The sequence below is a fragment of the Haliaeetus leucocephalus genome, unplaced genomic scaffold (genome assembly GCF_000737465.1).
Source record: "Haliaeetus leucocephalus isolate CR32 unplaced genomic scaffold, Haliaeetus_leucocephalus-4.0 Scaffold229, whole genome shotgun sequence".
Classification (NCBI taxonomy): Eukaryota; Metazoa; Chordata; class Aves; order Accipitriformes; family Accipitridae; genus Haliaeetus; species Haliaeetus leucocephalus.
In genome coordinates this window covers 9,403,537-9,470,530 of record NW_010972665.1, presented here as the reverse complement: position 1 = coordinate 9,470,530, position 66,994 = coordinate 9,403,537, and the positions used below count along the sequence as shown (strand labels likewise).

At 38.9% G+C, this 66,994-nt stretch overlaps 1 protein-coding gene across 1 annotated transcript; it reads left to right on the top strand.

Moving 5' to 3' along the window:
* Positions 1-24,753: 24,753 nt before the first annotated feature.
* On the top strand, positions 24,754-51,286 carry OPN4 (opsin 4). Its single transcript, XM_010567879.1, is given in 12 exon segments — positions 24,754-24,780; positions 32,335-32,477; positions 34,408-34,541; positions 35,701-35,904; positions 37,762-37,933; positions 39,398-39,562; positions 42,835-42,942; positions 44,096-44,276; positions 48,998-49,150; positions 49,686-49,754; positions 50,197-50,235; positions 51,095-51,286. Coding segments are annotated over 12 exon segments (1,587 nt in total).
* The last annotated feature ends 15,708 nt before the right edge of the window (positions 51,287-66,994 follow it).

The window sequence follows — 66,994 nt, the reverse complement described above, 5'->3', positions numbered from 1 at the left end:
TGATCAGTACTGTCAGAATATTCAATCTTTTCTCCAACAACTAAGAAATTATTTTGCTGCTATTTTTTCCTCTTGGTATAATCAAACTGACAAGCTGGCTAGGAAAAACATATGTGATCATATGATAGTGCTTCATAATAGCTGAACCATTTCCAGCCTCACTAGAGCTTGAAGAAGTAACAGAAACAGTACGTGCTTCTCTTAAAATTAAATTTCCTAGACATCTACTTAGTCATTAATCAGAATCTAACAGATAATATAAACTAATTGTATTAATCAATGGTAGGTAAGTCATGGTGTAACTTGCTTTTCAAGCACTGAGAATTGCTCAGACCAAGTGATAGTAGGGGAATAAAGAGGTATACGACTGAGATTATATCAAACATTACTTCCAAAGTAGAACCAAAGGAGAGAAGTTTGAGAAACATGGACCTCCACAGGTTCCATTAAGGGAAAAGACAGGTCCAACAGGAGAACATTACTTTTCTATAGATACAGAAGGTTCTTGTATGTCTTTCATCACAGCTGATAACAAAGAAAGGAGAGGTGACTGCAGAGGATGAGATACAGAACAAAAGAACAAGTGGGCGAGAAGACTTTCTAAAGACTTGGGCTTCTTGCTAAAATACTTTTTGCTGTACTATATCAGCAAGTCTTTCTTAGTTGGAGCTATCATTCCACTTAAAGATATTTTCTATAATGTAACAAATGTAGATTAGCTATCCTGCTGCAGAAGAGATGGAGACAAAGCACTGTAGTTTTGTCATGTGATAAAATAAGTTATAAGTAAAGGTATTGTGCCTCGTCAATGCTTTCAAATTAAAAATGAATAGCTATTCAAATGAAACTGTATTCAAAGAAATAAAAATTTGCTCTCTTATTTCATGCAGGACAAGCTATCCCCCACCCCTTCCTTGTAAGATATTGCTTACTTGAAAACAGTTCCTTGATTGTGAAACAGATATGAAACTTTAACAGCTGCCTGTGGCTGAGCCCTGTGTCTTATCTCAGAAACTAGTTAATCTTGCTGTGATTGCATTTGCTTGAACAATGTAATCAAATGAAGAAACAAAACCCAGTTTCATTGTTTAGTGTTCAATAGACTGTAAAACAGATTCTGTAGTAGTTCATTAAGTAACACCAAAGCTCCCCTTAACCTAATGCTATTTGTTAGAAGAAAATACCTCCATTCTCCTTATGTAGCTTCTAAAACCAGAATGATACTATTTTAGAACTAATTTACAAATAACCAGGTCAAGATCTCTTTAACAAACCAGCTATATCTATGAAATAGCTTCCATATAGTTATATTCTCTAGCACTGGGCATGGACCTTTTTTAAACTGTTGGTTGTTTTTCAGAGTAAGCGTAGGCTTTTTCAAATGATTGTAATTCAACTAGTGCATTATATGCAGCAACATGCAGTAATATGCCTTTACTTTGTGGGGGAAAACTATGTTTCCTTGTTTTCATCTTATCATTAAGTAATATCGTTGTCTGCAATGGAGGCTTCCTTCATTACCTAACAAAAAGTCCCAAAGTGTGTGCTAAATACTGCAGTGAAAGCTTTTTAAAGGTCTTGTTACAAAGTCTGTGTACTTGCTAGCTTGCTAGGTGTGCAAAGAGCTTTTGAACACAAAATTAGAGTGGGACTGGCAGATATGAAACTGAATTATTCCAAGCAATGACTGCTAATGTTGTCCCTCAAACGGGGTTCATTTACCCAGTGTGCAAGCCAATAACACACAGAGTCGAGGTATTTTCAAATTAATTTCACTGATGTGCACGAATGGGTGCCTGTCTCAAGATAGTACACCCTTGTCTCAAAAATTCTCACATTTGTACACTCAACTAATAAATATTCATTGTTATTTTCCTTAATGATTGGCTCTTTCTTCTTTGCCCCTCATGTAAATTAGAGTGCAGACTCTGTCTTCTTCTTTCATTGTCTTCTTCCTTCACTGTCTTCTTTTGAGTAGGTGGTATCATTTGAGTAGGTGGTCAATGAGTTGGTGGTTGCAATCTACCCCGGTAGGAATTACCTTTCACCTACTTCTTCCCTAATCTTGGCAGTTCCAAGCGGTTCTTCAAGGTTTATTGACCAACCTTTTCTGGCATAAACATAAAGACCCATTGTCCCATAGTTAGTTCCAAAACCCTAAATCATGTCTAGTTATTGTTTCCCTATTTTAAATATTAACTGATGGGCGCTGTACACAGGACTTTAGCAGCTCCCTGGTTATTTCAATCATATTATACATATTAATTGATAATGTTAAGAGTCCCAGAGATTAGTTTGCTGCAGATATGGTCTACCACTTCCCTGTTAAGAAAAATAGCTTGCTTTTATGCTTTTCCAATTTCCTACAAAACTAAGTATTTATTCTTCCACAGAGACTGAAAGATATCAAAATGAAGAAAGGATAAGTAAGAAAAAGGAATGAATGAGAGATACCACTTGGGAAAAAGGAAGAAAGAAATGAAGGGTGGGAGGAAAATGGAAGAAGAGTAAGTTGAGTGGGGGTGAAAAAGAACTGAATAAGGTGAAAAAGGTGAGAAAAGAAATCATCATAAGACAATTTTTATAGTGCAACAAGAACAGCATAAGTTGGGTAGATGAACTGTTGCTTGAACTCTCAAGCTTTCACAGAGAACTACTTAAATAATTCTGAGCGTAATTTTTTGAGGCCATCCTACTGTTAATTTCTTCCAGTTATACTCACAATTTCTTTTCAACAGGACTCCAACCCTTAGGATGACATCTGAACTGGTAGATTGGTATGTACAATACTATATAAAGGGATTCTTCTCTTCATATACTAAGTCCTGAAAGAACACAACCTCCCTCCAATGCCTGCCATTGTGGGATTTAACACATGTGTGTTCAGGGGTGGCTGCAGCTCTTATGACTGAGAACTCACCTGACAGTTTTTGCTTTTACCACAGTATGCTTTAGTCCAGTTCAGTGGACTATAGCCAGACCTCTAGGGTTTGAGTGCTGTAAATTATTCACTTGTTTAGCAAGGATCTATGTTAGTGAAATGGACATATCAATATTTACTTTCCTAACCAACAAAGGGGTTGTTAAAGATAACTGTGCCTTAACCACACACATAAGCACCATTAAAATCAATATGACTTAGCATATGCTTTAGTTTTAGTTACCATAAGCTTCATGTCCTTATCAGGTTTGATAGAGGTTAAGTGATACCAGTTATATTATCACACTGGTTCTTATAGACCTTCTGCAATCTTATCTTATACTTTTTTATCTATAAACACTTCTGAAAACTTGCCCAGTTTTCAGAAACCAGTTTTATTAATAGAGTTTGCTTTAGAAGTGAATTTAACCTCATTTGTTATTTCCAGTTAGAGCTCACACTCAGTTTTTAACCTGCCTTTCAAGGAAATGGCAACTTCTAGGCACAAACATAAAGAAAAGAAAGGGACAAAGGGATAAAACAAAGGAAAGCAAACTAATAGTGGGGCCTGAAGTTACTAGATCTCCTTTAGGGCAAGGAGGAAAATAATATGATCAGCATTTGTGTTAACTTTTGGAGGTCTCCAATGTCTGCTGGTTGCTTTTAAAAATATTTCATGCAGAATTTCTCAATTTTTTTTTTTTTTTCCAGAAAACTATCTTAGAAGTTTTTCCTCCTTCATGGGTGGTGGGGAATGAGAAAGATACCCCCTCCCATTCTATTTCTATGCTACTCGTTAATAGGGGTATCTGCCTTTTGGTGAGCAGAGCCTGGAAGTGATCTTTTTCATCCGCCTTGGACATTCAAAGGCCATTCTTTTTTAAGTATAGCTGCTCTTCCAGAGGAGTCCCTTCTTTGAACAGATGATTGCTGTGACAGCCTTGCTTTACGAATTTGTAACCCTCTCACAAAAATGTTATGTCAGAACCATTAGCGAGTTCAACATATTTGGTGTCAATAGGTATTCCTTATAGAATACATTTGATTTGATGACTTAGTCATATCACAACCCTTGCAGCTTTTTCCCCTCTGTCTAAAGAATAAGAAAAAATCTGTAACAAAACAGTCCTGTAATGGAACAGCCTTTTATTGTCTAGATACAATAGATAAAATAATTTGGCTTTCTAGCTAGCTAAAGGGAAAGTTAGCAAGATGGCATAGTCACTGTCATTAACTTCTGGTGCTAGTTAGAACTTTCCTAAAAAATTTCTAAACAGTTGTCCCTTAGCAAAAGACAGTTGAACTAAATATTTTCCCAGTAATTTTACTGATGTAATCCTGAAAAACCCCTGAATATCTGCATTTTTTCACAACATTTTTGAAATAAACGTATTTTTAGTTCAGACGCTTCATGCAAAAATACTGAAAGGCACCTGTCAAGAGACTTATTTTGACATTTCTTTTCATGCAAAAAATCAGAATTTATGCTTTTCATATCACTTGAAGATATAGTATTAGTTTTTGCACAGGCAAGATTATTCATTCTCTGACTAGCTCTAATGTTAATGTTCATGCAGATTACTTTTAGGAAGTAAGCTTCCTACACACCACTAATGACTTTTCAGATCCATTAGTCTGTTATGTATTACTGATTTCAAGCATTACTGATTAATGCTGTAAGTAGATTTATTTCTGCTCCTAGAGATAAAGGACTGGCACCTCTTGTTACTGCTGTTAGATTAATGGTATGTTACTGCTTGCTTTAGTCAGTTCCTTGCTATGTCTCATTCCCTTCCTCTGCTCTTGTCTGCTCCCTGTGCCACTATACTGTTCTCCCCTTTACTATGTTTTTCTAATACTTGGTTAAATGTTAGGTGCTTTCCATCCACCTTCTGTGTAAGTACTTCGTAAAGTATGAGGTAGTACAAAAATGGAAAACTCATGCATGTGCAGCAGTGTTTTTTCAAAGTTAACAGGGTGGTGTTTCATGTTCATCGCTCCTTCCAGAGCCTGACTGCCACTGGCCACAAGCTAGTACATCCCTGGCTGCTACTGCTCTCCAGGGACCACAGTCTGCTGTTGGCACTGTGGAGGCTCCTCAGTCACTGCAACAGCTCTGCATCCCACCACTTTTAGGTTCCAGATTCTTTGCAGTGCCCAGGTATGTGGGTTTACTCAGTAGTGGATTTCTCACATTTCATTCAGGGCAGTATGGTGCAGTCTGGGTTTGTGATCAAGCCCCATGCAACCAGATCGAGCTCTTCAATCTCTTGAATTCAAAGGCTACAAACTCAAGCTTCTATTATCTTTTTAACTAGTAACTTACACATTATACATGTTCCTCTAGCTATCATCTCCTATTCTGCACTTTTCAATTACTTTGTGTTGAATACATACGCTTCAGTCATCAGCACCTCTGTTCAGTACAGATTATTTATCTTTGGTTATTTTCTGTGTGCTATTCTACAGGTGTCTGATAGCTTATGCCTTTGGTAGACTACACACATTTTGCTCATTAATATAATATTTAACTCATCACCTGCACTTTTGAGTGCCTCACTATTTTTGTTGCACAGCTGTAATAACTAGACTTCATATTATACTGCCAGCACTGATAATCTACACCATATTTCAAGGACAGTTTTTTTAAGTACTTAAATGGTATTTTGGGGAAATCTTACTCAATACCAGGTTATCAAATGTCTGTAAGATTTAGTCACCGAAGTTAATTCTCAAAAATGAGAATGTGCCACCTCCATCAGCTGTGGGACAGAGCAATACAAAGATCATATGCCTATGTACATCAAGGCTTGGGACTTTCATATAAAAGATAGTGCAGGTGGTTGTAAAAGAAGAGTTATAGAATAGAAGTTTTAAATGTACCTGGTTTCACATGTCTGGGTGGTGTTTTTCTGTTAGACCTTGTCACCTAATAGCCATTATTTTTCTGCGAGGAGACTGAGAGCCAAGCACTCTGTATGAAGTGGAGCAGAAAGTTCCTCAGATGGGGACAGGCTGTTAAAAAGGTTTTCTTGGTAATGACTGTGAAGGAAGAAGATTGAAATTAATTTAAATCAACTGAGTAGTATCTATCTTTTTGTAAATAAATCAGTCAGTGTAAAGTTGTATCCTGAATTTAAAAAGTATCAGTCTCCTGCCTCATACAATGCTAATTAATTCTTTCCTTAGCACTAATACCTTTTCTTTTCACTCATCACCTAATAGTACATTACATAACAGAAGGGGGAGAGTGGTTATTATCTGATTTCTGTTAGCATTAACTTTTTCCCCTTGTTGGTTATCTCCCCAGCTTCTGGACCTTACAAGAGATTTCAGAATACACAGGAGAACATTTAGGCACTGTGTACCCATATAAGTGGCAACCCATGAGAGATTGTCATCTAAAACTACTTTGTCTTTCAGAGAGGTATGGTTGCAAAGCAATGTATTTCTAGGTGTATGGTTAGAAATAAAATTGTCACTTACCCAAGAAATTTTGGACCTCGGGACTCCAACAGAATCTTAAAATACTACAAGGACTTTCCTTTAGGAATATTTTTTTCCTTCTTTCTGGCTTTCCTTTGCCTATTCTAAACCAAGAATTTGGGGATAAGCAGTGCAAAGTGTTTTGAACTCCATCCCCCAGACCTATGAGAACAAGCCTTTGATTTCTAGGTAAATACAGTTGCTATTAATTTATATTAATATGAATACATAAGCAATATTAACTTAGAAAATACCTGTTTGCTCCCAGGTAAATAACGATTAAAATGTATGCCCTAAGCTTTACAATTTCTAGATGCCAACTTACTAGCAAACCAAAGGGAATAGTTAAAAGATACAATTTCTTTCTATCACTCTCCTAGCAACCACAAAGAAAAATGCCACTTGAAATATCATTTCTGATTTTCTCCCTGTCTCATTGTAGTCCTCCCTGGTCAAGCAGAAGGGTCTGTATTATGGCCAGAATACAAAGATCCATTCTTATTCAAATCTGGTTTGTCCTCTTGTAGGACAAGACAGAGTGTCACCATAAATGAAAGTCAGACCTGTCGGGCAAATTCAAATTTCAAATGTTGGGCTGTGGTGCTGTCTTGAAGAGGCCATGGTGAACTGTCCTTTTCCACAGCAGGAAAGCTGTACCCCAGTACCTCTGCTGATCTCTGGGAAACTCAAATATGAAATTGTCCTCCCTGTCTCCTACTAAAGACTGTCTGATTATGACCATGAATGGGAGATATAAAGATAAAGTTTAAAATCAGGAGTACCTCTGGCAATTTAAGGGCTTCTATAACCAGTGATCTGTTTGTTGCACATTTGTTTACTAATAACATGCACCATGTCAGAACTGCACTGCCAGTTACGACACAGCTCATTCTGTCCCTCCCTAATATCTAGCCTGCCTTAACCCCTGCAAGTTAATCATCAACCTCATTCTTTAGCTCCAGCAGTAGAAGCTCCTGTTTTTAGACTCCATAACACTGCATTCCTATAGATAAACAACTGAAGTAAGTCATCACAGAAACATGAAAACAGAGGAATGAAAAAAGCAAGGAACTTTTTCAAATGACACAATGCAATGACTCTGTATTTGCATTAATCCTGTTATTCACTGGAACTGTTTGGAAATTACTTCACTAGCTCCAGCACAGCTGATTTTTACTAGTTTTTCTTGCAGACATGAAGATTTTTTAAGGTTACTTTAGGAACAGATGCAGTAATTTTCCTGCATTATCTACCACTACAGTGATAAGTTCCCTACAATTTATTTTTGCTGGCGCTGTCCCATCATGAAGACTTTGAGGTCTTTAGGTATTTAAGGAGGCATTTGGTTTTTAATGTAGCATTCTAATACACTGTTTCCTACAAAGGAATCTCTTTCAATACACAGAGCACAGCCTCCTGCATGGTTTGAATGTACAACATTTAAGTAATAGAGGCTACTGTTGAAGTCGTATGTGAAGTAGTCCAAATAAAAGACTAATTTGAAGTCCTGTTTCTTGGGTCCACTAGTACTAGTGAACAGAAAAAGCAAAGATGTTAAAAAAAAGCCAGACTCCAGCATAATGGAAATTTTTCCTATGTGTGCTGTATTTCTCCCATAGCTATATCCTGAGGGTGGATTCAACTCAGCTAACCTTAGTGAGAGTTTTACACCTTGTTTCTGCTAGGCATCTATGCTCTCTCTCTAGTACGGAGACAGGCAGCCCTAGAGGGTGGCTCGTTCTGGCTAATCTTAGACTATCTCAGAATGGGATGAGTCACTTGACGGAGGTGTTTAAAGAGGGGACACAGCTAGTTCAGAAGAGACTAAGTTTTCAATGGCTGAGGCTGTTTAAGATGAATTCCCACTTTTCTAAGGTCTACATTACCTCTGCATAAAAATTTCCTGTCAATCATAAGAATTTTATCCCTCATGATTATAGTACTTTTTACAATGCCAGGAAGATGTTACAGGAGCCCTAGAAGATGCCCAAACATTTCTGTCATTTATCCTTAATGTGGATACAGATTCTTTTGGCCTGAGAGCTGATTTTTCTGGAATTTCCAGTGGGTATGCTCCATAGTATCAGGTATTAGCATTTGTGCTGGTACCAGCTGGAGATTTCCTCTTCCATGGAGTAAGACAGAAAAAAATGCAGCCATGTGAAGGCTTCCTATGAGCTAGGTAAATGCTTGCCTCTTTACAGCTTGTAGACAAGCTTAAAACTGAATGAGTAGTAGTTGGCAGACAACACTTTCTCACAAAACAGAGGTCAGTTATGTCAACAGGACATAAATTATTTAATTTGCAGAAGACTTCAAATTTGTTGACAAAGTAAAATATGACAGAGGAAAAAAAAATCTTTAAATCTGACCACAACAACTTCAGAGATTGAGAAAGCACTATCTTGTGTAATATATATTACTTTCCCCGTTGCTTGTCTTTTGTTTAATACAAACTGTTTAACATATTGCAAAGAAATAACCATCATCTAGGCTTTGTGAGAAATTGCCCAAATCACAGTTGAAAACCCTCTAATATTATTGCAAATCTCTATTTAGAGCACTACGATTATCTCAAGAGATGCTTTACCTGGAGACCACTTGAGTTTCAACACAGTACTCTGCTTCTGAAGTTCAGTAAAGGGGAAATGAGAAAGTCACATTACAGCTGACAAATAATGTTCTTTACTCCAATTTGTTGAAAAAGGACAGAAGAAATGTCAGCCTTTCTGTACCTGCTTTTTGTACTAACAACTGATGTTTAGGAAAAGCTGTAAACTGTTCAAGACTCTGGTATAACATGGCAAACATCTGTTGTAAACAAAAATCTTTGGTAGAATTCTAGATACTGCAGTCTAGCCTGAAGAAAGGTTTCTGCCTTAACCCTCCAATGCAGAAAAGTTTCCGAACAGTTGGACTCTTGTGTAATTGAAGACCTGAGACTCCTGAAGAAAAGAAAGACAAAGAGGGAACTTGGCTTCTTTGTCCCGTTCAATCAAGACAAAAGCATTGGATGCTGAAGAGAAGAAATACCTCAGAGAAGGATGAAAGTTCTGAGAAGGTAATCACCACTTTCTTTCACAGCCAGGATTGCATGGACCTGGTTCAGAGAAGTCCAAACTGCCAGGCTAACATGCTCCCTGCCTGCAGGAACCCAGGCGCTGCAGGAGAAAAACCTGCCTGAAATTCAGGTTCAGTTTGACAGTGAACACAGTTTAAGTGCTGATCTGCACATAAATTGTCACAAGAATAATTACACTGGTCTTACTTTACATCTCTTGTTATGCAAGCCCACTATGTGGATACTCTTATTCTTTTTGTCTTAAAATAGTAAATCTTAAATTAATATCATGCTGCAATTATTGTCTTGTCTTCAGCTGAAGTGGGACACCCATGCTTCCAAGAACATCTGTACATTACGTCAACGGGCAAAAGGCTTCAGTAAAAGCAGTCATGGTTATTTTGATAAAAGTCATGTAAATGAGCCCCATATGCCCTGAAAGCACACAAGTTTCGCGGCATCGCAGGCGTTTCCTTGGGCAGCCAACAATCTTCTTGTTTCAGAATAACACACCAAAGCCAAAATAATCACATACATACATTTTTGCTAACATCAACCAAATAAATTTCTATAGAACTGCTTAGTAATAAGAACTATAAAAACACATGCATGTATATTTCTTTATATAGAGGAGGAGAGGAATTGCTATTGACTATAGAACATCAATAAAGATGCTACTTATAACTCAGAATATTAATTTTATCAAAGAATATTTACTTTAACTAGTGAAATCTTACGTCTGTCAGATGGACAAAACTGATGAGTTTAAAATTGGATTTTATTAAGAGGTGTGGGGAAAAAAGTGCTTCTGCAGGAAAACAACTTGCAAATGGCTGGACAAAGAAAATAACCTATTTAATTTGATTTTTAGTATATTTTTATTTCAACAAAGGAGGTATTAGTATATGGGAATATTCTGGGAAAAATATGCTTTGGTTACCATTTGCTCATGTCTACAAAGTCAAAAAGTTATAACCAAATTTTATCAAATTCTGAGTTATGTTATTCCAAAAGTACTAAAGGAGTTTGTAGTCTGTGAATGTATATCTACATGGCTAACTCCTCATGTCAGCATTAACTTTTGGATCAGGTTCTCTGTGATAAGAGAGAGATTTTTCAAACTTTCATCTTCCTAAGATACCTTTTTTTTCCCTGAAGCTGCATTCTCAGCTCGTCAGAGTGTGGAACAGCTGTGTTCATAATATCCATGTTAGACTTTTTGACCCCTGCTATGTTCCTACTGCTGTACTGGCTAATAGACCCTGGACAACAAGGAAGAATTCCCTTTCCTTCCTACAGTCAGAGCCACAGAATAACTGAGGTTTGACAGGGCTTCTTTAGATCATCCAGTCCGCCCCCCTGCTCAAGCAAGGGCAGCGACAGCAGGTTGCTCAGGACTGTGTCCAGCTGGGTTTTGAATATCTCTAATGATGGAGATTCCTTAACCTCTTTGGGCAAACTGTCCCAGCGTTTGACCACCTCCACAGTAAAAAAGTGTCATCTTGTGTTCAGATGGAAATTACTGGTTTTAAATTTGTGCCCTTTGCCTCTTGTCCTGTCTATCTCATTCTTCATGTTAAAGCAAAAAGTCTGAAAGAATTTTTTTCATTGTACAATATTTGTTCTGATAATGACTTTATCTCCATAACAGCTGCACTAAACAATCAAATGCCTTCAACCAAGTTAAATCTAGTTCTTCAGAAGCATTAGGTTAGTATAGTTTTATAATAATGTGACTATCAACACAAATATTCAGGTGAAATCTTGTGGGAAAATAGCATGTTTATTAAGCATATGGTAAAGGTGTCTGTTCCTTTGACCTCCAGCAGCAGCTAGAAATATGAGTTACAGACTTTTTTTGGTATTCAGTCCTGCCCAGTCACTAGTATGTCATAGGGAAAATCTTTTACAACACTTATTTTTGAAACATATTTATAGCTAGAAAAAAAAACCAAACTGCTGTTAAAAGAGCATTTTAATGCCACAGTCATTGTTACATTTCATAATGTAAACTGCTAAGAGGAGTACTGGTATTTTAAGTCCTTTTAACAGTACAGAGCCAGCATGATCAAGGGAAACTGCTGAGTTTCATCTTGGATCATACATATCATAAAAGTTGCTAACTACATGACTGAAAACTTATTCCTAGAGAAATGGTAGAAATCTTAAATAATCCAGCTCAGTTGCTGAATTCCAGATACAAATTGTAAGACTCAACTGAAACAAAGTATTTGTGTATTTGTAAAGCCCTGAACTGATGATAGACAGCAAAATGTACTGTCACTGGGATATGGAGTATCTGCCATTCCATAGTAAAGCTGGAACTTTCCTCTTTCAAGTTCTTTGCCCCAGTGTCCTAAAGCCCTGCTTTCCAGTTCCCAATTATTTTGTTGCAACGCAAACCTTTGTTCTTACAGTGGGCCAAATGGTTTGTGCTTTACCCTGTTTGTCACACACATTGTCTACTATTGTACCTAATCTCCTTCCACAGAAACTGGCCTAAGTTTAATGGAGAAACAATTCATTATGACACTGGAATATGAGCTGTAAATGATATCTGTGGGCTGGATTACAGCTGCCCCTCTCCTTTGTTTCTCTGCGTGACACACCCTTTGTTTTTAATGCTGGTACTCCTGTGTTTTATGTTTCTGGTGTAGTTTCATGTATTTTGGGGAGGGATGCTGTCAAGTCAGGAGGACATGCCATTATTTCTGTTGGTATTTGATGTAACTGTTATGCTGTAAAAACAAGCTGTGCAAGCTCTATAGGTAAATACCTTTCATTAGATGAATTGGCACAATTGGAAAAATTAGATAGTTTTCAGACACACACAAATTAATGTGCGGTAACAAGTTGGCAGGGCAGGTAAAAGCAGCAGCTTTCAAAACTAAAAACAGATTGCAAATAATTCCTCAGAGTTTAGTTAGATGAGTACCCTGCACAAAAGACCATCAGCATCTTTCAGTCCTACATATGCACTTTCAGAAAAGTGCATCAAATGATGTCACAATAAGTATATATGTGAAGTTCCAGAACTAGTGCTCCAAAATGCATGCACACAGACAATCATTAGAGGACTAAAATACCCAGCTCCCTGTGGGTGAATATTTCTTATAGAGTGATCTCTAATATGAATTCTCAGTAATGATCATTAGGCAAAACTTGCAAAACACCTTCCAGTTTGGGAACATAGATATTCATAACTCTATTGGCTACCAAAAATTAAGAACTCAGCCTGAGTGGAATCGTTGGAGAATGCAAAATAGTTGCTCTTTTTAAACTCTCCCCTCCATTATTCTTCTGTGCTCAGCAAATCATGAAGAGCCTTTTACTGCAGTAGTGTCTAATGAGCGGAGGTAAGAAATTCAGTAGAAGCACCATCAAAGTACCACAAGAAAAGCCTGAGAAATAGCAGTGATTAGAAACTATTCCCAACATAGTGAATGTTAATGTTACATTACTCTCTTAGATTTCTGGTTTTATTCAGCCTCTCAGTTCTTAAAGTCTAATTCTTATACAAAAACCATGTTCCTAACTCTTCAGCTAGTCATTCTGGGTGCTTCAGTTGCAGGCACTTCTCTGGAATGCGAATCTCAGAGTTCTGATCATCAAACCTTGAAAACCAGAGCTTTTAATAAGGCTATTTAGGATCTATTTCTTAAAAAAAAAAAAGATGTTGCATTAAAATCTGTGAACCAAAAATTCATTTTAAGGTTTGGAGAAATCAGAGGAATGATTTCTCTTCCAATCATTAGGAGAAAGGAGGGAAAGGGAGCTTGTGTCTCAGCTGGTTTGCTCTAGCAACTTTTTTTGAAAGGCACTTGCATATCATGAAGGGAGTTGCTGAGCTGAGATGAAAACTGGTTTTGTAGTATGACTGTGTTTTAAATTATACAAAGCTTTCCAAGAGAGGCTGTGTTAGCTTTCAGACTTCTGTGCTTTTGCTCAGACTAAAGAGTAATTTGGCTTGGATCAAAATAACTTCATGGTTCAGATTGCAGCCTTTCTTTTCCCTGACTTTTATGTTGACAACTTGAAACTACATTCTTACTTACATCCAGAATCCTTTTTCAAAACCACAAAAGCCCCATCAATGTTTGATTTAGATCACTGAAATATGGTTTGAGAGGCACAGGTTTGCTGAGCTGCATACTGTTGGGAAGCTGAAAGAGTATTCTGGGGAAATCTCACCACATTCTTGCACTCTTTCCTGCCATGCTGCTTTTAGCCACTGGATGTTGGGTCAGACAGACCTTTGGACCGACTCAGAATGGTCATTCTCATACTGTTCTGTTCTTAGAGATACTTATTAAATAGCAACATCTTTCTCTAATGCAACAGATGATTTAAAATAATGAATAATAATAATAATAAAAAATCCCTCATGAGATCTCTTGCTCTAAAATTCCAGAATGTCAGAAGATTCCAAATCCAAATTTAAGATCCTACATAAATGACCAGGTGGTAAATAGGTATTTAGGGTGACATCAGTGCAACATAGTTAAGAGTCTGTATTTGAGAAAATGTGCTCATCTATTAAGAATTAAAGAATTTGTGGTGAGAATTTAGTAAGAATTTGAGATTTGGAGTCTGTCAGGGACCTGAGCACACTAATAGGTCTTAATTGCCCTGACCAGCCTCACCTGACACTCCCATCAACTCCCTCTACCCATGGGGCCAGGGACTGCATTTAAGCTTAGGCCTGGCCCTGTCCTCTGTGCCTATCACAGCTATGCTTCTGCCTGGCCATAAGCCTTGCTGTTCTGGCCCTGGGTATATGGTCACTGACTGACTCACTGCCTTTTGCTCCCAGGTTTGTCTCAGGCCTGCTTTGCTGGCATAGACTTGCCTGACAGCCCAGACTCTCAGCTGATGCTGGCTACCATCCCCAGGTCTGCCTGGCTCACCTCGCTCATGTGCTGTGGGACGGTGCCCTGGCTGTTGAGGCTTCTGCCCTTCTGTTTTATTATCATCCTCCTGGCCCTTACAGAGCAGCCTTTGCTGTTCCCTGGCATAGTTTAACACTCATATTCTATTCTTAAATTCTTGCTTTTCTTTATTCTTAGTTCAATTTTTGTTTGTTTGCTTTAGCGTTTGAACACCTGCCTGTTTGACCATCTCAAAATCATCCCTCATGAGAAAAGAAGTGCTACTCTTTCTGTTCTAAAGGTATTGAACTGGAGTTGCTGTGGAACCAAGTCACTTACTAAACCATCGGGAAGTTCCTCGCCTCTGGAGAATGAGGTCCTGCGTAGTGTTCAAATCAGAAGAGTGAATGGGGGAAAAAGCCTCCATTGTTTTCCCACTGTAAAGCAGCTCTGGAGGGCTCATTCAATAACTAGAGTCTGTCAGGTAACAAGGAAGGGAATATGCTTTGGTGTCTGTACAGCGCTTGGAAACTCCTTCTGTGGCAGCATCTTCCTTGGCCAATTTATACTAGCTTTGCAGTTGCGTTGTAACGGGGAGCCCAGATCCTCGAGTGGTAAGAACTGAGTTAGTAGAGCCATGTCGACTTACACTGTCCGAGGAGTAGATCCATGATAAAAGTACAAAACTGCTTAATTCTCTAAGGGTGATTAAATCTGGAAACTTATGGTATGTTCTGTGGAATATCTGTTTTGGTGAGCTGTACAATTGAGTCCTACCCAGTATACTGTTCCTTAAATGTGAAATATTTATGCTTGGAAAATAGGTTTGAGTTTCTTTGGTATCTAACTTCAGAATGCTGCCAGGAGATTGTTTTTCTATTGTTTTTAAGGAGTAACCAACATGATCATTGTTGACTTGCTGTCTGCAAGATACTAGAGCACAAAGAACACTGCAGTTGTCTCATGATGGTAACTAGTTCTGATGAATTTGAAAACAAAAAGACTGAGTAGACTGTTAAGTATGTCCATAGTCAGGAATATAATAGCAACAGTTTATACTGATTGCATGGTCAGGATTTTTTTACCTTTTCTTCACTTAAATTTGTGAAGACAGGAATGACTGTATTTCTCATTATTTCTTCTTCCTGACAATTAGTTACTACAAATGAACACTGAAAAAATGTAGCATTTTTACCTCTTGTGTCAAAGGCAGCAGTAATGCATTTGTTTAGTAAAATATTCTTGGTGTAGTAAGGGCAAAGGCTTAACTTTTTGGCTGGGTAGAGGCTTTTTTGGGGGGGGAGCAAGAAAGTATGAGAATTTTAGTAAATCACATTTTGTTACTAAAGCTGCAAAAAGGGGTAAAACATGCAAAGAAAATGTTTCTGTAATCAGGGAAAATGCCTCTAAATGTCCATTCTTTATCAAGGTGCTCTGCAGTCTTAAGTCCCATTACTGAAACTCTGCTTAGAAAAGAGCACATTAATTTTCTTACTAGGAAAAGAAGTAGCTGAATCATTCACTCAGAAGTGAGATAAGGCCTGTCTAAATCTGATATCCCTCATCATGAGATCCACTTTTTTTATTATATAGGGAGAGGTCAGTTAGTTACTTCCTACTGGTGACATTCTTAAGTTTCAGTTTGCACAAGAAGAAAACCCTATGGTGATATGCAAAATAGCTCAATGGCTTTGGGGAATCAGGCCCAGTAATTAAGTCCATATTCAAGGATGCATATTTTTAATGTGTTTTGGTGTTTCAAGCATTATTAGTAGCCATCTCGAAAGAGCAGAAAGAATGCACTGCCCAGCTTTCCCAATCACATATATGAATTTCAGGATATTCTTTCAGTGAAAAATTTTTAACAGTAAGTAGAGATGACATGTTTGTCTATATTTGTCTGCTGTGCTGCAAAATTACTCCTCAACTATGTTTTCATGATTTGCAGCATCATCTGCAAGTCATGAACAGGAATGCCAGTTCCATAGGGAGCAGGCAGAATTATAGAAGTGAAGTGAGAAGTAATAGTTTGGCTTTCTGAGGATCAGTGCCAGTGGTTTTTATTACTTTAGTTCATATAGGTTTGCTTTTGAGATGTTTGTTTATTCGGAAGGCTTTATCTTTTGCCTTCTAAACTCTGAAAACAATCTTCAAGCAGACATCCACATTTTTATTAAAACAAACCCCTGAGCTTCAGCTGACTTTTTATTTTAACCATACTGAACTACTCGCCAATTCAACACCAAAGAATTAAGCAGAGTATATTTGTTAAGGAAATTCATGACACTACCAGAGAATAGAAGCCCACCATGTTTGCATTACTCTCATGCCTAGAAATGTTAGGCAAGTCAAAGCATTATACCAGCACAGAATAAAGTCTCTGCTCCAAAGAGCTTGTTATCGAAGTATAGGCAGACAAGAAATTGAGGCATACTGGCAGGGAAGTAGCAGGTAACAATAAGACAATACAGGTCAGTGCTGACAATAAGGCCAGCAGGCTCTGTGTGCCTGCAGCCTAGCTATTGTCAATGTCTCGTGTTGCCACTGCCATCAGCATGAGGAACTGCATGAAGACAAGCAAATCATGTATTAGATGCCGTGTTCAGAAACCGTGTTCAGTGAATGATGGAAATGAGCATCAGTGGCTGACAGGATGTGAGAGCTGGCAAGCCAATGCTGTCTGAAAATGATAGGTAAGCTGGAGATAGATAATCCATCAAGGCCCTTGGAAGTGGAGATCAGCAACATATATCTGATTTAATAGAAAACGGCAGGGGACAAAGAAGGGGATGCATGGCAATAACAGTCAAAGCAATGGGCTGGAAGGGGACAGGATCAAGATGAGAAGGGCTTAGACTGAGCTGGACATAGCTGCACTGGCACACTTGCAACCTGTCTGCAGCCTTGTGATAATTGCCCTGTACATTCCATTAATTAAGGTCAGAGAAAAAAGATGTCATAGCAACTGAAACAAGAGTCAGTGAGGATCCAGAGGAGACATTTAGCAGAGTAGGTATTAATAAAGGCCACGCTGCAGAGTTAAACAAAGAAGAATCTCAGGTCATTTAGAGGCCTCATGAACACTTGGGAAATTAGAGTCCAAGGTGATGAGAGGCTGGATGATAGCCCTAGCAGAAGAGTCTATAAAGAAATGGGCATATAGCTTTACACTTACATGCATTGAGAAGCTCTGATTATAGAACTGTGGTGGATTCTCTTCTAGCTGAAGCATTAAGTTTGTTTGATTTCTGGACTTTGTGTGAAGGATTTCAAGTTGCAGCAGGGAGAAACTCCTCAGAATGTCTCTGTTCTCAATTGTCATGACAGAGTCCTGCCCAAATCTTGCACACTGTTGTAGTATGAGCCAAATCCTGCTTCTGCTTAAGCTGCTGCTGGCCGTTTTGTCTTGGGCAGGACACTTGTCACCGAAATCTCTTACAGACTTGGCTAAAATATCCTCTGATATTTTTAATTTGCACTCACTCTTCAGGCTGTTCTCAGAAACAATTCAAATATACAAGATTTTGAAAATTCAGTGATGTTAGTGAGTAGTCTGTTTCTCCCTCCTCATCGTGCCCAAATTCCTGAAAGCACTGGGCACAGCGCAGTCTAGAACAGCAAAGCATAGGGCATCTGCAATAGCTGTGAGCAGCTGAGACTTAAGCTGCAGTCAGTGATAAAGCTGTCTGCTTATTTAGTGCAGCAACATAATTTTCTCCCACCAGTGGATTGACAATCACGTCTTTTTTTTTTTTTTTTTTTCCAGAATCCCTGATGCTATTTCTAGAAAGGATAGGATTTCTATCACAGGGATGTTGTAAGACAAGACAGTATGTGCCAGGAAAAACCATCAGGGCAGTATATGTATTCTCTGTGGATCATCTTAAGACAATAGTGCTATTATCTAAGGAAAAAGATGATAATTCTTTAATATCAAATGAGACCACACTTTGTTTACCTTCTGGTTATCATGAACTATTATTTCTCAAACCCCAGGGTTTTCATTTTGATTGCTGTGTGTGGGTACAAATTGTTTCTTATTGTTCCTCTTCCCTTACTCTTTTCATCAGAGACCTGGCTGTCTCCATTACTGTCCTCTATCTTACCTATCAAGATATTTCTGCAGCCCCTCCACATGATAGGCTCTAGTCACTGAGTTCTTTCTATTTCAGAAGTAACTACTACATAAGCAGATGAGATTAAAAAAACAATCAGTCAAGAAACAAATGGTACCAATTGTTCTTGCTGTAAGCAGTACAAGCTCTCTATTAGTGCTGGCCCAAACCTGGCACTGCTGTCTGTCACTGGCCACTGTGTGCACCCCGATGGCAGTCAGTACTTGACTGGGGGAAAATGCTTGATAAATAGAATTTCTCTGCAATTTTATTTCTCACCCCTTCTCTACCAATAAACCTTTTTTTTATCCAAGTCCTATCCTAGCTGGGAAACACACTATTCTGCTGTATGTCTGCATAAGCAAATCTTTCATAATGCCTGCTTCCAGCAAAGACGACAAGGCAGCTTGGAGACCACCATGTGCTGACCCCACATTTCAGCCCACTGTAGACTGAGTTGCCTGTGGCACAGACCTGATTTACTACAGGCAAGAGACTAGCAAGGGAAGTTTCCTTTCAGTTTTGTATCTAATTATTGCCTGAAAGATAGGGAGGTTGTTCTTTCTGCAATGATACAGCAACTTTTCTATTGTTTTTAAAATATGATTTGTCCCTGCCTACAGTAGGCACTAAACTGCACCAGCACAGCTTTATTTCATATGTGAGAAGGGCTGGAAAAGTGAAAGCTCTTATCTGAGAACTGTAACTAGGGAAGCTTCCACCTGAAATTATTTGAGAAGAGTTTGGCTAACCAGAGTTCCCTGGAGAAGGGTAGGCTTTGCTGAGAGGTTAAGCCATAGGAGATAGGGAAGGCTGAATCTGAGAACTCACTCCACAAAACAAGGTAAGAAGATTTTTTTGGAGGCACTGCAAATCCAACTTGGCTGGTCTGGAGAGCTCTTTGTGTGACTACTTTGTCTTCAGACTCTATGAGAAAGGACAAGAGCGACAGAGGTGGGTTGACTTTTTCAAGCTACGAGGCCTTGAAGCTCTAAGCCACTAGAGTAAGCTGTAAATACTACTGGGGAAACTAAGGCAGAACACCTGCTGGATTGTGTCTTGCCATAGAGTGGCAGTCTAATGCCATGTTACAGAGCTAAATTCATACTGTTGAAGAGATCACTGATATAGTCTTTTCATCTCGGTGGAAAAGACTTTTTTTTTTTTTTTTGGTATGTCTCAGAAAAAAAACTTGTGTTTGAATGGACTTTTCTAAACCATCCTTTCTGGTCTGGCCCTTCTGTTCTCAGTCCAGCCCTGGGATTCTCACTCTCCTGCTGTGGGGCTAAACAGCTCCACAGTGTTACACACTTGCTGGCTGTACCCTGCAGTTTGTGCTTTTGCTGTTCACTGTAGATCTTGGCAACTCTACAAAATTAGAACTACCTATGAGGTGAATTATTCACTTCTACAGCTGAGCAGAAACAATGTTGATTTGATTTACTGTTTTCTATTTTGTCTATTGATTTTTGGGAGTCCCAAGAGTGTGCTCCCATAAAAGGCCATACAGAACTTTGTACTTAGTTTAACAATTTTATTTATAAAGGGTGTTCTTGCCTCCATGCTGCCTTGCCAAGTTACTCCAGGAATGAAGAACTATATTTAATTTCTATGATTAATAGAGAAAAAAGACGATATATATTACACAAGTCTCTCCCTGCTTTGTTATTTGGGGTGCCAAAATTGCAGTACGCTGTCTGGGAACAGCTAGGAAGTGGGAGAGTTCCCACCTGACAGGTTTTAGCTGCTAAAAGGCAAAAAGAACACAGATGGTTGAAACCAGCTTTCTGTACAAAACGAGCAACCAGTTTTCACCTGCATATCTAAGCAGATAAGTTTGTTGCAGGTACCAGTACAAAAGTAGGCCTCTGAAAACGCTTCTGAGAGAAACGCATTTTCAGATGTTACAGCCACTGACAAGCAATACCACACCAGATACCCAGGGCTCACAACTTCTGTACAGGGGGACTGTGTAAGGAAGGCTGCCGGACTCAGATTTTTATAGTGTGGTATTGCCTTTTGAAAGGCAGATACTGAAAATGGATAAGCTCTCAAGTGAAAAATCAATAATTCCTCCCTCTATCCCATCACTTACAGGAAGACCTAGCATGTCTAGAGGGTAAGCAGAGCATATTTTGAGGGTAGTGTTGTTATCCCCAAAATGCTTTACAGGGGTTATAACTATCATTCTCCCCATCATAATGGGAAAAAAATCATACAACTTATTAGCAGGCCTTAGAAACACCCAACTTCCTTGCTTTGTGCACTCCTCATTTGTGGTAACTCAAATCCCAGAACTGTATCTGCGCTCAAAGAAGAGTGGGAGTTTACCTTTCCCATTACTGAGTAGTCTATTCCTTTTTCCTCATGCTGGCCTTGGAAACCTGGGTGATCTTCTGGAAAATTTAAGGAAGCCCAGGTGAGCCTTTGTAAATATGTCTCAGGAACATTAATGCCTGGTTGACCATACCCCTGGTCTTGTAACTCTCCTGCGTTTTCCAACAGCAGTCTGTTTATCTTCTAAGCAGCAGATTACCTGTTCTTTCAGTCTACTCTGTTCCTGCAGATGAGCTAAAACCTAATTCCACACAGAGCTCCCAGCCAAAGAAGAGGACACTGTTCCCTTTCACTCATTGTGAAAGAACTCCTATGCTTATTTGGACTTTAATTAAATTTTACCCATGCATTATCTTTCCCTTGTCCTGTTAGACAATTTTCTCAGCTTCATGGAAGGGCCCCAGAGTCTATGGTCTTTCTGCTATTTCTGCCAGTAGTTTATAAAAAGCCATGAACATAAGTTAATTATCAGTAGCAAGAGGTGCAGGTGAAAGTCAGGACTCTAAAACTGGGAAGGATGTTCTCACCGTACTTCAGCATGACAGAATTCAGATAGATGAATCCTGGGCAGGTTTTCTTTTCTCCAGAAGTGACTGGAGGGCAATTCAGTCCTGGGCCATAAGCCAGGTGGGCTTCTGGCGTGCTTCACACACAAAACTGTGGCAGAAATGCCAGATGGCTTTAGAAAGTACCTGAGGTCGTGAACATTTCTACATGCAGGGATGCAACAGAGGTAAGCTTTTGGTGGAGCATAAACAAGGCAAATTAAACAATAAACACAGCAAGTTTGCCTCCAGATCCGTAAGTCTAGCATTCTGATAACTTTAAGTGAAATAGCCTTGCCTATAAAGAAAAACTATTATTACCCAGTAAAATACTTTGAATTGTTCTCTCTGGTTTAATACTGCATATAAAACAAAAGCAAATCTGAGAGAAAAAAGTTTTATGAAGGATTTGCTATTTTATGCCTCTGACTTCCCAAGCCCTAGGTACAGAGAATGAGATGCCTCACAACTTGTGCAGTTCTAGGACATGACTCCTCTCCTTCCATGGAAGCTGAGGCATCACATATAAAATAGGTCAGCTGAATCGCCTCTGGCTATTGGCTGTAACACAGGATCAGACAACTGTAATCATATGAGAACAGTTCCATTGGACATGAATCTTAGTGTTAGGGTCCAATTTTCAGAAATAATTTCACCTAGCTTGCAAGTGCTTAGCATTCATAAAAGCAGGCCCCAGAGGCTAAGAAGGGATACCAAATCAATAGCCCGCTTTGGACTAGCATCTGCTTCTCACTGGGAAAACTTTCTCTCCTTTACACTGCATATTCTTTCATAATATAATCTCAGGAGCTGCTGAACTAATCAAATTAATCTATCTGGAAAGGCATGTACAACAATGCAAAATCTAATGAAGCAAGAAGACACATAGTTTCTATGTCTGATTTACTTTAAAAAAGACTACATTTATTCCATTATTTGATTACTCTGCCAAACATACTATGGGCTCCCCTAAAAATGCCCCAAATTGGATGCTTGCAGGCTAACTGGAAATGAAATATTTTCAGTGCATTGACTTGTTATTAAGATGAGGGGAAATAAGAAGGAAGAAAAATGTAATCTGTGACCCAGGGAAAAGGCAAACTTAATGTGCAAGGTGTATGTAAACAGACTGAGTGTTGGCATTGCACAAAACTAAGACAAAACAAAACTAAGAGGATTTGAGCATTAGAATACCAAGTCAAAGAAGACCTCTGATCTAGTATTTATGCCTGTCCTTGAAGATTATATCTCTCAAACTTTATGTCTTATCAGTTTGATAAGAGCAGGACGTAACTGTACGCAATGTGTTTGAAAATAAAGTTCACACAAATGGGACATCTCTCATTGCCTCCTTTCTCTGCACTTCAGTCATTAAAATGTACTCTCTGCTCTCTTGATAAGTTTTATCAGAAGATAGTAGGAGCTTTTCCCAGTTTCACATTGTGGCTTTCTGTAATGATGTTTCCTGCCTTTTTAGTAGTAAAATGCAAAATTATCTTCCAAAAAGGTCCTGTCCCTCAAAATGTCCAACACCACTCTTTGCTGCCTCATACCTACAGTGTGCTGCATGCAAGCACTGTGTATGCAGGAACATAGAGTGATGGATTTGAAGTTGACATCAATGTCTTTTGAAGTTTGTACCATTAATGTCACATCCACCATTGCCCTGATACTCATGTGTCTGATGTCACACATCGAGAAGAGGGAAAGAGCACACCTTTGAAAATGACCATAGAATCTCAGACATGGACAAAGTTGAAAATTGTCAGGTGATTAGCCACTTCTGAGCTCAGTTCTGCCACAGCTAGTTTAAATCCGGCTTGGTTGTGTCTACCTAACACTGCAGGGCAGGGATATTCAATGAAATCTCTCTGCCTTTCACAACAGGTCTGCTAATAATTATTTTTAAGGTCTCACAGTTTGAGAGCCTGTAGAGTCTAAGAAGCGTCTCCTCTGGTTAATGTTTAGTGGCCTGGTGACACAAGGTAAACGCTACCTTCCTTAAATGACTATCAAGAAAAGGGAATCTGCAGCACTATAGGTGAGTGCCTTTGATATAGAGGCACAGCTCCTGTTCATGCAAAGAAATGCAATCCCTTTTTCCTTAATTTAAGGTTAGGTACTGCAAGTGCTAATTTAAGGAAAGGTACGTGAGAAGGGGAATCTACACAGAGCTGTGGGAATACACTTCCCACCATTACTATCACAACCTTCTCACAAAGGCTTTCCAGAAATAGTTAACACCATCTATTTTTATTACCAACTGCAATGAAGCTAATAGCTTGCATTAGGGTCATTTTGATTGCGGTTGGAAGACCTAAACTCTGCGATATTCAGGCTGCAGTATCTGCTAGAACAGCTTTTTCACACTCTGTGCCTAATTCTCTATTGCAATTAAACTTCACTTTACCCCAATAATGGGCCTTCAACTGGGAATACAGCAATTCATATCTCTTTGCACAGTGCAAAGTAAAGGAAGATTTCTGTGAATAAGAATCTGCTCATGTACAGCCTAACTAAACACAACTGAAAAAGAAAGCAGTCAACTCTTGAAACAAGTGGTTATTCACTGTCCTTTGCCTAAGGTATTTGTGGGCTTTTGGGGGTGGGGTAGGGTTTTGGGTTTTTTTTAACTGAAGAGCAGAAAAGGATGATGTCAGTAGCTTTTATCCCTGTTTTTTGTTTATTTTTAGAAGCCGTCCAACAAATAACCATGACCTAAATTCTGCAAGACAGAAGTGCACACAAGCACGTTGTTAAATATTGGAATCTATTTGAGTTCAGACAATTTCAGCAGAACTGTACACATACATCTTCTTTAAAAGCAGAGCATAAAAAACTAATTCACCAATACAGTGAAAATGAACAGTAAGGTCTAATATTTAAGACAGATAGTGAAGTCAACCTTTTAACTTCTTTGTCTTCATACAGGGATAATGTGCATATAGCATTAAAATTCAGACATAAATCTGTCAAAGGCAAAACCCAGCACTTTTAAGTGAGCATCAGTTTTATACTGTTATTAAAGTGAAGCTGGAATCTGGATGGAACAAGTTTCAAACTGGGCATGTGCGGACCCTGCTGTCTCCTGTATTTAAATGGAAGCTGCTGCTGCTGCCCTTTGCTAAGCCGAAGATGGAGTGAAGCAATCTGAAGCTCTAGGGAGAAACTCTGCACTGCATCTCACATTATTCCAGAGAATCTAACAATCTCCTTTACACACACACACACAAAAAGGTAAATCAGCTGACATAAATTCAGAGGTGAGCTTTTCTTTCTTTGTTTTTGCTTAGATTTTGTTCACCTGAATAATCAGCCCATTCAAAGGGGGATCTCTTGTCCCTCTGAGGATCCCGACGGCACCAAAACTGTGGAGTCCTTCAATGTATGGAATGACTCAGAAGCCAATGCCTACACACTGATGGACCTGCCTCTTAGAGCCCCAACAGTAAGTGTTTTCTGTCACTAAAAGCTGTAGCAAGTAGTTCTGCTGGCAAAGCTGGCATTTATAGAACTGTAAATGGACATTTAAGGTGCATGTACACATTTAATGCTGTAATGCAATAATGAACAACATCATTAAAACTTTAAAATCTTCTTTTTATGCCTTTATTTACTGCAGAAAGGACTGTAGTAGCAGTGTTTTTCAGCAGTTACATGGGCAGAAGACAGGGAGGAATGTCGAATGGCAAAGTACACCAAATATGTTGCAAACTATCAAAACAACATGTTCTTGTGCATTAAACAGCTGTTTAGCAGTTCAAACGCAATGCACTCCTGTTATTATTGAAGATGGAAATCCCTGTCTTTTCTGTAATAGTCCGTAAGTGCAGTGAAGCACTCATGTAAATGTTAAAGAGTTGTTATTTGCAGTTACCCAAGAGGTTTTCCCAGGTAAGTTCTATCAAAGCTCTTTCTCAGTTGTTAAATACTAAACAGAAAGAAAATATCCTTAGAAGTGTGAAGATGAAAATGTGTTGTGATGACACTTCAGAATGGAATTTCTTTGGGCTCGCTAAATATATTTTCCATCCCACCCCACAAGCCCGAACCAAAGGAGTTCAGAAGTCCTCCTCCTGGTTGTGTATCTCAGTATACTATTAGGACTACAAAGTTTCATTCACCTGCTGTTTATACAAAAGTCTGTTTAAAAGTAAAGAATAAAAAAATGACCCAAGCTAATTTTTAAAGTTTTTAAAATCTGAAATTCAAGTTAAAATCTTGATGTGGTGGTATCAGGTATTTTGGCATGGCCCACATAACACAGTGGATACTTAAAAATTATGTGCAAGTTTCAAACACTCCAAAAGCTTTTATGCATATAGGATGTTGGATTGGGTGTTTCAGTTTGATCCTAATTTATAATGAAGGGCCAGTAAATATTTTATTATTTGCATAGTAAAAATGCAGTCTATTTATTTTGTTAATAAAACCTGGATGTGTGCAGTGTATTACAGAAAAATAAACAGAGAAGTGTCCTGAGCCAAGGTGCTTACAAACTAAATTAGATGGATAACATATGAAAGAGGATAGCAGAACATAGCAGGGAGGGAGAAGGGAGAGTGGAGGGCGCGTGGCAAAATGGAAAAGGATTCTGGGGACAGAGTGATTTACGTCAGAAAATTAAAAATGGATTTTGTCCTTACTCTGCTGAAAGAGGTAATTAGCTGTCCATTTCCTCTCCCCAGGTCAAGTGACTGTATTTTCAAACTTTTTCATTTTAATTTGACACAAAGATTGGCTTAAGAGAGTTTCAGGACTGAAAGCAATATGGGCTGCTTATGGTTGAGATTAAATCCAAAAGATAGGATACAAAATCTGCTATCCAAATTGCTCAACAGGACAAACACCATCTATAGAAAGCCCTGCTGTCTACTGGAAAGAAAGCTTAGGAGTTGGCACCACCCTGCTGAAACCATAATTGAGGTGGGATTACACTCCTCTTTGTGCTGCCTGTCATCAGAGAGCAGGTGCCTATAGAGGCAAGCTCAGAAATCAGAGCAAGCGACTGTGAAGAAAAGTAAGTACTATCAGTTGTTGGAGGCCTCTCGTAGGCAGGCAGTACAAACACTGCACCTACAAACCCTAGGAAATTACAGTATTTCTGTTCTGACAGTTTTTCTAAACTATATGATTTGTTGTCATGTAAAAGACCTAACACTACCATTGGCTGTATAAGTCATACTGTGTAAATAAGCGGCTTTGTTACCTGTATTTGAAGGAAAAATAAGAACAAAGAAACCTGATACGTTGCCAAAGTCAATGTGGGACTGCCAAAACTTGCAACGTTTTGGAACTGGGCTCTATTCCATTAAAACATTCATTCTGCAAAACCAACGCCTACAGTTTGAAGCCAGATGAATTCATAAAAGCAACGACATCGCAGTCCCTATTTCCCTTTCCTTGTCTTGTTTTACATGAAATTAGATACAATCCATCTCATGTCCAGGCAGAAGTAGCTGAAAAATGTCCTTGTCCTAGTCTTTTCTGTTCCTGGCTTTTGAAACAATGATGTCACACAAATAAATCAATTAATCAGAACTAGCATTGAAATATGTTCAAATCCCCAAATGACCTTATAAGGATTTCTTCTTTCCCTATAAGTATAAACTAAACCTTGCTTTATACTCTTGCCATTGGAAGAATGTGAGCAGTGGGCTATATCAAACATAATTTATACTCAGTACAAATATTTACATGCATGGCCTTGCTCCTACCATCATCACTGTTAGCTTTAGTAGGACTTCAGTAACCAGCATCTCCACGTGAACAGTAATTAAGTAATATGATTTTTTTCTTACTCTGAAAACAGGTATTTTTTCCCCCAATAATAGCTGAACTGTATTCTTTGCATGTTGTGCTTTTTTCACTTATACACAAATATTTTTCTTATGGTATGGGTGGGGGGTGGACTTTCAAAACCAGTATGTCTTCTAGTAGAAGTTATTCAGAGGTGAGCTGGTTTGGTTGGTTTGGGTTTTTTTTTTTTAATCAGTTATGAAATAACTATTTAGAAAACCTTCTTTTTAGGAAAATGTGCATAATAAACAGATTCCCAAGACACAATCGATGCAGGCATCAAATATTCCTGGGTTTTATATCTGATCTAGACTTCCTTCTAACATGGGAAAATCACCTAGGAATCGTGGTTTTGTCCTGAACTGCAAATGAATTCCTTTATCCTTTTAACTCTTAGAACAGTGTCTCGGAGGGTCTTGACAAACTTCATGGTGAAATACAAGTTCTACGCTACACTGATGTTCTCTGTGGCTGATTCATTTTTACCCCTTTTCTGCTTGCACCAAGCTTTAGCAGAAGGGACTGTGCACTGCTCTCTTCCAGAAGCAGCAGGCTGGCTCCTCAGATTGGCCCTCCAGGAAGAATTCTGCCTCCCTTGTAACCAGCTGTGGCAGCAGGCCATAAGTATAGAATAACGAGGCTCCATGTTGTCCTGCAGCCTCCACAGACAAGGCCAGAACAGCAAAGATTTAGACATATTTATCTATCAAACATTTCATTTTGTCCAAAATCCCCCAAAGCATCTCAAGTTTGTAAGTCTCTGTCAAGTTTACTGAATGATAACTAATAACAGTCAGTTCTGGTTTAGCTGTTTTGTTGTAGGCAGTAGACAACCATTACTTTAGGGAGAAAAATGAGTATTTTAAGAAGGCAGACTGCATTAAACCTAGCTGTTTCCCTCTATTCGAGTGTTTCCACAAGAACACACTTAAACCTGCTGGAAGGAAATACGCTAACATAGAGCAACTTCATAACTTCTTGCCACTGACTCTATTGAGACAAATGACAGAGTAGGATTTAGAAAAGGATTACACCTATATATGGAGGATAAAAATATCCTCCACTAAGATTATCTTTTCAAAGGGATAATAACCCTGTTTTAGGGTGCAAACCAACTGCTAAGCCTCTATACTGAAAATTAAATTCCTACATCACTGTTCATTATGTGTGTTTTGCAGCTCTGTGAAACACCCAGTCATGGCTAAAGGCAAGCTAATGTTTTGTCAGGAATGCTGGTCTGAATCAGTGTGGCACTTCCCAAGTTCCTTGCCGCACCAAAATAATCCGATTCTGCAAAACTATAGTGTAAATAAATAATAGATAATAAATGACATGCTTATCAGAGGTTAAAAACACAAATTCTTTCACACTTCTAGAAAAAGGCCAGTTTTCATATACACCCAAACAATATTATGAAACCTGCTTTTAAGGTTGACTAAGATGCTGTCCTTGGCTAGTGATACATTGTCCACTGACCCTCAGTACTTAGGGTGAAGAAGTTTTGTTACGTTACAGTTACTACCTTGATGTCCTCCACAGCTTCCATGACCATTTTGTTTGCTTGCTTGAGAAATGTGCAATATTTATATTGACTCACTGTCAGGAAGTTGGTGCTTCCCAAAGAATTCTTTCCTACAGAATTAACACCGATCTAAGCCACCCACAGCACAGTTGGTCTGTGGGTGTACTGGCACCCAGTGGTCCAGAGTCTCAGGTGCAAGTATCTTTTACTTGACTCAAGAAAGCTGTAGTCCATTGTCTACCTACTGGAAAATGTCCAACCTCTTAGCTTCCAGTTCAGATTTTTGTGCATTTGGTGATGTTTTGAACCATTAAATAAACTGTGTTGTCGTATACTTGGAAGAGAAATAAGTGCTGGTTTTGCCTGTTCATTTTTCTTATCTTCATTATGAGGTGTTTTTAGAAAGAAGGCTGAACAGAAAAACATGGAAGGCAACAATGCTATGTATTATCAATGCAATTGAAATAGTTGTTAAGAGTATTCTCAAAGGAGAATTGCTACAGTGGGGATTGCAACAGTGGGATTTTTATTCTCCGCTGCCAACGAAGTACTCATACCGTGGGGTGACAACAGAAGACAGAGAGTAAACAAGGCTAATCTGCTGGAGAAACTGAATAGAGAAAAGCTTTGGGAATTGTCTGATTTCTTGATTATCCTGCTGACCTGATTTCTTCAAGCACCATCTTTTTCTCCCTGTCCTTTCTTTTGACGTACAATTCCCATAGAAGATCTAAAGCTGAACTTGATACAGGCATGCGTTTTCATCTTCTAGTAAGGAAGTTGTATGTATGCAACTTAGTGATGAATTTGAAGTGCTTAGGCGTGATCTAATGCCTTGTTGGTCAACCAGTACCTTTCTTTGATTCAAAGAAACTTTGAATCAGATCTGTATTTCCAATAAAAGCAGTGAAATTACTTTTTTTAATAATTTAATTTTTTCCTCTTAGAGAACAGCCAGAGTTGGACCCTGTGATAAAAATCCCAGGCCTACAGGAAGTCCACAATAAAATGTGAATTTAGTCCTCTTTGCCACAGAGCGTTTTTTTTTTAACCATATATTTAGTATTATTTATGTCCTACCACTGCTCCAGTATAAATATTATTCCTTTATTTTTCATACTTGACATTTTTATTGACTCTGAACTTGTTTCATTCCTGAATAAGTCATTTTAAAGTCTTCTACTGTCCCTTAAATAACCTTTCCTCTCTTGTGATTTCTCTGTGTATTTATATTTGTCTTTCAAATTTTTCCTTGTCTTTAGTCCTCCACAAATTTAATTCAAATTAAAGCCATTTTAATCTGTTCTTTGTAGCCAATACAAGCTCCTTTAGTTGCTTCATTTCTGTTACCTTGATCCAGTCCTGATTAAATGGATAGCTACAGGGAAAAACATCAGAAATCTCCATTCCATTAATAATCATCATTAACTCTCTGTAGAACAGCAGTTAAAAACTGTTCTAGCCACAAGGCTAAGGAGAAAAAACAAACAAACAAAACCAAAGCAAAGAGAACACCTAATCTCATTTATTTTAAACAATTTTATCTCAGACTCTCCCTCTCCACTTGCTACTAGTATGGGATTTTTTTCTTTTTTATTTTACTGGCAGTGTGTTAAGCACAGCAATTTCTACTTAGGCAAGATGCCTATTGATGTTGATGATGTGACGCCAACTTACACTTTGCTGCAGGAACCTGAACAATAAATGCCATGATACTGTCATTCAGTTAGTGTATCAACCTTAACATTTTGCTCCAATTACAATAACAGCCAGAGCTACATTTTGCCTCTCTAAGATCAGAGTATTTGTCCAGCATTTCATTGCTGCTAATGTAGAAACCCAGGGAGCGCGCTCTAGTTGTTGAGGATTGCTGCAGGCAGATCTTCAGCACACAAGCAAAGACAATCTCTTCCAGAATTCCAGACACTCCTGGGGTTCACCTCTTGCTGCTGGCACATTGGTTTTAAATACACACTGTCTCTAATAACTTCAGTCCAATCTCACAGATGTATTCAGAAGTAATGTCTGCCTCTGTTGTCTGAAAATACCCATTTCCTTTGATAACTGGGGTGTTGTCAAAGGCATTTCTGAGTTGCACTCTAACAGTGAATGCCAACTACTAACACAACTGTAGCATAAAGGTAAACTTCATATCTACCTCTGTGCACTTTCCTCCTTTCCTACCAGCAACCTTCCATTTCCTGGGAAGGAATGACTGCATATGAGAACTGTACCACCACCTGCCAGTACTTGTGATTGTAAAGAACATATCCAGTCTCATAGCACTATTTAACCTTGGTACAGGCACAGACCTTGGTACAGGCAATGCCCTTGTCCTGGATCCTAGGCCACAGCCAAGCTGGCAATATTCACAGTAGGCAGGCTACAAACATTTAAAAAAATTTCTTGGGCTTTTCTCAGCCCTGGTGTGATTCTTGTAGCTCAGTAGCTGAGGAATGCCAGGCTTGAGCTACAAGCAGTAGTCATGACATGCCATTCCAGAGTGCCAGCCTTGATGAGAAAAGCCTGGTCACAAAGAAGAGACAGGATCTGTCCATGCAGATGAATGAGGACGGGGCTCGGTATTTTTCATGACTCCATTAGCTGGTTGGAGCTGATGCCAAGACATGTTTAGGACAGTGGCAGTTGCACAGAGGTGAGTTTAAGTCTCCTTGCCTGACCTTATATCAAAAGGCAGCAGAACAGACACGGTTTGGACAGCTGTTCTTCTCTTCAATCTCTATCAGGTCATCCTGCTTCCTGGGTGCAGCCTTATTGTTATCTTTGTTACTAATCTGGGGTCACTTGGCCTAAAATGTGTTTGTGGTTCCTGATACATAACTAAAAAATGTTTTAAAATTATTATTTAAAATGCTGTAGTCTTCAGACTTGGCTACTGAATTTTGCTATGAGTTGTTAGATGATTAAGACACAAATGCTTTCAGCAAGTGCTTTATCACATACTTCACAGAGAGCAAAATACCTTCATACAGTGCAGAGTGAAAACAGCACTGGTATGGAAAGCAGGCATAAGGAACAAAGGATTTGTCGTTTAGTTTTTCTGAACCTTAATTTAGTTTCCAAAAAACTCTTGTTAAATGCTGCCAGGCATTTGGTAACGAAGTCTTGAGGGCAGCTAGCAATTCAGTGTTATTCAGTGGGAGAAATGAAACAGCCATACTACTCAAGGAATAAATGTATGTTTATCCCTAGAAGATCATTTCTACTTAGCTAGAGAAGTCTAGCCAGTGACATCAGAGGATAACAGAAATCATACTTCACAGGTACAGAAACTTTCCTGAAATGAAAACTACAGAAAACTTACTCGTTGTTAAGTACTGCATTACTTGATGCCAGATGCAATGAAAAGGTCCCTGCCTATCTCTCTCTTTCTCCTTGATATACTTATCTTTCTTCTGAGAACAGATTGCTGTTCTTCATCAAAATTCTAAATCAACAGTAAACATATAAACCTCCCTTTGACCTTTGCACTGCTGATGGCATACTTATCCCCTGAAGATGATCAACAGTAAATGTAATTTGAAAGCAATTAGCTTATTCTGACTTTTTTTTGCTGGCTGTCTTTTTGTATTCTTGACCATTTCCTCTTCTAGAGAAGCACATGCCAGCTTATTCAGTAAAGTCTGACAATATACCTATGACCTCTTGTTTACTCCACAGAAGATGACAGCGCAAGATGTTCCTCGTGCCTTTCCTACAGTGGATGTCCCAGACCATGCCCATTATACAATTGGAGTAGTCATTCTTATAGTGGGGATCACAGGAACTCTGGGTAATTTCCTGGTCATCTATGCTTTCTGCAGGTATCCTTCTTTTAGATGTTTTTTTAAACACTCAAATTTATGAACTTTAACAGTATCTTGGCTGTGCTCTGCAAATCCAGTGCAGGCATACCATCAGACTACTATGCAGACATAGTAAAATGCACCAAGAGACATTGCTGTAGGAAAAAAAGTGGCAACCTGCCATTTCCCTCTGACTTCCTCCCATTAACCAGAGCCATAGCAAAATTGTTAGCAAAATTGCAAAGAATCACCCAGATATGCCATGCAACAGAAAAGCAGCCAAAGCAGAAACCTTCCAGTGAATTTTTTTCTACTGGCTAAACTGTGTCTGCACTGGAATTATGGGATGTTTAGCACCTGTCTCCCACATATCTTCTCTATTTTAGATGTTTCCTTTCTCCTGCTGCTTACTACTCAGTTTCCTTCCCCCACTCTGTTCCTTACTGGCCATGTCTCGTTTTCACATTTTCTAACACTTGGCTTGTTTCCTTTTAACTAAGGCCACATTCCAACTTTTATATCTGAAGGAAATTGGATCTCTGACAATAACGTGTTATTTTCACCATTCCTGTTTACTCATCCTGTTTCTGCTTTGTCACACTGGGGCAGAGCATTGGCATAATGTCCAGGCCAGTGAGCTTCTACTTCATGATTGGTCTTTAGGCACTAATGTAATAAACCAAAGTAATAGCAATTATATGATAATTTGTCTGTATTAACTTAAATCACTGGAGTGTGGGCAGAAGTAGTCTGGGTCTCGAGCCTATATTTATGTGGTGCATTGAACAGTAGGTTTCAGCGTGTACATTTGGAATAGACACCAACTCTTCGATGTGGATGACATGGCCTTAAGAACAGAAAAGGTGTTGGCATGCAGACCAGATATGAGGATGAAGTACATGAGCCAGCTTAGCTCTTTGGTTGGTCCCATACAGAAAATCCAGTCATGGCAGTTGCAGTTTCACTGGAGGACACAGCTTGTCTTCGTTTGAATATGTTATGATGACAGAAAGGGATACTGATAGCAAAGTAACAAGTACAACAAGAGAACACATCAGATGCCTACAAAGCAGTCTCAAGTAATGGCAAACTGTAAGATCGCCAGCTGCCTGAAACAGAAATATGTTCAGTAACTTTGCAGACTACTGAACAAATAACAAGCAGCTCATAAGCATCTACTAATAATATCTCCTTGCTCCTAAACTGACAGATAGGGGACAGTAGTCCCAGTGATTGATTCTGGATCAGTGCAAAGAACCCATCATTTATTTTGGTATCTTTCAATTGTGTCTAAGACTGAAAATTTGAGAAAGGAGCTAAAAAGTTACACTGAGCCCCAAACTGAGGAGCTCTCAGTTGAGCTTTTATGTATACCCTTTAAATCACTATAATATTATGAATAATATATACAGGCAGGATACACTGAAGGCTGGCTATTGCTCTCTTTAAAGTCAGTGTCTGGGCCAGTGAAATGAGTGTCATAGAGAAGAATTGATGTAAACCAAAATGATTGATATGGTACATAGTGAGTTTGTTTAATCCCTGTGTTTGGAAGTCACTGTTGATCTTATCAAAAGTGGAAAATGCGCTCCCTTCCCCTTGTTTAACATGATGCAGATCCAGAAATCCATAGAGTACATCAACTTTAATTTCCTGTTCATCGTGCACATGCAGTGCAGTGGGTCAGAATATTTAAAGAAAGAACAATATGATTTATCCCCATCACTGAGCTGGTTATCAAAACAAATCCTGTAAAGTGCACAGGACTATAAGGGTGTAAAACTGAGCATTGCTTATGTTCTGTCATGAGGGAAATGAGAAGCACTCTGCTGTAGCTTGCTATATAGTGTGCCTTGGTATTTGTGAAGCTGCCAAGGCTTACAGGAAAGAGTAAGATCATAATTAACAGTGCAGCAATGTTTAGCAACATTCCTTCTGATCTCTGTAGGAGTAGGAGCCTTCAGACTCCAGCCAACATATTCATCATCAATCTAGCTATTAGTGACTTCCTGATGTCCATTACGCAGTCTCCAGTTTTTTTCACCAACAGCCTCCACAAACGCTGGATTTTTGGTGAGAAAGGTTTGTATATATTCTTTCTAAGATATCACTAAGTATGTTCTTGCCATAGTGGAAGTTAATCTACTATTTCCTTACCCTGGGGTACACTTGCCATGTTGAGAACATTTCTCAACATTGTTTCAATGTTGACACAAATGTTCCTTTGAACATTTTTGTCTGTGTGCAATAATACATTCCCACCACAGAGAGGAAAACTACATACATGAGATAGATACAAAGGCAACATTGGCAACCTAAGGAACAGGACTAGTCTTTTTGACAGCATTCTTCCCCAATCATCTCATAACTTAGTTACTGACAGAGTCTTATGACAAAGAAGTACCACCCCTCAACAGACCGGCTTAAAAGCTCTTCTAAATAACCTGCTCTGGGACTTGCACCTGGCAAAGTGAGGTGAGAAGGCCTGGCAAAAGTGAGTTTTCACAACAGAAATATTAACTGAATGCTTCCTGTACAGTAAGAAAATGTGGAATGAAGGTGCTTTCATTCGTCCTATATAATTTAGTAAAAGGAAGGCTAGTCTTTGCCTCTTGAACAGGTATTGACAGAGAGGAAGGTCAGAGAACTAATGTTGCTTTTTCGTCTCTGATGACTAAAAGCACAGTTTTAGTTCCATGAAATGTTCAATTGCATACATGTTAAAATAAAAACAAAGCAAACCCCTGCTTTAAATCATTAGGTTGTTTGAATAATGAAAATAACTCAGTAATATATTCATAGTCTGCATATTTACTTCAGTTACGCTGCCCTTGAGATACAAATGGTTCCGTGATAGCAAAGTAGCTATAACCCATTGTTAAGAAAAACAGCTGTTTCTACAGGAACTGCACTAAAAATGGAGTTAAACAAGATATTAATGGACTGCTGAAATGATCCCACTAGAAACACCAGAAATCAATGAGTGAAAATACGCTAAGTATCACTGTCTCCAGCAATTCAAGCAAACAAAATCTTTGAAGTTTATCTCCATGGATAATGTAATTAGCAAGACAGACAGCAGCTTTGAAATAGCATTACAACTGCAGGAAAACTGAAGTTCCATTGCTTTACAAATTCCAGAAGACATTAGTTCACAAGAAACACAGACATGAACTCTCCCAGAAATTAATTAGCATGGGTAGATTAATTTCACTGCTACTTCTGTCATCTTCATTGAAAGGCTGTGAGCTGTATGCCTTCTGCGGAGCTCTGTTTGGCATTACGTCTATGATCACTTTGATGGTGATTGCCTTGGACAGATATTTTGTCATCACAAAACCTCTGGCTTCTGTTGGAGTGACATCTAAGAAGAAGGCCCTAATAATCCTGGTAGGAGTCTGGCTGTACTCTTTGGCTTGGAGCCTCCCGCCCTTCTTTGGATGGAGTAAGTGAAAGAGAATAAAAGTTTTTTTCCCCTCATAGCATTGGATTAAAGACCACTTAGAGGTATAGAACAGGGTTGAACTGATGGGGTTGCATGATAGGCTTGAATAAATGAATTTGAAGAAAACTGATAAAATACGTATTGAAACTGAAGATCTCTAATCAAAAGAAAAAAAATCCAGTGTGTATTACAGTATATTATATGACACTGGCACTTTTCCTTAAAGTTGTTACTTACTGAATAAATAACAGTAGATAAAATCAAAGCCAAAATATGAAGGATGCACCTGCCTATTACCCCATACCTACTTCTGTTGAACCAAATTCAACAATATAAAAGTGAAATAAATGTATTTGTGGTTTTTCTGATGACTTTTTCCTCCCCAAGGTGCTGTGTAAGATAGTAGCGTCAATCTAAATTTCTTTATTCACATAAAAGAGGAATACAGTCTGAGTATTTTGTGCAAGTACATCTTCAGTAAGTCTTGACTGTGTTCTAGATGGGCAAGTTGTACTAGGTGTTGGTCACATTCTCCATTCAGCCATCAGTATCTTCACTAAGGCTTCCAATAACAATGGCATTTAGTAATAACTAACTAATTTGCTTTTGTAAATGTGAATTTTACGCCTGGAAATTGGAACACACATACAGCATCTTGATCCTTGCAACTTGTAACAAAAAGAGTTTCTGTTATTCTTCCTCATTTGAATCCGCCTCACTACCATTAGTTTCCTATGAGTCACCAGTTTCAGTCAGTAAGTTACAATGAACTCATCATTCAAAACCCAGCCCATTACTGTGCTCTCTAATTCCAGAATGTCAGCTCAGCTGAGGTAAGAACATAACAAGGTTTGATTTTCCCAAAGGATGCTGCAACCAACTCAGTTACTGAGTAGAATTTCAGCAGATTTTTGTTATTGTCTTGTTATTGTCATTCTGGTCCTCCATAAACATGAAGCATGTTTAAGCAGGCAAACTGCAATACTGGGAGAAGCAGCCTTTAGTTGAATGAGAAGCTGTTAGAACAACAAAATGACAATATAGTCTTAGATTCTAGATTCTTAACTGGAAAAGGTGGAATAATTCCTTGAAGGGTGTTGTTATCTTGTAATTAGATTCTAATAGTACCCACAGTACTAACTCTCATATGGTAATTAGATACATCTGAGCACATCTGGTGCAATATTTTTAAGAGTTCAACAGAAAATATCACTGTAAACAGTGAAAATTAAAATGCAAAGGTAAAAAGACATTGCTGTAGACAATTTCTTTACTTAACAGTTTGACACAGTTCCTTTAAGAAGATTATATTTTATTTCAGGCAGAATATTATGTATGTACTATTTTTTTTTACTTGTACTCAACTTCACAACAAAATTAATTTGATCTGCACAATAAATCTTTCTCCTTTGCACAGTAAATTTCCCTTATCTGCACAAGCTTAAAAAAGTGGTAGCTATAGCAATCAGTTTCATTTCACTCCTTGGGAAGACAGCAATTTGACAAGAAATGGAGACATTTAAAAACAATACAGGTCTGATCCAAGACCCACCGAAGTATTTGGAAAGATGCCCTTTGACTATGCTGAGCTTTAAACAATATTCAAGAACTGAAACGAAATTATTTGGTTTTCTGATCTGAAGCCTTAGACTGCTAAACATAAATACAATAGGGCAACAGAGTAAAAGAAAATGAAAAGAGGTGCTTTAAGTGAAGAATCATGTATCCTTTTAAACTCTTTTTCCCTTTAAGAGAATAGGACTACATCCCATGTTATTCTGAGTATCTTTCTCTAACTTCTGCACTCAGAATAAGAATCATTTCATGGTTTATGCCTTCTCCCATCTTTCTTTCTAGGTGCTTATGTTCCCGAGGGTCTGCTGACTTCTTGTTCCTGGGACTACATGACTTTCACACCATCAGTCCGTGCCTACACAATGCTGCTTTTCTGCTTCGTCTTCTTCATTCCTTTGATTGCTATCATATACAGCTATGTCTTTATATTTGAGGCTATCAAGAAGGCCAACAAGTAAGTAGCCAACAGTCTTAAGTTTTTACCCTTCTGTTTAAGTGACTGCTTATTTTCTTAAAACAAACAGAAGAAAATAGGGAATTTTTTCACTTTTAATTTGTATGCACGACTGAGACGGGAAACCAAACAAGAATTCTGTCAATAGTCAACATGGTAAGAAGTATGATCCTTAGAAGGACCATTCCTGAATTTAAGCCAGAGCTGTTCAGTATATTGTCTAATGATGTGGCAAAGGGTATGGGTAGCAGCAATAGAAATCTGAAGGATGAGAAAGGACTACAGAAATTAACCATCCAAAAGAAATACTAAAGGGACATCAGAGACAGCTAATAACAGTGTATCAACAACTATTCCATAGAAAAATAAATAGAATTGAACTACAAATTCTGTGTTTGAAAAAGGGTGAAAAAGAGGCAAAACATTTAATCACAGGTCTCTGAAACAAAAACTATTGTTGTAAATGGAAAGGCCAATGTCTGCCACTACATTTGTAATCTCTAGATATCTGTCCTGTAGATACCAGCATATCTAGTCACACAGCTCAGAAGTACAGAGTGAGAGTGAGCCACTTGCTCACTTCTCCCCCCTCCCAGTGGGATGGGGAGGAGAATTAGGAAAAAAAAGTAAAAATCATGGGTTGAGATAAGAACAGTTTAATAACTAAAATATAAAAGAAATAAAATATAAAAATATCAATAAAATACAAATATAATAATGATTATAATAATTGTAATTAAAAAGAATATAACAAAAAGAGAGAAATTAGACCCAAGAAAAGACAAGTGATGCACAATGCAATTGCTCACCACCCACTGACCAACACCCGAGCAGCGATTTGCCCCTCCCAGGCAGCTCGCCTCAGTTTATATACTGAGCATGACGTTCTATGGTACGGAATATCCCTTTGGCTAGTTCGGGTCAGCTGTCCTGGCCATGCTGCCTCCCAGCTTCTTGTACACCTCCTCGCTGGCACAGTATGGGAAACTGAACAATCCTTCACTTAGGATAAGCGCTACTTAGCAACAGCTAAAACATCAGTGTGTTATCAACATTATTCTCACACTACATCCAAAACACACTGTACCAGTTACTAGGAAGGTAATTAACTCTATCCCAGCTGAAAGCAGGACAGGTAGCAAAATCGGACCTAGGGAAGCAACAACTTCTCTAACTATATTTAATATAGCATTGTTCAATTGGCTTCAATACCTGATTTATGTTGAAATTCTTCTGGCACATGACTGTTTTCTTCACCGAAGCAGACGTGAATTTTACCATTGATTAGTGCAACAAAAGTGCATTGAATTGTGAAGGACCAATTACATACATACATTAACACACACTAAAAATACATGACTTTCAGCATAAACTAGCATAAGAGTAATTGTTGCCCCATTTTATGAAGCTATTTGTTCAATTCCCTACCTCCTTTTTTTGCTGTTCTATGCTTATTTCCCCTAGGTCTGTTCAGACATTTGGATGCAAACATGGAAATAAAGAGTTCCAGAAACAGTATCAGAGGATGAAAAATGAGTGGAAGATGGCCAAAATTGCACTGATTGTCATCTTGCTTTATGTCATTTCCTGGTCACCATACTCTGTTGTTGCTCTGGTAGCTTTTGCTGGGTAATTATGAATGTATCAGCAAAGGAATTTTCAGTGAAAGCAAAAGGTGTGAAATTGTAAAAGACAGATGAAAGTCAAAGCTACTTGTCAAATGTAATGCCTGAATTGCATCCAAAACATTCACATATTAAGGAGTGACTTTTAACAAATGAGGCACATGCTGACTGTGATTTTTTCTTTGTTTGACTTAAAAAAAAAAAAGTTAGGGAAAAAAAAAGGAAAAAAAAGAAAAAGAAAAAAAAGAAACCAGCAAGGTTATTACTGGCAATATAACATTACTGTGCTGGTGATTTCTGAATGCAGATTCTCTATGCTAGGATATTTGAACTATCTGAACTTCATTTAGCACCAAAATGCTAAATAAGGGGCCCCAAAGATCCACCCAGGGGCTGATTCTCTTTCCTTTCTCCACTTCTTTTACTTACAAAAGTCTATTCATTTTCTTGTGTTACATCAAGCTGCTGAAATTCTTTACATGTATAAGCATACGTACTTGCATTGGGGAGCTTTTTGATGCTGGATCGTACATATAAATCATCTAAGCATGTTCTTAATCTATTTAATTGTCAGCATACAGTAATTTCAACAAAAGCATGATACTATTAATACAGTATCTGTACATAGCTTGACACCAGACTATAGTGGATACAATCCAGGAGTAAGTAACAGATTGGGAGTTCAGATGCCTTGGCTCTATGTAGATATTTCTCCCATGTTAACATGTGAATTTGCCTGTGCTTCAGTTTAGCCTTTGTAAAATGGGTGTGACTATCTGCTTTAGAAAGCCTTGTCAGCTGCAAATGCTCAAGTGGAAGACTCCTATGACAGTACAAAATACTTCTATTTGTATTTTTCAAGTCAGAAATAAAAAGTAGGTTTTCCTGGAATTGACAAACAGGATAAATTTACTTATGATGGAGCATTTTGGGAGGCAGGGGTGATTTTTGTTACACACTTATGGAAGAGGCCACTGCAGGGCAGCTTCTCAAACATAGCTTAGGAAGGCAGCTTCCTAAACATAGCATTTCTCAAATTTTACACTGAAGAAGAAAAAATGCTAGGAGAAGAGGATTCTCTCCCTTTGTATCCAGAGGGGCAATTCCAAGCAGCAGCAAACATTTCCTCCATGAAGGTAAACACACTCCTCACTCAGAAACATGAATCCTTAGGATGCGTCCCAGTGTCCCATTTCCTATCACAGGGCGACTTAGGTGCTGGGCACCCACCACTGGAGATATATGACCAGCTAGAGACAGAGGAAGAGCAAGAAGACGAAGAAATGCAGCACACCTACGTTGCAGCACTACTTGGTCTAAGATACCTCAAAACAAAAATTAGGAGATGCTTTAAGCTAACCATTTTAGCTATGTAGAACCGTCAGGCTGTCCCGTATAACTCAGCACCTATCTTAGGATGATCAAGTGCCTGCTGAACTTGACTTCTAGCCCGTGTCTCACACTGACAAAAATCTGAACAAATGTACACTTTTATAACTCTACAGTATGTGACAAATGAGCATCTGCAAATTTTGCTCACAAAGACATCTGGTGAGCAACACAGCTTCATTCAGCTTTTTTTTCCATTTCTAAACTATGCCTTTTAGGCAATCCTTCTGGGATTTTTCAGAGATTAATAGACCAAGCCTGGAGGCCTTCTGTGGACTTTTATTACAACAAACTCAGATAAAATCACTGCATGCCACATATGGGAGGCAGACAGGGAGTCTGTGGCTATAGTCTTGGACTAAAGACAACTCATCTGACAGAGTAACAACACACACAAATGAAGGAAGAACCTTAATTCCTTTAGAAAATATTTTGGATGGGGAATACTGAACGAGGTCACAGCCAGGCTCGCTAATATTGTTGGTCTACAGGTTGTATTTTCTGGGAATGGTTAGCTTAAACAAAAGCCTTTGTCACTGTTGGTTTCTGTTAGCTGAACTCTCCATTAGTCTTACCAAAGCACTATCTCTCTCATCTCAGAGTCAAAAACTCCATTCCAGCAAGGTCATACTGTTGTGTGTTCTCCAGAATCTGTAAAGAATTACACCTCTAACCAATGCTTTAAAAGTATGATCAGGAGAAACCATGTTAAAAATTGTCTCTTTTCAGAGAAAAGCTTTAAATTAGAGGTGAAATGGCATCTCAACATTCAGGCAGCTGACAAAATGATTCCTGTATTATCATTGGCAAACCATTTCCACCTTATCACAGAGCATAAATATTCCCATAGTATGATGAAAAATTTCATCGTGAAGATGAGCTGCCACCTACTTATGCAATCTTTGTTGTTTGTGTGCAGCACTCATATGAGACCTTCTTCTGAGAGAGGATTGAGAGGAAAACCTGTTTTCTCCCGTAATATTACAGGAATACATAACTAATTGAAAGATGGAGCTTAGACTGTCTTCTCAGGAAGAAGAGCAGTGATAAAGAAAGGATGTTATCCTTGGGAGGAAAGACTGACTTACTGGGCCATTTCACTTAGAACTCTTTCTACCAATGCAGGAAGAGGTCTTCATAGCCTCTAAGCAGGTCTATGGAGAATCTGCCTGGTAGAAACTGCCTATGAAATGTTATTGTTATTTTGGTCTGAGCTGTTCTATTGACTTTCTTCTGACCAAGACCTTATGCGCTACTTCAAGCTATCTTGAAAAATTAACTGGCTGATAGCAGCATGGCAGATAGACATCAATCATAATTCTTTTGCCCTTTAAAGTCACATCACCCACATATATGCATGGTCAGTAACACATGAGCATAACACATGACACCTGAAAATACTTTCCCTTTACTCTTTAGTTCAGATCAGGCAAAAAATAGTTTGATGAAGTTTGAATAGGAAAATAGATTTATTAGTTATCCTTCCCTATAATGGCTCATTTGCACATCCATTTTGTGACATATTACTCAGCAAGTGTATCTGCTGAGTTTGGAACAGATAGATACTCTGATGAATGCACATTCACTTATTGAAGGCTGACTTTGTCTCTAGGGTAAACAACACGCTAGCAACCACCATCCTGAGTCATAGTAGTGAAGTGCTGCAAAAGAAGCCCCAAGAAAATCATGTTTCTCAGAAATGCAATTAGGCTGGTATTGATCTTTACAGGCAAAGGATGTAAAATTTGTTCTCTCACTGTTTGGGTACAGAACTCCCCCTTTTACTCTCTCTGGAGCACTAATAAAGCATTGTCTTGTCAGTGTTTTTAACTCCATAGACTACATAGAACTCAGTAATAAATATATAATGCATTTGTATTTCTCTAGGTATTCCCAGGTCCTAACACCCTTCATGAACTCCATACCAGCTGTGATTGCCAAAGCGTCTGTCATCCATAACCCCATCATTTATGCCATCACTCACCCCAAATACAGGTAAGTTCACTCTTATAAGCTATGTTTACTATAGCAAAGAAAATCAGACAGTAACTTAGTCACATTCAGGACTAGTACCTGAACTCTGCTTCACCTGCTCATTTAACGTCTGCAAGACAGCCTTGCCCTCCCCAAGAAAACTTCTCAATACCATATATGTGTCAGTGGAATTTGTACTTGGAACAAATTACTATGCAGATAGGAGTTAGAGATGTTTATGGATACTGATCTGTACTTACAGATTACATGATAAAAGACAGAGACCTTCCCACCTCAAAGGAAAGCACCATAAATTTTTTAAGTATCTTCACAAGAGATGCAGACATTTGTCAGTGTTGCAAACAGCAATTTGTTAAATTAACCAGCCCAGTGAGAGATGTAATACAGTGAGTCAATCCACCTCTTCCCTATTTTGTGCATCCTCCCCACACTTCTTCAAGCTTTCATATTTCAGATAGTATTTCTTCTGAGTTGTAACATCTAGGGTCATTACCATATCAAGTTCAGATGCAGGCTGTGAGATCTGACAGACAGCAGCAAAGCCATATATATGCTGTTGTTTCACCCCTTACAAAGACCTACTGGGGAACTGGACAGAGAAGAGGTGGGCATGATCATCTAAGTGGGGAAGGCTGGGAGGAAGAGTAAAGCAAGGCAAAAGAGTTTCCTTACGCTGCATACAAGGAAAGAAATACTGTAATATAACTGCACATTTTGTACAACTCTACAGATAGCCAGCAAACAGATGTGTAAGAGGAAGCTACAATAGCTGCTTAGGGGAAGATTAAAATAATTCATTATGTGGTACTTCTGTGAGGTTCAGTTTAAAGGGACAGAATTTTATTTTTGCCCTGATTAAGCTGAAAGCAGATAAAACATCATTTTAATAGCTCCCTTCAGTTCAAAGAGTTATATTTTAATGCCCTTATCCCTGCCAAGCAATAAATTTGAGTTCTGCAGAACACTGTAAATAAGTGATCTCGCAGGGTGATTGTATACGAGATATTGGATATCTGGAAAACTCTCTTTGTACCCAGTAATTTTCCAGTCCATGCAGCATTAGTTCATCTCTCTGAATAAATGCATTGTTTATGATGACTGAATTTTTGTGCTAACAGAAAAAATCTGACTGGTTCTACCTCTCATCCATTAGAACAGCCATTGCAACATACGTTCCTTGCCTTGGATCCCTGCTGAGAGTCTCTCCTAAAGACTCACGGTCTTTCAGCAGTTATCCCTCCTCCAGACGAGCGACGGTAACCAGCCAGTCTTCTGAGATAAGTGGGCTGCAGAAAGAAAAAAGGCAACTGTCTTCTTTCTCTGACAGTGAATCAGTAAGGGAGACACTTCCTGTACACCATTTTTAATTGCAAACTTATTTATTTTCATATAGAGTCCTTCAAAGTGGTAGATTCTTTAGATGAAATGCATTATGGTGCTTATTACAAGAGCTCCAGAGAAAGCAGAGGGACAAAGTGAAATAAAAAGACGGAAGGCTGAAGTGTAAAAGCAGAATGTAGATCTTTGTATTCTTGATGGTTGGTGACACTGAAGGAAGAGTGGAAAGATGGAACAACAGGCATTTTAGAAATTAAGGGAAGCTCAGAGTCAGAGCACCCTTGAAAGTATGATCATACTTCTAGGATGTACTTCTCTGACCACAGATTTGGAGTCTGGACACACACAAAAAAGGAACTGCTAGTCACTAAATAAGTTCTCTAGTGAAAGCAAGGTTGTAATGAAACAGATAACACTTTGTGAAAGTGAAGTGGGATGTATTTGGAAACGTATTAATCATTAGATTTAGTCAAATCAGTAAATCCATTACAGAATAATTCTCACAGAAGTCCTTAACAGCTTGCTGCTGCCAGTCTAAGCAAAAGCAAATGTTTTGCACAGCAGCTGAAAACAAGGCAAATATTTGGCATCCTAGGCTTTCTCTTGCAATCCAAAGTTACATTACTAAGTAACTAAGTACATTAGTTAGTTCATTGCAATTGTTTTAAATGAAATTTCCAATATATGAAAAGCCATAATTTCCTTGGTGATTATTTTCATAGTCAAGGTAGTAATTGTACCTGATCCAGCCAAGTGCTGAATTCTGAAAGTTGGTTTTAACAGTGACATTTCAATTTCTTTGCACTCTATATTCTTTTGACTTCTAGGTCCAATCAAAACGAAATTCTTCTGGCTAGTAGCTACCACTCAGGTGGAAGGTTTTAAAACTGGTTTTTTATATTACATCTTTTAGATTGTGAATCCTGATTCTTCAAAAAACAACAGACTCCTTCAGTAACACTGTGTGTTCTTGTACTACTACCACTGCTGCGGAAGGGGAACCACACAAACAAATCAACAATTCTTTTTGCTGAGGAAAGCAGCTCTTAATACTCGAAGTAAAACAGTGGAATTGAGAATGAAAATTACCCAAAGTAAAAAATTCCAAGCAATTGGCATGCTTCAGTCTGGGATTTTCTATAAGTCTTGAATAAGTCTGGATCTTGTTCAGAACAATAATGGAGTCAAGATTTTCTGACAAGAATATGTGTTTTCCTTAACTATTTGATTTGACCATACAATACTCTTTTTTATTAGTAAGTAATATCAGTTTAGCTGAAGCACAGAGCAGAAAAAGAGCTCTAGTTTAAAACAAAATTTCTTCAATGCGTGCTGATTATTTTGTGGGTTTTTGCAGCATATGTGTCTCAATTAAGCTGTAAGATTTCTAGACATACACTCACAATGCAAAAAGGCAGTACATATGCTGCTATGTATTTTATGTCAAGGCTGGTCAACAAACTGTAAGCTGATAAATTATCTTTATGCAATTCTTTTGTACTCCTGTGGATGCAAAGATGTTCTGCACCTTGGAAAATCCTAAAGAAACAACTTCCAGTAGTTCTTTGCAATGAAAAGGAGCCAAGCTCCAGAACAGGTGCTCAGAAAATAAAGTTGCTTCTATTTTAAAATTCAACCAAATCGGACTATAAGTGCTAATACACTCTATACATGGAATGGGAAGCACAGTACACATTTTTTAAAATGTTGGGATCAAGAAAATAGCCTAGCCCAACCTCTTGTGTTTCAGCAGGAAAACATATGTTTAGATTGTCCTCCTGGATATTCTGTTAAGCTCTTCTAAAAAATCTTCCATGGAGACATTTCAGTCTGGAGAAAATTCACTCTGTAGACTCATTTTAATCATTGCTTCCCCAATAGTTAGAAAGCTGCTTCTGAAAATACAAGCTTGATTGTCACTGTTCCAAATTAAATTACTTCCTCCCCCCCCTTCTTCTGTGTTCCCCTTATCCTTCCCCACAGAAACAATGATCCTGATCCTCCTTAGAGCAATCAATCTGCTATGTATTAAAATTCTGGTATAGCATCACCAGTTGAGATTCTTTCTTAATAGTAACAGACCTATCAGGCCAATTTTTCCAGTTCCATCAAAGTTCATGTTTTTCTACACCTCTGTCATGGTTTAACCCCAGCCAGCAACTAAGCACCACACAGCCGCTCACTCACTGCCCCCCCACACCCAGTGGGATGGGGGAGAAAATCAGGAAAAGAAGTAAAACTCCTGGGTTGAGATAAGAACGGTTTAATAGAACAGAAAAGAAGAAACTAATAATGATAATGATAACACTAATAAAATGCCAACAGTAGTAATAAAAGGATTGGAATGTACAAATGATGTGCAGGGCAACTGCTCACCACCCACCGACCGACACCCAGCCAGTCCCCGAGCCGCGATTCCCCGCCCCCACTTCCCAGTTCCTACACTAGATGTGGCGTCCCATGGTATGGAATACACCATTGGCCAGTTTGGGTCAGCTGCCCTGGCTGTATGCTGTGCCAGCTTCTTGTGCCCCTTCAGCTTTCTCGCTGGCTGGGCATGAGAAGCTGAAAAATCCTGGACTTTAGACTAAACACCACTGAGCAACAACTGAAAACATCAGTGTTATCAACATTCTTCTCATACTGAACTCAAAACATAGCACTGTACCAGCTACTAGGAAGACAGTTAACTCTATCCCAGCTAAAACCAGGACAACCTCTTTATTTTCTTCCCTGAGGAAAGTTTATCAAAGTATCAATAATTGAAAGTATCAAATATTGAAAATATCAACAGTTGCTTTGAGTATTTTCAAGCAATTATATATTCTCATCTGATGGCAGCTACATCCAAAGCACGTAGATTGCTTATGAAAAACCCCTACTGCATGAAAAAAATTAAGGAAGTATATTGCAGTTATGTTCCCTCATTTTAAGGCAAGGTACACTGTCAAGCAGAAAATAGGCTGGTTTGCCGCAAGCTGCTCATCAACCCCATTAGCAGTTTCATTGTTTTATTACGATCTATGGAATTCTGTGATTCTTCATCATTGTAGTGAAAAGGATGGCAAAGTGAGGAAAAGGAACAGAATTTTTTACTTCTAGGAAGTTCTGGTGGGTTGGGGTTTTTTGTCTTTTTATTTTTTTGTTTTCCTATTAATTGGAACAAAATTTATAAAATCAGGGAGCCTTCATGAAACAAGATATTTCTAAATCACCGATTCTGCAGTCCCCAGACATTTCCTTCTATTTATTGCTGCTTTCACCCAAGCCACTTTGGAAACTTTGGCCCAAATTCCTCCAAACACCTGTGCTTCCTAATTGGGTATTACTAGGGAAACATTGTCTCCTCAGAACTACAAGGTGCATCACAGAAGTTTCAACAACAGACTATAATGAAACGCTATTTTGTCTGAAATTTTGCAGTACATCCTGTGGAGAAAAGAAAAAACAAAAATAAAAAAAGGAAGCTGAATTACTGGCTGGATGGACAAGCCCAAAGGGTTGTGGTGAATGGAGTTAAATCCAGTTGGCAGCCAGTCACAAGTGGTGTTCCCCAGGGCTCAGTATTGGGGCTGGTTCTGTTTAATACCTTTATCAACGATCTGGATGAGAGGATCGAGTGCACCCTCCGCAAGTTCACAGACGACACCAAGTTGGGAGGGAGGGTCGATCTGCTTGAGGGTAGGGAGGCTCTACAGAGAGATGTGGACAGGCTGGATCGATGGGCTGAGGCCAATTGTATGAAGCTCAACAAGGCCAAGTGCCGGGTCCTGCACTTCAGTCATGGCAACCCTGTGCAGCGCTACAGGCTTGGGGAAGAGTGGCTGGAAAGCTGCCCGGCAGAGAAAGACCTGGGGGTGCTGGTTGACAGCAGCTGAATATGAGCCAGCAGTGGGCCCAGGTGGCCAAGGAGGCCAACGGCATCCTGGCCTGTATCAGAAATAGCGTGGCCAGCAGGAGCAGGGAGGTGATCGTCCCCCTGTACTGGGCACTGGTGAGGCCGCACCTCGAGTCCTGTGTTCAGTTTTGGGCCCCTCACTACAGGAAAGACATGGAGGTGCTGGAGCGTGTCCAGAGAAGGGCAACCAAGTTGGTGAGGGGCCTGGAGCACAAGTCTTAAGAGGAGCAGCTGAAGGAACTGGGGTTGTTTAGTCTGGAGGAGAGGAGGCTGAGGGGAGACCTTATCGCTCTCTACAACTACCTGAAGGGGGTTGTAGTGAGGTGGGTGCTGGTCTCTTCTGTCAGGTGGCTGGAGAGAGGACGAGAGGAAATGGCCTCAAGTTGAGGCAGGGGAGGTTTAGGTTGGATATTAGGAAAAATTTTTTTACTGAAAGGGTCGTCAGGTATTGGAACAGGCTGCCCAGGGAAGTGGTTGAGTCACCATCCCTGGAGGTATTCAAAAAGTGCGTAGACAAGGCACTTCAGGACATGGTTCAGTGGGCATGGTTGTTGGTTGGACTCAACGATCTTGAAGGTCTTTTCCAACCTAAATGATTCTATGATTCCATGATTTTAGACTCAACAGACTTGATAGTTTTGTTTGTACCTCTAAGCAGAGCTTTTATAAAGTCATACATGGCATAACTTTTGTGAAATGTCTTTTATACAATGTCTGTCTCTTGTACAATTTCTGTCTAGGTAAAACTGATTCTTATGGGGCAAACTGGATAGAATTCTACGGAACCTAGAGTGATTGTTTCTGCTGTATTCATTTTAGGGCTGTACTGACACAGAAACTGATACCCCCAGTATGTTCTCCAGACTTGCTAGCAGACAGATTTCCTAAGAACTGTGTAAAGACACAACTCAAACTAGTGACATAACAGTCAAACCTAAACTGAAGAGCCATTATTCTGGGATTTGTGAGAAGGTAATAGACTGTGTAATATCTTAATTCTCTGACAACTGGTAGGTTAACAAATCTGCACATTTTACCATAACTAATCATGAAGGTTTCTGCCAAGAGGATGGGGATAACCTATGAGTTAACACAATGAGTAATGACTTAGAGGCTGTAAAAGGTCATCAGCTTTTTATTTCCACCCTGGTTCACTATTCAGGTGTCTTTGTTGCATTTCTGACAAGTAATGGTGCTGTTTTAGTGAACTTAGCATCTGAATGGTATGTTGTCTTGTGTTTGGTTTTACATGTATGTTCAGTAATATTTGTATTTCACTGACCAAATTACTTGGTCAATCTTTCTGTTGACTCACCATTTGTTATCAAATGAACCCATATGGTGAGAGGTAAAAACCAAGGCTATTTTTAGGATATCACTACTTTTCAGTCAGTCCTCTGGTGTCCCCTTTTTTTTCTTTTTCCTATACTTTGCATTTCACGTATGTGAAATATTGTGACATACCTATATGTCATTTATATCTTTCTTATCTGTGTTCATTTTTCAGACAGCTGTAGATGCTGATGACATATCCATGGTGGAACTGAATGTCACACAGTACACTGCTACACCTACTGTAAGAATTATTATTTTAATATTAGGCATGGGTCTAACTAACCATGGGAACAAAAACTAATGACAATCCCAGTCTCTGAGTACAAATGAAGTTAATTTTAAGTAAAATGATACTCTCAGCAGAATATAGAAAACATGTCCACAAATGGTAGAGCATTGCTGAAACTAAGCAGAACACATGTACTACAGAGTTCTCCTTAAGTCCAACTTCTTCAAGGAACTTGAATATTTTCTTGAATTCAGTAGGTCACCTGATTAGGTTTGTGATTTCCTTGGTGGAGCATGGAAGCATTAATTTTGTGCCATCTTTATAGGAATAATATGCACAGTAACCTAAGATAGCCATTGTGATGGCCGTACCTCTGAGACAGCCATAGTCTTGTGGCAAGTACTGCTGTACAAAGTGACATTGTTAACTATTTAACGTTCTCTGTTTTGGGTAGCAGCAAACATACAAAAAATGCAACTTGAAGGAAATCAAGGTAAGTTTTTGAAACATGCCATATCACCTATTCAGTAAGATGTTGTGCTTAGTGTCTATTTCTTCTTCTATGTAACAAAGCTACAGCATACTGATTTTTTTTTTTTTTTTACATCTGCCACAAGTGAGTCAGCTTGCCTTAATTCTTGACAGACAGGGAAATAAGAGAAAAGAGTTGACAGTTGAAAACAAGCCAGTTTTATCTTTGCAGTATTAACCCCAATGTAATATAAACATCTTAAATTATCTCTGTATTGTTAGCAGTGATCCTTACGAGCTATTGCTAGCCTCATCCCAACACTCTCATTTTTTGGTCTTGTGCAAGTGACAGCTAACATTGCTATTGTCAAAAAATGCTAATTAATCTTTCCCTCAATTCCTGTTTTCACTTCATTTTCTAGTTTGCTTCGCCCTTCAAACTATCCATGCTGTTACCGCTACATTTTGCATCACCTCTTGCCCCAATGAACTTAAACAGTCTCTCTTTATGGAGGGACTCCTTACTTGATTGAATTCATAGACTGCTTGAGCATATTCACAGCACTTTTGTTCATAGTTGAATGTGCTGTCATCAGCCTGGTCTTTCATCAAAGTAAACCAGCTCTTAAGTAGCAAATGCAAAGTCTGTGCTTTAAGTACATTAACATGTTTAACAGTTTTTTTCTCTAAGTTATTCACAAAATATTAAAAAAATGCTCAGATCTACTTTTTCCTCAATTCTTTAAGTTTGGTTTTGAGTTAGTCGTGGGGATCGGCAAAGTGCTTATCTAAATATATGCCACTTTTTCATAGATGATGCAACCTGATCTCCTTGTAGATGTTTGTGTTTTCCATTTCTTTTAAATCCTTGCATCCTTCAGAGAGGTGACAGCCTGAATGGTATTGGACAAAGAAAAGGAGAGTCTCACCACAGACCATCTGCAGCCCAGACACCCAGCATTACAATAACATACAGCAATTTCCAAGGAGTAGAGCTGCCTTCTGGATACAACTCTGGTTTCCTGCACCCCAAGATCAACAGCCACAAGCAGAACAAAAAGTCCAACAGCTGAGTGAGTGGTGCAAGCCAGAATGTCACTTTAGCCAATACCTCTGGAACAACTATGGACCAGCTGAATGCAGAATACCTTCCTACATTGTTCTGAAACGCTCCTTACAAAGACACAACACAAGACAGGATAAAAGCAAGATGAGTAAGCTTTTCAGCATCAGAACTCTCTCCAGTGGTTCACTTCTTAATCTGAGTCACATTGTAATTTTATTATTTCTTCTTTATGCAGCTCATGAAACAATTTATTTCACTTGGATTTTACTCAGCTCAGGTATATTCCACCACTGCATGGATCTTACCTACCAGCCTCCTAGGATTAACTTGAGAGGAAAGGGAAGTATGAGATTCAAAACTGGCCTTTGTTCACTTAATGTGGCTTAACTTCAAAGCTATTACAGAGTGAAAGCTGAAAGATTTGGGGAAAAAATGTACATTACATCCTAAGATGGTTTCTTCATTATTGTGAAGTTCTTCAGCCAAACGAAAACTTAACCACACAGTCAGTGCTCCCTTCTCTCATTAATGACACATTTTCCTTCATCTTCTTCTATAATCCAATTGAAAGGCAATGCACTTGAGCAGTAATTTGAAGTCTCAGACCTTTAATTTCTGAGATTCTGGGGGAAGAGAAAGGAGTAACACTGAGGATGAGGCTATGGTCCTTTCCATACTTAGCTTCTTTTTGCAACAGTCACTTAAGAGACCAGTTTAACCCACTCTTAGCTGACCTCTATAGCTATAGAGCTATAGCAAAGTATTAAGAAACTCCAGGCTTTCCTTTAGCAGGTTTCGTGAGAAGAATGCAGAATTCAAAGCAATGTTTGTACTGAAATATCTTATGAGTAAGTCAATATATCTGCCATCTAATACTTCGAAGTGGTTTACCTTAGATGTGCTTTTCTAAAGTAAATCTCGGGAGAAGGGTTAGTTCTCCAAAAATAGTTGTTCTAGAGATGTGTGGAATCCACACCTTCCCCACTTTAGCATTTTAATTTTTCCCTTCTCTAAACAGCAGCATTCTTATAGGTGAAGTTTTTTTCCACAGTGACTAAATCCATGAGATTGTACTTATTTCTCCCAAAAGGAAAAGACTTCTATGAAATAGTCATTTTCTGCTTTTCCCCAGTGCTCCTTCTAGCACATGAGAATAAATGGACAAAATTAATTTGCAAACCATAGCAGTCTACATCACAAGAATTATTAGGTATAGTCTGTCCACAGTGGGGATATATACCTTCTGCGCCCAAAAGCACAGGGCACAAAGAGCTATTGAAACAGTTCTTCCTCATGGGCCCTCTAGTAATTCTCCCTTTGGTTGCAATAATGGAGGGAACCTAGCAAGTCATTTTGTCCTAAGTAAATCAATTCTTCCTTATGTCACATCAGAAGAAGCCATAAAATCAATAAAAATGTAACCAGCTTATTCCTTTGAGGGGAGAAAAGTAATCAGTGGGTTCCAGAAGATTTGGGGCATTGTTTTGAAGCAAACTTTTGGAAACTTACTTCAAACTGAGGTTTATTAAAAGGAAGGTTATTAAAACTAAAAATGGAGGTGATAATAACTTCTGCAGCAGCCAAATGTTAGATTATGAAAAAGTGGGCTCTTCAGGCTGGTAATAAACTGCCAAAAGCAACAAACTGTTCAAAATCCAGGACATTTTTATATAAATAAAATCATAGGCATTAAAGATGGAAAGGAGCTACTACAGGTCCGCCCTTCACCTACCACAACCGGATATTGTCTCCAGGCAGAGCACAATATTAAACTGATAATATATACAGCTAGCAATAAGGAGAAATAAGAAAGAAAACATATCATCTTCAAACAGGAAGTATGTTCAAAGATATTCATCAAGTCTAAGGAATTTTATTATGACTTATTGCTTAGGCTTTTAAAATTATTTAAAAACATGAAGCATGTAATTCTTCCCACCCTTTGTCATGAAGGCCATTCACACCAGTGAAAACTGGGAAGAAATGCTAGCGAATGCTGTCCATTTCATATGGGTCACAAAAGGCTGAACCTGTCAAGAAAATAGGTCAAAACTCACACATGCTGTTTCATGTGTTAATAAGAAGTGCATGGTACGTGTCATTAAGAGCTAGACCTTTTGTTCCTGCCATGATTTTGTTCCCAAATAGTATTCTTGAAGACTACACTCTGCACTATTCTGCATTCCCTTCCACTTTTAGAGAGTATAAAAAGAATACTTCCATGGCTAGAAAAGCCTTACGAATCCACAGCATGTTGTTCTCTATATCCTTCAACTCCAACATGTACTAGAGATTAGTTTGTATCTATAAAAAGAACTACAGCTGTTCATGCTTGTCTACTTACAAGAGGCTTGAAAAGCATATATTAATTAGGGAGAATTTGTTTGGGAGCACTTCAAAACTCGTGTGTACGCCCTGTGTAACTAACGGCTTTGCATTCCCTTCACCTCTACTGAGACTCTAAAAATCATTTAGGGGAAAGCCTACAAAATTCATTTCACCCGAATATCTCTCCAAGTGATTCACACTGTAACCCCAGTGGCATTTGGAATAAATCATTATTAGTTCATATTTCATCTCATCTCAGCAGCTTTATTTGTGTCCTGTATCCTCTACTTGGCAGCCATTCTTTCCGCTTTGCTGTCTCTTTACTCCCTTTAACACAGATGACTGATTGGATTAAAATAATTTAGGACTGAGATGTTTCATGTTTCAGTTAAAGTCAACTGTACAGCCTGTTCTGCACTAGAGAGACCGCCTGTAGTTTACCATGCACTTGGGCATGTTCCAGTGACTTAGAGGTGTGAAAGGACTAGAGCAAAACTGAGGCGCTTCCCTTTGGCCTTTTGTACTACAGCAGCTGTTCATAGAGCAGCCTGCTGGCAAAGGCAACAGCAAGCAGGTTTGTGAGTTAACAGACAAGCTCTTCACCTCCGTGGGCTGGAGCTCAAATTTAGACGTGGGTCACAAGTGAAAATGTTTGGTCTGATTATCCCAGCAATTCTGCAAAACTGCTGAGCAATGGGTCACTATTGGTGGTCCTGCAAAGAAGGTGCCAAGAGCCAGTGTAATAAAAGGTTGTTGCAAGTCAAGATTGAAGTACTGCACTAGGCAGCAGTCACAAGCTGCCAATCTTTCCAATTTTCACATACTGCCAGGAATATTAGTCCCTATGTTTTGCAGGTTACAGCCTCATTTTCCATACTTTTGGAAACTGTTTTGCGTCTACCACTGGACTAAAACATGTTATTGTAGCATGTGACATTGAGTAAATTTTCACACATTCTCGGGTAAGACAGAGTAGCAAAAGTTATTTTTCTTGAAGTCATAAGCAAAAACAACAGCAAGCTTGACATTCAGAAAAAACCAAAGGCACCTCCAATGCTTTTTGGGTGTTTCTACAGCTCTTTAGAGCCATACACAGGTAAGTTGCATGTGTTCCCGTTTTCCTCAGTGTGACCGGTGCCATTTTTTACTTAGGCCATTCCAAGAAGTGCTGCAATGTGGCCCTCATCCTCTGATCCCTCAGTGAAAGATATTACCATCTCAGTAACTCTGACAGGGCATCTGGCTGTCTCTGCTTCTGAAACCACTATTTCCACAGGGCTCTGTTGAGAGAGGGCCCTTATTTGCAAAGCAATGTTAGTATCAGACAATGGTATTTCAGTGGCTGAGCAACAGGTATCTCAGTTCAAACACTTGTGCTTGTAGCCTTGCAGTTGATAATGTCATAGGAATATAAGGAATCCCATGTTATAAATAGATTTATATAAAAGCAATCTTATAACAAAGAAATAAATTATTAGTACTGTCATTCCTAGCAACCCTAGACATGGGCCACAATCCCATACACTAAATGTTTCATGTAGAACAAAATGATTACTATACCTTCCTTACCCCATCAAATTTATAGCCCAAATGCTCATTTTCAAACTCATGCAAAGTTCACAGTTGTCAAAATTTATAAGTTGTCCTATTTACATCCCTTCTAAGAACAGTAGACCGAGTAGACCACCAATGTAAGCTTAATACAGCCAGAAAAGTTTCTCTAGAGCAAATCTAGCCTTAACAGTCTAATACAAAGCACAAACAGTAGTAAGAAGATTTTTTTTGTAGGAAAGTACTTCTTTTAGTTACAGCAGTCCTGGCGGCAGCAGGGTTCTGCTGGAGACACAGCACAGGAATTCTAGGTACCTGGCTCACAGAGCAAAGCAAATGCTGCAAGAGTCACGTCAGTGTAGGAAAATGCTAGTACATTTTCCAAACACTGATATCACCTCACTGTGTATAGAGAAGTCAGGATCTCGTGATATTAGACTACAAAGCTGGCTTCATGGTATTTGGTTCACGTATTACCTACAGACACTTTTTGGCAATGAAATTGGCTGTCAAGATCAAGATTCACCTGAAACTGGGGGTAAACATTAGGACCAGTGGCTAGGAGGAATGGAAAGGGATTCAGCCCTCTTTACAGTGAACTCTTCCTCCCTACCCTTCTGGGTTTTGTTTTGTTTTGTTTTGTTTTTTTTATAACTTACACAAACAGCGGTATTGATGCAGATTTAGTATCAAAGATTTTTTTTTATCACTTTCAGGAAAATTCTAACCAACCCTTGCCAAGGAGACTTTATGTTGGAGAACCTTTTTAGGACCCACTTTCATTTGGGCTACTACAGTACATACTCAGTCATAATCCAACAGATCTATGATTCAGAAGCACACAAATTCATAGCAAAAATGGCCTAAGTAGGTCTTCTGATGATGACTGTAACTTGAAAGATAAGTAGAAATTGTAGAAACACCCTTTTTAACTTTATCAGGCTTGAGTCAAGCCTTAGGTATGCCATAGAGCAGAGTGAGCTGCAGCATAGGTTAAACTGTCTCAGCACACAAACACAGACATAACCAGAAAGTAAAGCTCATCATGTGCCTCTTAGTCCATTACTGTCTGATGTCTTCTTCTACAGAGTCGTACATGATTTTCTAACATTACAGTTTACCCTGGAGATAGTTATCTCCTACATTAGTAACAGGAAACTTTATGATAGCACAGTTGCAGTATATATTGCATTTTATGAATTTGTGTTTCTTTCTCCCCACAAAGAATCTGCTCTCAGTATTATCATCCAACTTCACTGTTCTACCTTGTTAAGAATAATTAGCTACAGCCACTAAAACAATGAACATGACACATAGGTAAAAAAGTTGCTAAGGGGAACTTCTGCACACCATGTTTTACCCACAGTGTAAAAACAAAGCCATTATTCATTTCCCTCAACATTCAGACTTCACTGTGACCTCCACAAGTGTGTAAGAAGATGATTCAGAAACAGACACAAAAATCTGAGACTATATCATTGGATAGCACAAGCTTTTTTATGTAAAGTTTCATGAAGGACATTTCCTGAATAGGCCGTGGGACACTTACAGGCATACTTAAAACTGCTATATATTTTCCATTGACTGGAAAAATAGAATGGAAAATCCATACCGTTCCACACAGTGCCATGCCTGAAGGGTCACACAGAAAGTAACTGTACCTCTAATGTAACAGCACTTCCTTCAAAAATCCCAGTACTTTAAAATGTATTACACATGCCCAGATGCACCCTTTGGATTGGTATAATTGATTTTTATAAAGTTTTTCAGATGCCTAAAGCTAATCATGTGCATAAATATTTACATAACCCCTCAGGACACATAACTGAAATGAAGGAGCTAAGAGTATGTTAGGTCAGTACTAAAAGCTACTGAATTTACAAAATATTTTTCCAGTCTAATATTTGCTGCTAACTCCATGGAACTGTACATTAATGAATCTCCTAAGTTTCACATTTTTTAAAGCCAAGGTTAATACAGACAGATAAGCTGAGCTGCAAACTGTATTGTTATTAGGCCTAATGTGATTTGATGTAGAAAGCAGGACGCACTTTGGCATAGCAAACCCTTACAAAGAGGAGGAAGGACAGTCCTGAGAAAAGGCACAAAAGTTGGAATCAGAAGTTCAAGATTCTATTTTTGGTTTTTTCCATGTGTTCTGTGTGACCTTGGGAAAATTACTTAATCTCATATCTCAGTATTTCTACCTGTAAAATAGAGATAATATGCTCTTCATCATCATAAGGCTACCCTCAACTAGCTTTTGCAGTTTGTTCCAAGATTTACAACTGGAAATACAGTTTCTTTTTTCCGCTGTTCACATTTTCTTCCTTTACTGTACAGTTATCAAAAAGTCTAAACTATACCATTACTTAAAAGAGTCAGATATTGTTACTGAAGTGGATAAAGGATGCATAGTAATTCATTTTCTCAACAGGAGTTACTCAACAGAAATAATTTACAGATGCCCACCACACTGACTTCAGTTATCATTTACAGGTATACTTTACTTTGTAACATGAGTTAAGTAGAATCAAGCATTTTAATGGTAAAATGTAACTAATAAAAATATGTACCATGCAGTTGTGTACATTCTTTGATCAAAGAGCCTGATGTGTAATAATGTATTCCCTTGAGGAAGCTGAATATTAAAAATCACTGGATCAAATTTTGCTCTATGGTACATAAGCAAGAAGGAAAACTATCTGTGGAGAAGGTGCTGAAACAGATCTATGGAGAGAAACAACTAATTAACAGGAGATGATTTAAGAGAGGGATTCTTGAAAGAGGGCTGAGGCCTCATAGGTAAGGTTTGTCCCTTGAAGTCAGCAAAGTCAGGCAGATAGCAGAATCATTTTTAGGGTTTTCTGCTCTATTAATGGGGCAAAAATTGTCAATGCAAGAAGGGGGTCATTAACCAGCAGTACCATCCGGGAAACAAGGGCAACATTAACAAGATGAAGCACTACAAAATCAAACGAACAACATTTTCACAACCTTCCCTGGATATCGCCTAGAATGAAAATCAGAGAAAACTTCATAGTGCAGCCTGCTCTGAACCTCAGATAGTTGTTTCTGTCCTGTCCAGACCTGAGCTACCCTTTTCAAGGCCAACTTCCACTTCCATGCACAAAAGGCCTCTTTTTAACCAAAAGTTTCAGATCTGAATTTAGAAATTCTTTCCCAATGCCACTGTTCACCTTCACCCTGTTGTGCAGACTGCAAAGAGCCTGCCCAGCTCAGTCCACTTCTCCTAGAGATTCTTCTCATTTTCCCTACTCCCAGCAATGAGTGACCAGTCAACTCTTTGCTAGTTAATCCACAGGACCAGAGGGTGGGCATTTGCTTACCCCTTCCAAGGACCTGGCATGAAATAGCTGTTTCTCACCTCACTTCTTTTTGTAGCCCTGATCTCTTGAGTGCCCGTAAGCCCAGGTCTCAGCTCCCTTCTACCAGGCAGATCCTGCAGTCAAGCATTCCTTGTGACTCACCCCAGAGACAGTCCTGGAGCAGTCCAGCTTTCAAGCCCTCCCAGCAGTATCACCATATTCTTCTAGTTCTCATTAGTTCACACTTCTAGTACCCCTTTCCAAGAAGTCCCAAATGCCCACAGGTGCCAAAGCCAGCATTAAGTAAACACAGCCCCCTCCTGGCTTCTAAAGAAATCATGTATGCTTCCACGTTCCCATGTAAACAGATGGAGTCTGGGTTTATAATAATCTTCCAAGTGTTATTTAAAAATATGAATCCTTTTAATGCTGCTCTCCTCAGCTGAAGTCTCTAACAGACACACATGGCAAAACCCTTAATGTGTATTGATACCTCTTACTTGAAGTGCTGTTTTCCAGATGCACTCGTTAAAACTCACTTTCTGCTGCTGCTCAGTAAAGTAAGAGAGCCTAATCTGATGAAGGACAGAGTTGAGGTAGTAGCATCAGGCAGCTCAGTGGCTGGTCATATTCACTGCGGAGATTCCTTCTGAAAATGATTCCTCTGAAAAAAAAAAAAACCACACCAATCTTTCAGGTGCTGGATCATTATGTTCAGTCAGATGAGAAATAAGTTTCATGCAGTAAAAGCTGTTCTCTTTGGGCACTGCAGAGACCATTTATTTTGACTGGAGGAATTATAAACATGAAAACTCCATGAAACATCACGTGAAACTCCATTTCAATAAATCACACCCACTTTAATTCTTGCTTTACCCCAAATTGTCAGGGTAGAGGCAAAGGAAGCAAAAAAGAGAACACGATTCAGGATACCCATTAGCACTGCATCAAAATAAAGTGACCATAAATAAGCTAGGGAATCCTGAAGTGTTGCAAAACACAATAACTTCATATGAAACATGCCTCTTCTCTTTCCCATTGTGGGCCACTATCAGAAAAGGAACTTAGAGTTACCATCTTGTGTCAGATTTCTCCTTGCTTCTTTCACTGACTCGACCCTCCTTGATTTTTTCTCATGTGTAGGAGCCAGACCATAGTGATTTCAGAGACAGGGCTAAGGAGGCCACAGCATGCGTTAGAGAGCTGCATCTTGCAGCTTCCCTTCATTGTGCTGTTTCCTGAAATAGAAAGAATCCCCATCACAGCTGAACCTGCTCCATTTTCACTGGGTCACAGCACAAAGGCAATTGCTTATTAGAGCAGGTCATGAACATGGCAATAGTGTGAGCTGCCTGAATTCCAGCTTTTAAAAATAAAATTACTGCAGGATTTTTCAAAATAACACAGCTGACTGTCCAACATCATTGGAAGCCATTTCTGGGAAACCAAGGATTTGGGGTTTAGAAAAGGTGAGTGCATTTCTTTTGGCAAAAGATGATGAAGACCACATGCCGTACCGGAACAGCCATACAGGAACGGCATGATACCAGTAAGGACTTACAGCATAATGATTCAGCCACATGAGGTGGATCCTGATGGAAGCTGGGTTTCAGAGAGATGTAATTTTTCTTGCACTATTTAAGGAGGTTTCTCTGAACAGAAAACTATGGCAGTTAAACCACTTCACATGGATCTCAAATCAGTTCTGAATTTGTCAGTTAAAAATGTTAAAACAAAACAAAACAAGAAGTCCCATGCCAATAAAGCAACAACCCCTACTAAGCACTTTGTGTTTTAGTGATTACTTGCTTAAGATTGTCACGATACTAGTATTTCTTCCCCAGTTTTAGATCTCTCAGGACTGGAGACAGAGATGTGAAAAAGGATCCTGCTTGTGCAAAGGATATTGAATTGAACTTCAGCAACTGAAACTCTTTGGAAGTCCCAGCCTAAGTACTAATGCAACAGTCCCAACTATTACATATTCAGTGCAAATTACACTCAAAATATTGGTTGATTTGACAAGTCAAGAGGACACCATAATGTTTCTGTTTCAACATGGGACTAACCTGTAGGCACTTGTCTTTCTCTGCTTCCTCCCTCCAAGAGCTAGTGGCTTGGCTCTACTTAAGAAACATTGGTTCCAGCAGAACTATTTTACTTCTGTTATAATTTGACTGTTATTATTTTACTTGATCTCAGTTTGAAAGATCTCATCAAAAGAAAAAAGCTCATCACAGAGCACACATTTCATTGGAACTTTCATTCTGGTCCCTCTACAACTGACACCCAACATGTAAAGGAAAGGGCTGAGGAACAAAATAAAATACATGGAATAAGGAATAAGACAACCCTGTTGACTTGTCTGGGAGCTCTGTTCTTGTTAACTCCTGCATTCCTTTAAACATGGGGGAACTGAATCAGGTTGCTTATATAATAGGATCCTGAATTTGTATCCCACTTGTCCTCCCCTAGGCCACTGAAACTCCGTTGGAAAGCTTGGCTGGCCCTAAAGAAACTTTTTATTATTAAAATTGCCAATAAAGCTACATATTAAATTCATTTGTTTATTGTACTTATTGTGACTGAACGGAGGTAGTCAAGAACATTTTTTTTACATGGTGTGCCTTTCTCTACCAGTCCTTCATTCTGCTTACTGCATGAAAACATTGTGCAAGTGCAAATTACATAGCCGATTTGTCAGTTCCTGCCTTAAGTGAGTTGTACATTTCGCATCTGATCATCAAGACATTCCTGACTGTCCTTCCTCTCAACTGAGAAACAATCTTCCTACACACCTTTGAAATAGGAAAAAAATGACCACTTGGGAGAATCAAGCTAAGTTAGCTAGCACACTCCCTCACCCTGCCCTTTTTGAGTTCATTTCCTCCCTTATTCCCAGCACAACTGAAAACACTAAGAAAGGAATGGAAGATTGTGTGAATGAAAACTGAGACGACTTTGGTTAAATCGTTATTAAATAGCCAAGTCCTCACCTGAAGCAGTTGAATCACTGTATTTTGTTGGAGCATTTGGCTACAGTCTCCTAACTGATGTTGAGTAGCAAATGTTTGCTTTTGCACATATTCTCTTGTGTGGATTTATGTAACTGGCAGGACAGATTGCTAGCATAAATGTATTAAATGAAAACTGTTGTGCTAGGTTTCAGTCTAGTTTGTTCTACTTCCCTTCTAACAGACATACTGCTACAATAATAGCTTACTCCAGGTTATCTGTTGAGGTGGGGGTGTTAAAACAAATTTATGCTTGAAGGGCCAGGAAAAATTCTGTGGGATGTTGAAAGGTGGGGCACCAAGATGCTACCCTTTGAAAAAAACCATATACCTGCAGTCATTCTCCACTGGCTGCCAAGTTTATTTTAAAATCATTATCTTTACCTGCAACTGCAAAGTGGCCAAAGTACTACTTGTAGGCCACTGTGAGAAAAGCCCCTGAGTCAGTTCACACGTTCTATTTACAGTTAAATGAAAAATTCTCAGAAAAGTGTGGGTCATTTTTCTTCTCCTTTACTGCTTTGATGCAGTGAATGTAGCAGCAGCAGAGCAAAGTATTTGTTAATTCTGGTTTGTTAAAGTAGGTGAGCTGGGCAGTCTCTCTTCATTTGGATAATCTAGAGGTCATATATCCCTTTGTAAATACCTCTTCTAAAAGGCTCTGGGTATATGTATTTTAATGCTCACACAATTTTTTAGTGCTCAAGAAAAAGTGGTGCTTGAGTTAAGCCCTTATTTGGAAGAGCCAACTGGCTCACAGTTTTCTCAGCTAAGTTTATCCTAGTCTTCAGATGTCACAACTAAAATTGTTTCAATAAATCAGTAGGCTCAACCAAACAAATCATCAGATCAAGGCACCAAGTAATCAAACTCAACGAGACTGATACTCAGATGACACTACTTTGTGGTAAGTATCAAAGATAATCAGTTCTGAGCCAGAGTATGGCATTAACTCCCTCTGTGACCTTGACAATTCAATTTACTGCAGCACTCAAGTTTATCTGTAAATGGGCACATTGTTTACTCCTGGAGTGCTGCAAGGCAAAATTAAGAAGGTTTTGCATAAAGGATGCAAACTGTAATCTTTTTTTCCATACTCAAACAGAGGATTAGCAGTGCCTGTTTTAAGAAAGATGCAATGATGGATTAATCAGCATTCAACTGAGAGATGCAGAGAGATATGGAGTGAAGCAGGTGGGAAGAGATTCACCTTTCCCTTCATACAAATAGCATGCATTTACAACTGAATACTTACAGTTGAACAGTGAGCTAGAATTAAGAGGCCAACATTTATTTAGACAAACTAACTGAAAACGGATCAAGTTTAAACTTAAGAATTCCAGCTTTTCTTCTGTCTAAAATCGGAGCACAAGACTTGTGAATATTGTGTAGTCAACACTGACATTTTGAGGCTGGATTGAACCCAAGTATGAAAGCAGCCGGCGTTATGAGTCAAGCTGCATTGCTGGGGTTCATCCTGCTGACAGTCCATCTTGAATTACCTACTGCCATAACTCTGTTTTTACCCTGTACTAGGAATGTTATGCTACTAATGTAGCTCAGGGAAATGACAGAACAGTCCAAGGAGGTTACCACACAGACAGCCTTCTTTTTTATGTTTGAGCAAAACTCTAGAGTTGCAATTCACGATGTTTTATTGAACTCTATGTAACAGCTTGACGTTTTGATTGTTTTGTTTGCTTGTTTGCTTGCTCTTGTATGTGGGCAACATTAGGAACTTTGCCAAACTGCTAAGATAAGACTGAAAATGGGAATGACAAATCTGTCTTAACAATGGTAAAATTACCAAAGTAGAGTCACTCTAAGAATATGTTTCTCATCTGAGCTGTGCTTGTTACATTTTCCTAAGTTTTTCTGTAAAATTTCTGCAAAATAAAATAATTTTGAAAAACCAAAATATTAGATTCCTTTGGCAGCTATTTTTGCCAACACCAGAAATTAAGCTATGATCCCACGTGAATCAGACTGTTAATTGGACATGTCTATAGTCCTAATTTTAAAGAAATTCCTTCCAGTCTTTTATCAGAAAGGAAGTGAAAATTATGACTTGTTTTGCAAATTGCTTATTCATTTGCTAATGACAGAAGGAACAGACCACTGAATCTCCTGCCCCCTTACATAGCATGTGCAAAGGACAGTGAAAGTCAGAACTGCTAAGCAATAAGCAATCACAAATGGCCTCATTTACTGGAGCTGTTATAGTCTGGGTAAATGACAGTGCAAATGCACCCCAGATCCGCACTCCTCCAAAAGTTAGCACTTCTGCTGAACAGTCACATCAAAGTCACCATAGAGAAATAACACCTACACAATCCATCAAAACCAAAGGTAGTATCATCTTGTTATTGGTCACAATCAAGTAGAGGCTCCCAGAAAGCCACACTTATCACTAGTTTATTTCTGAACTCAGAACTGTAAGCCCTTCAGCTGGGCAGGGAATGAGATCAGACGTCAAAAGCACTGTCCTGGGAGAAAGCACGTCCATATTTTGTGCTGCAGTGTATTTACTTTACACGCTAATTTTCCTAACACCATCACTGGTGAGGAATACCTCAGTAGCTAAGGAGGCCAGCCTTGTTGGGCAGCAATCGTTCTTTTACGTTTCCATCTGTGATGGTTGTACCTTCAGTTTACAGCTACTGCAACTAAACTGTGCAGACAGCTTACTAAAATGCCTCATAACCCTAATGAAACCATATTGTGGAAATTTATGAAAAATGAGGGGCTTATTCATGAGGAAAACAATCTTTCTGTGACTGATCTGAAGCTGAACAGCTAATGCAACAGTTGGGGAGATCAGATTGTGATTCAAAGAAAGGACAAAAGACTTGGAGAAAGACTTGTGGAAAACCCAGAATTAGCCCTTGACATAACTATCCACATTTCCCAAGAAAGGAAATTGCCCAGGCTGGAATGAAACTCATGGGTCAAATGCAAATCGCACTGAGTGAGTCACAGAGAAAAATGGACAGCTAAATCTACCAGTAAGCTACTTTCCAGAAAGCAAATAGGATTGTTTGTACAGGATGGCCTGGCCAGAGTAGTCTCAGTCTTCAGCTTTTTGTACTAAGCGGTGACCATGAAGGTGTTTCACAGAACTATTCCAAGGCCATTGGTAGGTCAGCAATGTATTTCTGAAACATTATCTAAAATGCAAGTTTAATACTGTGACTAATGCTTGCCACAGAAAGAGGACAGAGGATTTTGTCCCTCCAAAAGACAGGCACAAGCTTCTGGGAACAAGTGTTCTCTGGGAACAAGTGTTCTCTGGGAACAAGTCTTTCAGAGAGTGCTGAGCAGGTGGAGGTCCCATACTTTCAAAATTCCCTGGCCTCGAGTGACTCAATGAGCAACACACAAGCTAGTGGATTCCACCGTTTCAAACAAAAACAAATTCTGAAGCAAAACTGATCCGCCACTTATCAGAACAGGATTATGGGCCAATTTGCAGTCATCCTTGCTGATGTGTTTACCAGGGAGCAGACAAACAGGTTGCTAGAGGCCTTGTAGAGGTTCAGGTATAAGCCCTTAAATCTAAATACAATCTTTCCTATCACATGTAGAATGGAATAATCTAACAGATCATCACCCTTTTCATAATAAAATAAACATAATTGCCCTCCATCTGGATATGCTTTCCAGCCTAAGTAAGTCATCAATTATGCTACTTTACAAGGCTTGCTCATCTGCAGTAGAACTACTTGTGGTCATTTTGCAGCTTTTGTTATTTAAAGAGGACTACTAAGAGACAGCAGAGTCGATGAGGAATTCAAAGGATGGCAAAGAGCTACAGCTAACTCCAAGGATAACAAAGCATGTATTTTCATCCTGATATTCATTAACACAGATCCCACTGCAAAAAGCCTCTGCCAATCAAAACTCCTACCCCTTTAAACACGCTACTGAGGGTCTGAGGAGGGTTTTAAATGCACATGCATACAGCTTATGATGAAACTAGCACAGAGCACACAGAAGAAGTGCCTAGCCATGTGCCACAGAAAGTAAAAACAGATTCTGCCCTCATTTATTCCCACCTAATCTTCCTCAAGAGAATCAAATAGCCTTGATGCAAACAGGGTATGAACTTGCACAAGAGGGAGGCTTACAGCACGGTAAAAGCATTATTCAAAGCTGCAAATGAAATATCTCTTGAAGTTCTGAAGCTTTCTGGCTGAAGAGGAAAAGATATTTAGGTCTTTTGTTATACCAACTTCAGGATAAAATAATCACTTACTTGAAAAGCACCTCACTGCACAGTTACCCCCTGCAAATACCCACTGTTTTCATTAATTGCTAGATATAGAAGTATCTATCACCATGAGAGATGGTTAGCACCACCATTTGTAAATAAGATACACAAAGTTTAAATAAATTGATTTGAGTAAATTTCTTACATTTTACCATACATTTTCACTGCTGCCTCAAGACCAATCTAACAGGCAACGGTTCATAGTTCTGATAACTGTGCAATAAGAAGAAATTCTAAAAAAAGACTTTGGTATTTCCATGGCTTGAGGCATCAGTAGCCACAAACAGCCATTTTAAAATCAATTTTCTAATTGCTTTCTTTATTAAAAAACAAATTGAATATACTGCTGTCAGCATAATCACTTTTTTCCCTAAGGACATGTATAATTTTAGCTGTGAACAAATTCTGGAAAAAAGTGGTATCTAATATGCTGTTCAAAAGTAAGTGATCTATAAAACTGGCTATGCACAACGCTATGGTATGCTTTTCTTCCTTCCACAGCAACCATCCCATTATTTTCTGTTCGGCCTTTTTTTTTTTTTTTTTTTTTGAAAAAAATCTTACAGGGATTTTGGTTTTATAATCCATGGTAAAACTGATCTCTCCTAAGGCACGTTGCCTTAGGTCTGACAAACTTTTCATATAAACTGCATTGTCTTGTGGTAATTATTGATAACTTTAATGCTCCGTGAAAAGCAATGTATTCGGGCATTTGACAAGGTGCAAAATGTTTCCTCTAGGGATGTAAGCCAACTTGTCAGTGGAATAATTTTGCAACTACCGTGAAGACACAATCTATATGAATACGAACTTTGGCCAACCATAAATACAGAAATAATTTAGATCATGATTTCCTGGCCTGGTCCGTGCATCCTGTGTGTTGGACCAAAAGAGCTCGCTTAATGTGCATCACAGCCAGTCCTCAGGCACGGTGCACATGTGGAATAAAGAGACATGAGGCCCCCTGAGACGAGAAACACTAAACCTCAACTAACACTAAACTCTCGAAGTAGGCTAGAGCTGCGCTGCGGAAGCATTCAAAACGGTCGTTGCGCATTTCAGCGACGCCATCGCCGGATTTATTCCCGTACGCGACCTGCGAGGCACTTGCGGGCTCTTTCCTTCCAAAGGTTTTGTTAACCGCTGCCACTCGAGAGCCCGGTCCTGCCCCCGCGCTCGGAACCGGTCTCGGGGCGCGGGCAGCCGCGCTCCGGGCGGAGGGC